We start from the raw sequence: 72,089 nt of genomic DNA, 5'->3' as shown, positions 1-72,089 counted from the left end.
TTTCTTGCTGAAATGCCTTCACCGAACTAAGATGGATCGAATCCTCCTCCCACCCCCAACCTGTCCCCGCTCAGAAGAATATCTCTTGAAGTTTCTTTTGGGGGTCTCGGCTTAGAAATTCCATCAGATTTTGAAGTTAACAGAAAGAAATCTAAGCTACTATATTGTTTTAGGAGTTGTAGATGAGGAAAGGGATGGGGAATTTTTAAAAAGTGGTGCTATCGTAAGGGTGCTCCACCCTTCACTAGGAAAGTTGTTTACTCTTGGAAGAATTGAGGGGGAGGGAGAGTTTGGATTGCTTTTGTTTAAAAAAATAAAAAGGACCTGGAGTCGTGAAACTTGATAGATAGATGAGTACTAGGTTTGCAATTTTATGTCATTTACATTTCTTTATTCTGTTTCCTTGCAGTCCTTTACAGGCTTCATCATTGAGCTTCATGATAACAACGGTACAGATGGGTTTGGCTCCGGTGATTACGATGGCAAAGAGCCATGTTTCCGACATGAAAACGAGGATTTCAACCGCATCTTTCTACCTACAGTGTACTCCATCATCTTTTTGACCGGCATTGTGGGAAACGGATTGGTTATCATTGTCATGGGTTATCAGAAGAAGTTGAGAAGCATGACTGACAAATACAGATTGCACCTGTCGGTAGCTGATCTTCTGTTCGTTATCACTCTTCCTTTTTGGGCCGTGGATGCTGCTGCAAGCTGGTACTTTGGAAATTTTCTGTGCAAGGCAGTGCATGTCATTTATACAGTCAACCTCTATGGAAGTGTCCTGATCCTAGCTTTTATTAGTTTAGACCGATACCTGGCAATCGTTCATGCAACCAACAGTCAGAGACCAAGAAAGCTGCTGGCAGAAAAGGTGGTATATTTAGGTGTGTGGCTTCCTGCTGTCCTGCTGACCGTCCCGGATATCATTTTTGCCAGCACAGGTGAAGCTAATGGGAGGTACTTTTGTGACCGAGTGTACCCTCATGACAACTGGCTGATTTCTTTCCGGTTTCAACATATTTTAGTTGGACTTGTTTTGCCTGGCCTAATTATCCTGACCTGTTACTGCATTATCATTTCCAAGTTGTCACACTCGAAGGGTCACCAGAAACGAAAAGCCCTGAAGACAACAGTCATACTTATCCTGGCTTTTTTCGCCTGCTGGCTGCCTTATTACATTGGGATCAGTATAGACACATTTGTTCTCCTGGAGGTGATCAAGCAGGACTGTGACTTTGACAGTGCAGTGCACAAATGGATCTCCATCACAGAGGCAGTGGCTTTTTTTCATTGTTGCCTGAATCCCATCCTCTATGCCTTCCTAGGTGCCAAATTTAAAACCTCTGCACAGAATGCACTGACATCAGTTAGCAGAGGCTCAAGCCTTAAGATACTTTCAAAGGGCAAGAGGGGAGGACACTCATCTGTTTCTACCGAGTCAGAATCCTCAAGTTTTCACTCCAGCTAACACCATCTTTCAAGACCTAAAGAATTTTTTTATAATAAAAGAACTTTTTTTAAAAGTTACACTTTTTTTGAGATACAAAAGACTGACCATAATGTACAGCTTATTATTTACTGTTGGAATTCATTGTTTTTTTTTTCCTTTAGGTATGTTTTTGTTATGTTTAATTGATTTATTTATATAAATTTGTTCATGTTCTGTGTTGATGAGTGTCTAGGCAGGACCTGTGGCCAATGCTTGGTTTGCAACTGTTAATATTTGTCTGACTGTATAGCTGTAGAAAATGTGAACTTTGCTTAGAGTGTGTGATGAATGACTTAAAACTAGAAAAACTCTGCTCGGCTTGTACATAAATAATCTTTCCATTCCAGTTTCAACTAGTATTCCTCTGAAATTGTATGGTTTACACTAGTGTAATGCTGACGTAGACATTGGCACTTAGAACCAAAACCCTTGAGTCAAGTGTTAGATGGTGGTTTTTCAGTATTGGGTTAGTTTAATATCCTGCAGTATACAGTCTGTGTTAAGCTGTTAATAAAAGGAAAAGGAAAACTATTTGTGTTCCATTTGTATCTCTGTGGTTGACTTTGTTTAGACTTTCTGGTGCTAGTTAAAAGCTTTTCAGGCTGGAGCCAATGTATGTGAAAGATAATCCTTCTAGCCCATAGTCTATGGGGGGGAGGGGATGTCATGAGGCAGTATGAGATTGAGTACAAAATATTTCCAATTTCCTTACATTTGGACTCTATTGAAAAAGCTGTGATCATTACCACTATATCTAGGTATCTACAATTTGACTTTTTTTAAAGGGTATCTAAGCTCAGAATCATAACATAGCATTTAAGCTGGCTAAAGGCTTTTCTTCATGACTTCTTCTATCTTGAACTAATATGATTTTGTCTCTAGAAATTACCATTTTCCTCCCAAGGAAAGTCAGTGAAACAGCTTGACATTTGACAGTGATGTCAGAGCCTAAGAGGTAAACTAAGGGTAAGCTAAAGCAGAGCCCGTATTTCTAATTTTTGCACAAGAAGAGTTGTGTAATATAACAGTGTCTTAATTACGTTAGATTGTGTAAGCCTCCAGGATCTTGAGCAAATTTCAGCTGCAGTTTCCATTTTAGAGATTTACATGATTTCCAAGTGTCAACAAACACCTCATCACCTCCCTTTACAGATGAAGCAGGTTGCTCCAGGCAGTTCCCTCCAAATTCAGAACTACTAAATAATTAAGACAATATTTGGATGCTGATAATGATTTCTGACACAATCCATTTTGGGGGGAAAAATTCTAATGTCTTTCCTTTGTGAAACAAATCACATTTGTTCAAGGCAAATTATAGCTCCTTTGCAAGGAAAGCATTAGAACAGAATCCAGTGGAATCCAATTCATTGTATCTCACTATGGTGTGTAAATCTGGGATAATTTAAAGTGGCATTCAGTTTTATTTGAGAATACAATTAGATTTTTTGTATACTTTAGGTTTCTTGGTTTTCCCTGGGAAAAAATAATCTGATAAGCATTCACTTAGGCATAGTTTTACATTTAAATCTCCCAGATACCTCTTCAGTAAGAGATTACAAATGGGTTCACTTGAACCTTTTCTATAAATATTTATTCTGTCTGAGACAATAGAAGTTCTCCAAAGGAATGCTTTTTCCTTCCTATCTGTTTAAAAACCCGTGTCCCAAATTCTTTTCCCTGCACTATGGAGTCACAACAAAAAGCAATTGAACCAAATCGAAAGGGACCCTCCTCTTTTTAATGGGCGTTTCATTCAAGTTTGGGACAAAGGTGGTGTAGTCTTTCTTTGAAAAAAGTACTGGGTCTCTTCCTGACCCCCTTTGTCATTCCAACTCTTCACTGTCCTTCTAAACATTGCCATGTCTGTACAGTGGCTGTATAAAAGCTGCCAACATCCTGGTATGTCTTAGTAACCTCACAATTCAGGGAAATCCATAGCCTATTTGCTATGCACTGAAGTAGCTGATTGTCTCCTCCTGTCTAGCTAAATTCCATTATGAATGGGGTTTGGAGGTCAGTAATGGAGCTCCAGTTGTATAATGTGAGCTAAATATTTGCATCTTAAGCCTGCTGCCAGAGATGGCATAAATATATCATCTAACTAGTGAGTACTAACAACATGAACTCTACATAAACTAATTTGGGAGGGGAGAGGGTATGCTCCAATTTTTATATTGCAAAAGAGTAATGAATTAAAATGCTGCTCCACAACATATCAACTTCTTCTAAAATGTTAGATTCCCAGCCCCCTTTTTCTGTGGCTTTGTGAATAATTCTGGTGTACCTTTCACAAGTCTCCTTTTTCAGCAGTGCAAGTTTAAAAGACTATTTCCAAGAACACTGCCATATATGACCTGCTAACAAAACTGAAAAGAATGTTGTAACTCAAAATTCCAACTTCTGCACTTAGATAAGAAATAGTGTGAACACCTAAAACTTTAAGCACTTGCTTAAAGGTACTGTGAAAGGAGCTGGGAATACTGAGAAAGAAAAAACCAATAATTGTCCTTACCAGGACCTCACCTTTGTGTGCTGGGTTCATTTGGCCCTAGCAAATAATCCCAACCTTCTTCCAGGGGACGTGGGATAACTTCCACTTCTCCAAAAGAAGCAGAGTTAAGGTAACATTAATAGTGGCCAAAAATTTTTTAGACATCAGTTAAACATGAGTGAACTCAAGCAAGCATTTAAAGAACATGCCTATGAATAAATTAGCCTGAAAAATTGAGGGAAATGTTCTACAAACTCTTTTTATGAGGCACATGTCCTAATACCTAAACCAGGGATAAACAATGCAAACAAAGAAAACTATAGACCAGACTCATTAATGAATATTGATTAAAAATTTCTGAAGTCCTAGTTAAAAAAAATTTGCAACAGGGACAGCTAGGTGGCGCAGTGGATAGAGCACCAGCCCTGGATTCAGGAGGACCTGAATTCAAATCCAGCTTACTAGCTGTGTTACCCTGGACAAGTCACTTAACCCCCATCGCCCAACCAAAAAAAAAAAATTTGGAACATATCCGAAAGAATCACTATGACCAAGTTTATTTATACCAAGAACATTAAAATGACAAATAATTTCAAATAATTCATTAAATGCCTACTATGGAAAAGGTCTTGGCTATAACAAGATGGGGAAAAAACAGTTCGTCTGCCCAAGGAGTTTACAGTCTATAGGGGATAAGAAACACATAAATCATTATAACTATGTCAGAAAATTGGTGGTTAGGCAAAAGCCAAACAGCAGACCCAACCATTCTGGAGATGAGGAGAGTGGAAGCCTTTTATCTGTGGGCATCAGGGAGGACTTCCTGCATGAAGGAGAAGCCATCTGAATTGGGCCTTGGAGATAGAGAAAGGGAGAGGAAGGAGAAGGAATGCATTCCTGTCAGAGTCAGGGGTAGGTAGGTTGGAAGCAGCAGTACAGTATAGAATTCGCAAAGAATCAAAAGGAGGTGGAGGTAAGTTGTAAAGGATCTTAAATGTTCTCTCCTTCATATGTCTAATAATTTGGCAAGTCTTTACATCTACCTCTACATTTCTCATTTCTCTCCTCTTTATTCCTATAGCCACCACACCTTCATTATTATTATCACGCCAATTCATCACTGTCCTTCCAAACATTGCCATGTCTATACAGTGGCTGTATAAAAATTAGAGGGTTGTAATCACTTCCTAATTGTTTTTCTGGCCTCAAATCTTTCTCCTCTCCAATTCATCCTCCAAATGGCTACCAAAAGTGTTATTCCTTAGGGCACAGAATTGACCATGTCACCAACCCGCCCTCCTCAACAAACTCCCATGACTGTCTATCACCTCTAGGATCAAATAGAGACTCCTCTGTTAGTATTTAAAGCCCTTCACAGGGCCTGGCACTTAGTAAGCACTTAATAAATGTTTGTTTTCTGACTGACTGGTTTCACAACCTGATTCCAACCTACTTTTCCAGACTCTTAACTATTCAGGACACCAGACTGATTCTCTAAGATAGTTGAGGAGGAAGCTTCCTCACCCAGGACTTCTCTGTTCTGGTGAGCTCACAAATTTATTCCCCTAGCCCTATTCTTATTGTTGCTGTTATTATTTTTATTATTATTCATAACTTCAATTTCCTCTGTAGCATTTGGCATTCACCATGGCATAACTTTCTAGGGATGCTCAAGTCTTTCCATGTGTTCGTGTTCTGTGTCCCTCAACCAACTATAAGCACCCTGAGGACAGGGACCCTGTCTTTTTATTTTTTCCTACGTCCCTTGACAGCCCTAACACAGAGCTACCACACAGTAGACACTCAATAAATGCTTGTTAACTAACATGTTGTGAACAAACAACAAAGGGGGGGAAAAGAACAAAAGAAGATGAAATGCGAGAAGCATTATGAAAATTCCGAAACAGCTGAAAATTCTAAAGTTGTCCACAAAGCCCAGGCTGTCTCTCTAAAGACATTGATGTTTACTCATTTAATCCTCACCATCAGTCATGACTCATTTGGATCACTTCCCATTTTCTTCAGGCTTTTGTTTGCTTGTATTGTATATGCCTGTGTGTGTGTAATCGGGTTTTTTGTTGTTGTTTTTTCTTTTAGAAAGGGAATGATTAGCTACCAGCTATTGTTCAGTTAGAAAATGTCTCAGGCTGTCCTGAATTAATTAGTCAATCCCATTGCTTCCAACATTAAAATCTGCTGGAAATCCTTCCTAAGACTGAAAACCAAAGCTTTCAGACAGGCCAGAGTTTCCATAACCTGACATTGGGAAAAGTATTTAAGGCAGAGGTTCTTAACTCTTTTTGTGTCAGGGACCCCTTGGGTTGTCTGGGGAAAACTGTGGACCCCTTCTCAGAATCATTTCTTTAAATGCATGAAATAGAACATACAGAATTACAAAAGCAACCAATTATATTGAAGTACAATTATCAAAATATTTTTGAATGAATTTGTGGACCCCAGGTTAAGAACTCCTCATTTAAAGGAAAAATATTTCATATTAAAATATGTGAGGGTAGTCAGAACACTAAGCACTATATACACATTGAGCAAAGGGAGAGCAGTGTACAGATTGGACTATTGCCTCTGGACCTCCTCTATACCAGCACTTCATTTCCATTTCACTGCTGTTTCCTGGGTCTCCTCTTTTCCTTTCCATGTCCTTTGTTGGTTCTTTTTTCTTCTTCTTGCCTTTTATTGTTGGCATATCCTGTCCTTGTCCCTCTTATCTTTCTGTATTCTCTCCTTTGGGAACCAAATTTGCTCTTATAATTCTATGATTCATGTTCTGCAGTTCCTGCGCATTCAGCCCAACTTCCTACTTTTCCTATCTCCATCTCCAGTTGTCTACAGTGATCATCAATGCTCAGAACAAGGACCCTGCACCCCCGAAAGATCCTAAGTTATAAGATTCAATTGTCATACATTCATAACATATTGATTCCTAAGACAAGAAAGTAAACTTAGGCATTGTAGAAAGATTTTCAACCTCAGTGGTGAAAAAATATGATCAAGAGTTGGCATTACATAGGGAGCACTTTAAGGTTTGCTAGACATTTTACAATCCATTATCTCATTTGGTTCTGAAAACAACCCTGGGAAGATAAGCAGAGCAGGTTATTATTGTCGTTGTTTTACTAAAGAGAAAATCAAGGGTCAGAGACATTAACTGACTTTGCCATGGTCACCTGGGTAGTAAAAACTAGAGCCGTAATGAGAGGCCAGGTCTTCTGACTCCAGATTTAATGCTTTCTCGGCTTATACCTCATTGCTTCTCTTATACCCAGCTATCTGCTCACAACAGTCACTTCACAAGAAGCATCTACTTCTTAAACATTCTGATTTATCACAGTTTTGCTATAGTCCAAGGTAAAAATGGTGGACAGTTAATATGTAGAAATGAAGTTGTAGGGTGCCCCATGAAATGAGAAATTGTATTCTCATCACCTAAGTTAGGTAAAGGAAGTAAAAAATTTTCTCTGTTTGGTAGAGTTGTTAGGAAGTTATCCTAACTGCAGCAAACACCTCCACCCTACTTTGACCCAGGTTCCTTTCAGTCAGGGGTTCATGGACTCACTTTGGTAGTCTAGTGAAACCTATGGACTCCTCAGAATAATGTTTTTAAATATATAAAATAAAAATATATAGAATAACAAAGGAAGCCAATTATGTTGAAATAGTTTTTTGTTTCTTTAAAGTTCACAGACCTCAGGTGAGAACCCCTGTTTCAGGTTCAGTCTGGGGGGTTTTTAAACTGTGAAAGAATCATCCACGTGAAATATTTCATATATTTATTCACAACTTTAATTCATAGCTCATTACTACTCCCCTCTCTACCACTTGCTGGAAAGCTGTAGCTCAAATGCTACTGATGATAACGATGATGGTGATGTATCATGTGTTATTAAGATTTCCATCTCTGTCCCAGTTGTGCATCACTCAAAAGGAATGTACATTCACCGTTTAGGTTAGGAACACTTACATAAAGAAGTCGATGATAAAACATAGTATGGAGACTCTCCAAATAGCTGCTTGGGTGAGAGAATTGGCTATCTCCTCAACAGCCCCTAAACTACCAGACCTATTCATTTCCCACCTGGCTGCACTCCTGGGGACTTCATCATGTAACCAGGAACCTCTTCAAGATCACATCAACCCAACCCAGAAACTCATACTTAGTCAGTACCCTCTGCCCCTGGGGGTCCCTCCCTCTCTCTGATTAGAGAGTGTGGAGAGTGGACATTGAAGAGATCCTCCCAGATCCTGCATTTAAGGAGAGTGTCCAGGGCAGCTATCTCTTCAGTTCCCACTGAGCTATACTCCTCTTGACTTAATCATTTCCCACCTCTTTTTAAACTTCTTTTTATATGTTATCTTCTCCCATAGGGAAGCTAGGTAGCTCAGTATTCACTCTCATGAGTGCTGGGCCTAGAGTTAGGAAGACCTGAGTTCAAATCCCAGCTTCAGATACTTATTAATGTCTTATTATTAGCTGTGCAACCCTGGACAAGTCACTTAACCCTGTTTGTCTCAGTTCTCTCATCTGTAAAATGAGTTGGAGAAGGAAATGGCAAACCAGGACAGTATTTTTGTCAAGAAAATCCCACATGGTATCACAAAGAGTCTGACATGATTGAACAACTTCTCCCACTAGAATGTGAGCTTCTTGAAGGCAGGAACTGTCTTTTGCCTTTCTTTGTATCTCTAGCAGTTTAGTGACTGGCACATAGTAGGCAATTTAATAAATGTTTACTGACAGATTGATGCAACCATGGCTTCAGTTCACAAATTTCCTCTTCCCAAAAGAAGCATGAATGTAGCAAGGCCTGAACTCCTCCCTTCTCAAGTCTATTCAGCATCTATAATCTGATGAATGCCAATGCTTTCTTATGGCAACATTCTTCATGTCTACAGTCAACATTTCAAAGAATTGAAGGACTTTTTTTAGTTCTGGTCACTTCTTGTCAGCTCTCTGTTTCCACTATTGGAGTACATAGTTCTGGGCAGAAACCACAGAAATGTAAAGGAAAGTTATGAGTATTTAGGCAGGTGTTACAGCAAATTACCACAAATAGTGTTTTTGCTAGATGCTCCTTAAGGGCTATAAACTAACTTCCCACCTGTGAGTCAAGAAAAATCAAACCATCTAAACACAAGAACACTTGTTTCATTTTTATTTTCGCCTTCTTTTAAAATATACACCAAGTCCTAGTCTCATTAATTTATCCACTTAATAGAGAGAAGTCTGTTATAAGTCTATCCAAATGGCAGGAACTTCCTTCTCATTCTGCTGCCATTTGCAACAGTTCAAGCACAGTTACAACCAGGAGTTTGAATAATAGTAGAAACTGGACCAGACCAAAGGATACAGAGAGGAGGGCAGGAGGCAGTTTTTCCTGCCTTCTGACCACTGGAAAACATCTTGTCAGGTTCATAGAAGGGAATTAAGCCCATCATTTCACTTCCAACCAGTTCTAATTCCTCCAGAGCCCTCTCTGACTACTTGTCCCATAACAACTTTATTTTCCATTAATTCTTATAGCAACTGTATTTTCTATCATGTAATTAAGACTAGGCTATAAATAATATTAGATAATAGATATGAAAGTTGTGAAGAGTTTGAAATGTTATAATAAGGTATTATTACTACCATTTATTATTATTTTACTGGTTGTTTTTTATTATTTTCTCATTGTTTTATGCTTATATATATTATTTCTTAACTGACTGTTTAGCTCTTTGGGCTGGAGCTATCCCTTCTAATTTTTCCATGTTTCCTATGGGAGCCACAGTGCAAGTAAGGCACACAAAATACACAAAATAATTCACTAGACCAATCAACAAAGACTTGTCTATGACGTGCCAGGCAGAAAATACAAATTCATCCAACATGTAGTCAAAGAAAAATCACAGTGAATCCACAGTGCAGTCACTAGGAAGGACACAAGAATACGTAAAACATGCTTTCAAAGGACTTGAAATAGAGTAGCGTTGATAAAACATACACATAGACACATAAACTTTGATATAGGTTTAATATACGTATGTAGTAGATAACATATACTACACATGTACATACTATACATGTATTTATATAATATTTGCTAGTGCAAAGGTAACTTTTAAAAATTTACATTCTACATTGTTCAATCATTTTAGTTGTGTCCAACTTGTGACTCCATTTGGGATTTTCTTGGCAAAGATATTAAAGTAGTTTGCTATTTCCTTCTCCAGCTCATTTTACAAATGAGGAAACTGAGGCAAACAATGTTAAGTGACTTACCTAGGTCATATATCCAGTAAGTGTCTAGGGCCAGATGTGAACTCAGGAAGATAGTTGTTTTATTTTTTTTTTTTTACTTCAGGTCTGGCACTCTATCCATTCAACCATCTAGCTGCCCTACCTCCCACACTAACTACCTCTTATTAAAATTTCTCAAAGTGCATTTCACTAAATGTCAAAATACTATCACCTTAGATCCTATTTTCAAAATAGAAGAATTAAGGACGAGAGTGTTTCTCTCAGCACTGGAGTAAACGGTATAGAGCAGAGACAGACCACTCATGACTTACCCTAGATCAGTTATAGATATAGCTGGCTTTGTATAGGTTCAAATCAATTAAACATTGATTAAGTACCAACGAAGTACAAGGTACAAGCAGGAAGAGGGGAATGAAATGACAGGCTCTGTTGTCAAGGTCTGTATTCTAATTGGTGGATGCATAAGGTCAGGGAGCAGGTGATATAGACCCATTAGATTTCACCTAGAGAAGTAGGGGAGACTTGCAGATTGAGACAGCTAGAGTGACCAGTGAATAGCTATCTACCTATATGAGCACAGAGAACAACTCCAAAGGAATGCTGCCATCTTCATACTTGTGATTAGAGTATTCAAAGGTAGCTAGGGTTTACTCACTCTGGAGCAGGGGTGGGGAACCTGCAGCCCCAAGGCCACATGTGGTCCTCCAGGTCTTCAAATGCAGCCCTTTGACTGAATCCAAACTTCGCAGAGCTTTTGACTCAGTTAGATGGCTGCACCCAAGGCCACAGGCTCCCCATCCTGCTCTGGAGTAGCCAGATCCCTGTGTCTACTTCTTTATACTACTGAAGAGCTCCTCACAGTCATGGGCCATCCAAAACCAGTCAGATGCCTAAGCTGAAACATTAGCCTTGGGACTCAGTTATGCCCATGCGTGGATGTTTTTCCCCTTAAATCAACCTAAAGAGCGGACCAAGGATGGTGGTGAAACAATAGGGCATACATGTCTTTTAGTACCCTTTTTGTATTAACAAATACATCCATGAAATTCATTCACATCTTATCAATGCACTCTGTAATTAGATGAATTTGGTATTGAAGCTTTGTCTTTGGTCCCTAAATTCTTGAAACTGATTAGCTTAGGGTGGTCAGGAAGAGAAGTGCTCAAATAATTATGACACAAGGGGTGAAGAGCATAATGTGCAAAGAAAAGGCCCCGGTGGCCTTTCCTTAAGGAAGAAGGGTCACTTTGAAAAATAAAACAGAACACTTTTTTCTATCTTTATCTTTTTTTCCCTGATTAACAAGCATTTATTTTCTTGCTCTCTCACTTCCACTCCTGTAATTGAACAATTGAAAAAATAAGAAATATTCTTAGTCAAAACAAATTTGCACATTGTCCATGTCCAGAAACGTATGTCATGTTCTGGATTTTTAAGTCCATCATCTTTCTGGCAGGAGGTGGGTGGCATGTTTCTTCTTCAGTCCTTTGGTATCACAATTTCTTCATTGTTATTGCATGGTTTGTCATTGCTTTGTTCAGCATTCTAAAATCTTTCAAGTTGTTTTCCTTTATAATGTTGTGGTCATTGTAGAAACATTTTCCTAGTTCTATTCACTTCCCTATGTATCAGTTCATAGGTATTCCAAGTTTTCTCTGAAATTGTCCAATTTCTTATGACATAATAATATAACATTACATGTTTCTTTTTATTTTTTGGTTACATTTTAAGTTGCAAATTGTTTACCTCTCTCCCTCCCCACCTTACATTACAGAAGGCCACCATTTGATGCAGATTTATAAATATACATAAAACCATGTTATGCATACTTCTGCTTATCAGTTCTTTCTTTGGAGGTGCATAATGTCTTCCTTCAGAGATCCTTTATAGTTGATTTGAGTATTTATAGTACTCAGAATAACTTGATTGTTCACAATTATTCTTCAAACAACACTGCTGTTACTGTATACAACATTCTCATGGTTCTGCTCATTTCACTCTTCATTATTTCATGCAAGTTTTTCCATGTTTTTCTAAAAATCAACCAGCTCATCATTTCTCACAACACAGTAGTGTTCCATGACAATCATATACCACAACTTGTTTAGCCATTCACCAGTTGACAGGCAAAACTTCAATTTCCACAAATATTTTAAAACATGTAAGTTCTTTTCCTTTTTCTCTGATCACCTTAGGAAACAGACCTAATAATGGTGTTGCTGGATCAAAGGATACATACAGTTTTATAACTCTTTGAGCATAGTTCCAGATTGCTCTCCAAAATGGTTGAAGCAGTTCATAGTTCCACGCATCAGTATATTAATGTCCCAATTTTTCTACATGCCCTCCAGCATTTGTCATTTTCCCTTTTATCATTTTAGCCAATCTGATATCTCAAAGCTATCTCTTGTTCTCCTATTCATAGGTTTGATAGGTATTGTGTTCCATGTTCTAGTTTTCTTGTGATATCTCCCTTTATATCTAGGTCATCTATCCATTTTGACCTTAACTTGATAAATGAGATATCGATCTACACCCTATTTTTGCCAGGCTGCTTTCCCATTTTCTCAACAATTTTTAACAAATAGTGTGTTCTTATTCCAAAAGTCTAAATCTTTACTTTAACATTACATTTATATACCATAATTTATTTTGCCATTCTCCAATAGATGGGTACCCCCTTAGTTTCTGGTTTTTTACTATTATAAAAAAAAAGGTTAAGACTTTTGTACATATGAGTCCTTTTCCTCTTTCTTTGATCAGTTTGAGCTTTATGTCTTTTAGTGCTTCTCTGGGCCAAAGGGCATATGCACAGTTTAGTAACTTTTGGTATAACTTCAAATTGCTTTCTGGAATGTCAGTACACAGCTCCACCAATAGTCCATTAGTGTGCCTGCTTTCCCACAGCCCTTCCAACACTTACCCTTTTCCTTCTCTGTCATCTTTGTCATTCTGTTAGGAATGAGAAAAACCTCAAAGTTGCTTTACTTTCTCTAATAATTAGTGATTTATGTATGTATGTATATATGTGTGTGTGTGTGTGTATATGTATATATATGTGTGTATGTATGTATATATGTGTGTGTGTGTATATATATATATATATATATATATGTATATATATGTATGTATATATGTATACTATGTCTGTTGCTAACCTGGATTTCTTCCTTTGAAAGCTGCTTGTTCATATTCTTTGACCATTTATCTCTTAGGGAACAGCTCTTAAGTCTTATTTGAATCAGTTCTCTGTAAATCTTGGACATGAAAATTTTATCAAATAAACACTGCAAATATTTTTTGAATTACTTGTTTCTCTTCTCATTTTACCTGCATTGGTTTTATTTACGCAAAACCCTTTTTAATTTTATACACTATTAAAGCTTAAACTTCACTAAGACTTTTGGGATGCCCTGCAAAATAAATTTTTTATCCATTTTATCTTCTGGGATGGATAAGGGATCACTTTCAAATGGAAGCAGTCCGGGAAGTCTTCAGAGATGAGAGGGTATCTGGGTTCAGCCTGACAACAAAGATATTAGATTCCCTTGAAAGCAGTAACACAGAGAACATGGCTCTCAGGAGCAATTCATGGTTCTTCCATTCATTTCAACTCTTCCATTCAGTTCAACAATCAATAAACATTTATTAAGCACTTATTATAAGCATAGATATTGTCCATGTTGATATGTTTCTGTTGCTCTATTGTGTTTGCTATTTTAGAAGGGAGAATGAGGAGAAAGTATTTCATTTTTTTTTTACCTATTTTTGCTCTGTTTCTCCCCTACTGTTGGTTCCTGTGGAGCAGGAACTGAATATCTCTTTCTTCTTTTATAAAACCCTCTAGCAGCTAGTACTGGGCTCTGTCCACAAATAAAAATTGTTGACTGAGTGTTGACTAATATCCCTTGGACTTCAGCAGCATATGCTTGGTCCCTCCATGGCAATAATCACCAGTCACAACTTTTGGCAGCAGTTCTCCAGAAAGAGTCAATAAGTAGGACAAAAGAAAAAAAATCATAACCCTTGACAATGAATAGCACTTCACAGCCACACACTGTGTCACCCTCAAAGGCACAAGCCAAACAAAGGAGGCAGAAGGGATTTGGTCTAGCCCCAAGCTTGCAGGGACAGAACAATGTACCTTTCTGTAGAATAGTTATAACTTCTTTGTTTGCTTTCAATCTGCAGGCCCCCTACTTCGTAAGGCTTGAATTATTTCCAAAGACTGTGCTAGTGACCCACCTTTTATTGAGATCTCTCAAAGTGTGTTTCACTAAATGTCAGAACACTCTTCTTCCAGTGAGGAGCCCAGATTCTGTGTCAGAGACATAAGAATTGAGGCAGGGAGAAAGAGAAAGGTTAAAAAGGTTTCTCTGTTCATCTGGTGCCTAACTGAACCTCCCAGCAATGGGCTTTAGTGAAAAAAGCATTGGATTTGAAGTCACTGCACCATAATAGAAATAGCACTGTGTTTGGATTCAGAGGTCCCTGAATTTAAACCCTGGCTCTGCTTTTCACTGTATGTGTAAGTCACATAAGCTGTTGGGGCCTCAGTTTCCTTATATGTAATGAAGGAGATGGATTGGAATATCTTGAAGAAGTGTTCTAGCTAAATCTATGACCCTCTGAGGCAGAAGAACTGGAGTAAAGTCCCATGGTAGACACTAGCTGTGTGACACTGGGCTAGTTTCTTCTTTGAACCTCATTTCTCTCTTAGCAAAATGGAGATAATACTATTTGCCCTGCTTACTCCCCAGGATTGCTGTCAGGAAAATATCTTGTAAACTTTTAAGTATTATAGAAAGTGAGTTAGTATTACTAGAAGCTTATCCTTTCTCTGGAAGGTGGGAATGTCACATAAAAAAGCCTGACCAGTCAAAAACACCACCAGAATAAATTAGAGGAGAGGGCAAGAACAATGTGAGTAGAGAGGAAGGTAGCCATGTGTGTCTAGGATAATTTTCCTAGTGGAACCTTCGAAAGGGGAAGGAAGCCAAGGGGGACGTCATAGAAGAATTCCTTATGGATGAGTGCCTTAGGACTTTAGAGCAGTAGTATCAAACTCAAATAGAAATGGGGGGGCCACTAATATCTATACATGAGGATCCCTTCAGTCTAAGCATTGACTTTGTTTAAAACCTAATAGTATCTATGTTTATTGTATTTTTATTTATTTTGTTAAATATTTCCCAATTACATTTTAATTTGGTTCCTGCAGCAGCCCATGTTTAACACCTCTGCTCCAGACAGCTGTTTTAGTCTACCCTATAGAGTATAACAAATTGGACATTATGACTAGAATGATCCAGTCCTGGAGTTAGAATGCTGGGTAGAGAGGGACTGAGAGCTAGCATTCCCAGGAACTATTTGTACTCCAAAAGTGATATGAGACTCAGGGTCCTTCATACATATCGTCCTCCAGTTGTTGGATCTTTTGAAATACACAGGAAAGTAAATACACTCAAACGCATAAAGGAAATCTCTGAAGAAGCTATACCATTCACAGAAACACTGGGAGATTGAGTTATGACGTTGTAGGACCTGCAGTCCGACAATGCGCAAATGGCCAACTCTAGATATTCCATTTAAATGACCATTTTTGCATTGTCTTAGATAGGAAATGGTGTGCTGGGGAAGAACTTCCTTCATTTAGCTAAGCCTGTAAGTCCCATAACAATTGCACATACAACAAAATGCGAAACGTGGGGAAAATATTAGCCCCCCAAAGAACCCATTTGCTTTTGAGGAAAGGATAGTACTCAATTACTGTTGCTAACTTTGATGGTGGAGGAAAGACTTCAGATAGAGGTCAGGTAAAAAAAAGGGGAAAAGTTAATTCTCCTGAGGTTAAAATGCAAATAATCTGGATGTTTTATAAGATTCTTATTTTTTTAAAATAGCCATCTTTATAATGTGAAATCCTTTCTCTAGGTAAATTAATTGTGTGCCCATGAATATCAAGTTTCTTTGGATATGTCTATGCTTTAAAAATTAAAGCATAAATATTGGGTTGCCTATCTTTCCATACGCCCGCCAACATTTATTATAGTCTTTTACCATCTTTGCCAGTTTTCTGGGTGAGGTGAAACTTCTGAGTTCTTTGATGCAATTTTTCATATGGTTCTAAATAGCTTTAACAAAAATTTATTAAGTTCATACTAGGGCATAGAATTACGCCAGGAACTGCGGGTACAAAGACAAAAAGAAAGAATCTCAGGGCAGCTAGGTGGCACAGTGGATAGAGCACCGGCCCTGGATTCAGAAGGACCTGAGTTCAAATCTGGCCTCAGACACATAACACTTACTAGCTGTGTGACCCTGGGCAAGTCACTTAACCCCATTGTCTAGCCACAAAAAAAAAAGAAAGAATCTCAGTCTTCAGGAAGTTTACATGGGGGGTAGAAATGGGGAAAGAACACAATAGTCCCACAAATAATACAAAATGTGACCTCAAAGGTCCCTTCCTTCTCTAAACTTATTAATCCTATGGAAAGTGGTGAAAAATAATTCCAAGAAGGACCAAGGGATCATATATTTAGAACTGGAAGGGATCTCGGAATTGTTTTCATTTTACAAATGAGGAAACTAAGGCTCAGATGTTAAGTGACTTGCCCCCAGTTAGACAACCAGAAAGCACTTCCTGGTAACTAGTATCAGAGGCAGGATTTGAACCCAAGTCAGTCCACCACGGGGAGGTAGTGTTAACAATGGGGAATATCAAGAAAGGCAGACTGTCGGAGGCAGCAGCTGATTTGTGTTTTGCAGGAAGCTAAGGAGTCTAGTAGGTAGGGGCGAAGACATGGAATTCCAGAATATCTATCAACAGAAATTCAAGTGCGTGAAGGGGATAGTAAATCTAGAAAGACAGGCAGGAGTCAGATTGTGGAGAGTTGCCAGACTAGGGAATTTGGACTATAGCCTGGAAGCAATGGGGCATCACTGAAAATTTGTGAATGGCAGACTGACATGGTCAGGTCTGTGTTTGAGCAGTGCCAATCTGGCAATTTTGTGCAAGATGGGTTGGTAAGGGAACAGACTGAAAGAAGGGAGACCAAGAAGACTGTTGAAATGATCTTGACAAAAGGTGACTGAGTCCAGAATTAGAGTAGAGGCTACGTGAACTGAAAGAAGAAAACAGATGCAAAAGTGGTTAGGGAAGTGGGATTACAAATCTTGACAACTGTCTAGGTAGGGATTTTGTTGTTGTTCACTCGTCGTCAGCTGTGTCCAACTCTTTGTGACCTCACTTTGAAGTGTTCTTGGCAAAGATACTGGAGTTTGCCATTCCCTTCTCCAGCTCATTTTACAGATGAGGAAACTGAGGCAAATAGGATGAAGTGACTTGCCCAGGGTCACACAGCTAGTAAGTGGCTGAGGCCACATTTGAACTCAGAAAGATGAAACTTCCTGACTCCTGGCCCAGCACTCTATCCACTCTGCCACCTAGCTGCTCAGAGAGGTTTGAGAGACAGAGAAATGTCAAGGATGACTCCAAAACTGCAAATGGGAGGCAACTTGAAAGATAGTAGCACCAGCAACAGAAACAGGGCATTTAAAGGGAGGGACGGCTTTGGGTGTGGATGGTGGTGGTAGGCATATATTGAGTCTCTGTTCTGGCAGTCTTGAGTTGGAGATGCCTGTGGCACATCTAGGCAGAGATACACCACAGGAGACACCCTCCAATATTTCCTTTATCCTTTGCCCAGGCTTCTTGACTGCTCACAGGGCTTGAATGAAATGGGAGTCAACAGCTCCAGTCCTTCAAATGAGATGGAGAACTTCCCTATCGATGCCTGCTATATCAAGTCAATAAGCAATTATTAAGCACCCACTACATGCCTGATTTTGGGGATACAAAGAAAGGCAAAGAAAAGAAAAAATTCCTTGCTGTCAAGGAGCCTAGAGTCTAACTAAGGAGATGGTATGCAAATAACTATGTGCAAACAAGATATGGATTAGATAAATTGAAGAAAATCAGCAAAGGAAAGGGACCAGCACTAAAAAGGCATTGGGAAAAGCCTTCTATAGAAGGGAGGACTTTAGCGAGGACTTAAAAGAATCCAGGCGTCGGAGATGAGAAGGTAGAAAATTCTAGGCGTGAAATATCCTAAGATCCTACAGGCCTTACCATCTGCCTTCCCTCTATTCTCTAAAGCCCTTCAGCACTATCATCTTAACCACCTATGTGAACTAAGAACCTCTGGTCCTTGCCATCTTCCCTACTGTGGAATCTGGGGACTTCTGGGCCTTTCTACTTGCCTTGCAGGTGAATGCTCTTTTAAGAGTTATCTCTTCCAAATAGAACAAGAGCTCCTTGAGATCAGAGACTGTCTTGATTTTTCTCTTTGTATCCCCAGAGCTGAGCACAGTGCTTGGCCCTTAGTAAGCACCAAATAAACGCTCTGTCATTCATTCAGTTGTGGGATTTTATTTCAAAAGAGAAATCGGGGTTGGATATGTGGATTTATCATCTCTACATTTGTAGAGATCAGCCAAGGAAGAGGGTAGAGAGAAGAGGACCCAGAAGAGAGTCTAGGGGCATATCCACACTTAGAGTATGGGAATGGGGTTCTCTGATAAAGGGCACTAAAGAATTAGGAGGAGAATCAAAAGAGAGCTAGGTCACAACAACTAAGAGCGGAGAGAGTGTCCAGGAGGACGCTATGGTCAACAGTGTCAAAGGCTGCAGAGAGGTCAAAGATTGACAAAAGGCACATTAGATTTCACAGTTAAGAGAACAATGATCACAGCGGTTTGAGTTGAGTGGTAGAAAGGGAAGTGAGTAGTAAGTGAGGAAATATAAGCAACAAGTCTAGATGGCCCTTTTATAGCCAAAATCCTGGAAGGAGCTATAGAATGGTAGAGAAGAGATATATGATAGTATCTTCAAAGAATGGCAGGGTCAAGTAAATAAAGTTTGTTGGGTTGGGTTTTTTTTTTTAAGAATGTGAGACCTGTGCCTAACAAATGTGTCATCTGAGTAATTATAGAATTTTTTTCAGCTACCTATTCCCAATGGCCTTCAAAGAGTCGAAGTACTTCTCCTAGGTAACTAAATCATCATTATTAATGAATAGCTCATTTACACATTAGTATAGGATTGATCCCAAGTATTACTTATCAACATGTCAAGCAAATGGGATTTCTGAAACTATACCTGGCCTTTACAAAGCACTTTGTTTTGCAAATAGCTTCACATACATTTCCCCATTTGAGCCTCACAAAAGCTCTCTGAAATAGGCAATATTATTATTATTACCATTGTACAGATGAGGAAACCGAGGCTTATGGTGGTGAAACAACATATCCATGGTCCCATAGCAAGCATCAGGGGCAAAATTCAAATCCTAGTCTTCTTGACTCCAAAGTTAGCTACCCAGGCTAACCTAGAATTGCTCCCCATTTGGAAGATTTGCCATCTAACACTGAGCATCTCAAAACGAAATTGGAAATAATAACGAAGACCACATAAAATTTTAATTTTGTCATATTTCTAGAAATCCTCTGAAGGGCAGTATAATTAATATTTATATTATCATCAGGTTATAAATATAATCTGATTCATACTTAGACCTTCTAGAAACATTTTTGAAAGGAGATTGTGCAGATTTAGCGTGCTCTTTAAATTCACATAATGGAGCTACTTCCCTCATGTTCAATGGTTACAAAAATTTTAATTCCTTAATGAAAAAGTCTCTTCAATATTTGATGCCATGTTTATTAGTAATGCTCCCATCATCTATACTTTTACCTTCCGTAACCCTCTGTAACATGGTGGCAGGGTATAGTCAATAGAGGGCTGGCCTTGGAGTCAGGAAGAGCTGAGTTCAAATCTTGCCTCTGAAACATATTAGTCATGTGACCATGGAAAATGAGTTAACTTCTCAGTGCCCCACAGCCACCAAGACTAAAGGTTACAGGGCAAATTTTTTTTTTAATTTTCATATACTGGGAAACTCCAGAGCTCCCTGCACTGATGAATTCACAAACAAAAACCAACAAGCATAGTAACTATTACAAAGATGCTTTGAAATAAAAATTGAAACTAAAAAGTATTTTCCAACCAGCATTTGAAAAGAATCTTCTACGGGGAGTATCCTTTAGTACTAAAGAAATGGGTAGAATTTTGTATTTTATGGGTAGGATCTGGAGTCCAGTAAAGACTTAAAGATTTAAAGTTTTGCCCTCTGGTGTCAGTTAGGTATCAACATTTTTGAACACCTACTGTATAAGCTCTGTACTGGGCACTCTTTGGGGGGATTCAAAAGGATTTTGGAAAGACCTCTGGGGCTTGGAGCCTATAAAGCCCTAGGTTCAAATCCTAGTTCCAAGCTAGAAAGGGACATAAAAAGACTTAATCCTTAAAAAATAACAAAACAAAAAGTATACTTTCCTGCCTACTTCTCCAGCGTTCCACAACTTAAACTATCACCTTTAAGAATCCCATTTCTGTTCACAGGACCACCATGTTTTCCAAGTTAGAAACTTTGGAGGCATCCCTGACTCACCCCTGTCCTTTACATCCTACATCTTGTCAGCCATGAAATCACACAGCCACTTACTGGCAGAACCCAGACTCAAATCCAGGTCTCCTGATTCTCAATCCAATTGTATTTCAACTGTAGCTTGCTGCCTTTTGTACATCTTCTCTAGAGAAAGAATCTCACCTCCGATTACCACCCAGAAGGTCTTCAGTTGATTGATTAATGTGGTCTTAAAATTAAAGATTTAGAATTGGAAGTGACCTTGAAGGGTCACTGTACAGATGAGGAAACTGAGGCCCAAAAAGATTAAGTGATAACTATTCCAGGTAGTAAGTAGAATAGCTAGCTAACATTTTTATAGCACTTTAAAGTTTGCAAAGTATTTTGCGAACTTTATATTATTTCATTTGATTGTTACAACAACCCTGGGAGGTAAATGCTTTGATTATCCATATTTTACAAATGAGGGAACTGAGGCAAAAAGTAGTTAAATGACTCACCCAGGTTACACAGCTAGTAAGGGTCTAAGGCTGAATTTGAACTCAGGTCTTCCTTACTTCCAAGTCCAGCACTCTATCCACTGTGCCATCTTTCTGCCTTTAGAATTGGGATTTAATCTCTGGTCTTCAGATTCCAAATCTAGTGCTTTTTCCACAGTATTAAAATGTCATTCTTTATGCTTCTCAAGGAGCAGCTAGGTGGCACAGTGGATATAATGCTGGACCTGGAGTCAGAGCTCAAATCTGACAAATCTGGCTTCAGACACTTAGTAGCTGTGTGACCCTGGGCAAGTCACTTAATCCTGTTTGTCTCAATTTCTTCTGTCTGGAGACAGAAATGGCAAACCATTCCAATATCTTTACTAAGAAAATCCTAAATAGGGGGTCATGAAGAATCGGACATGACTGAACAACACTAACAAAATACTTCTCATAGTTTTACAGGAATAAGTACAGCTACTTCTTATTGTTGTTGTTGTTGTTTTTTAATAAAGTGAATTTATCCAAATCTTACCCAATCCAAGTCCCACTTCTTCCAGAAAAGCTTCCCGGACTGCATCAATTCCCCCTGGCCTCCTCATGGTCTGAACAGAACAGTTTAGCACTTGATACATCCAGTGTGCCAACTTTTGTTCTCTAATTGGGTCTCAATTTCCTCAGCTGTGAAAATGATGGGGTTGGATCATACAATCTTCCAGCTTTAACATTCTATGATTTTAGAAAATCTCTCATTTTCCTTCTAAATGTCTCTTGGGGTTGCTTGCTATTTCCACGGCCATTATCCTGGTCTATACCCTAATTAATTACCTCATGCCTGGATAACACAAGAGCCTTAAAGTTATTCTCACTGCTTCCACGTTCTCCTCCTCTCCACCCTCATGCCCACTATAGTCCAGCCTACATATCTCTACCAACCTTATGTTCCTAAAACACTGCTTCCATTAAATTCAATTCTATTCAGCAGGAAATTAGCATATGAAAAGACAAGCAATATCAATGAATTCAATGCTATATGCAAATAAGCAACAATGTTATCAATAGCATGTAATTTCCAAGCAGTGTGGATTACCAGCAGCACTATAACTACTGGAGACAATAGGCATAATGCATTAATAATCAATAGTATTCACAAATGCAAATTTACAAAATGCACTTGGTGTCCTATGGAAACAGTGGATCAACCATGACATATAAAAGTCTAGGTGAGGAGGCAGTGTAGAGAGGGGAAATAAAAATCTAGACAAAAAAAAATTTAGTAAAGAAACAAGAAAGCACCTTAAAAATTAAAATGAAAAAGGATTTTTTTGGGGGAGGGAAAAGACATAGCTGGAAAGAAAATTATAATTCAGTCCAAAATGCAGAAAGATCAAAAAGAAATGCCTTTTTTCCCAGGATGAGATCCTACATGTGATAGAGGTCCCCATATAGGTCCCTGTGGTTGTGTAGCTTTAGTGCTGACTTCCTTAAAACAGAATGTCACCAAGTTACTTCTACAGAAAAGGAATTTAATTAAGTAAATGCAATATGTGAATTGCCCATAAGGTAGAGTTCTGCTTATCACACCTGCCCACCAAAAGGTTCTTGGAGGATAAATGCTTGGGCTTTTGTCTGCATAGACCACCATCAGTGACTTATTAAGGAATATAGCTAAATCTGCCCTGATTAACCCTGCCTTCACTGACTAGGTCCCAATTAAATCTAGAGAATTAAAAAGAATATTGCTTCAAATATTAAAATATGAAATTTTCTATCATATAGCTCAGAGCCCCCACTCCACAGTGGCTTCCATTCTTTCAACTGATAGATACAGAGACTTTAGCATGCTGTGATCACACACTTTATTGTATAAAGAATAAAATAAAAGGGCCCTCCAGAACAGGGCTTCTTAAACTTTTTCCACTCTCTACCCCTTCAGCACTTCTTAGTCCAGACCCACAGTTTAAGAAAGGCTGCTATAGAATTTAACTTCACCTTGCTTGTCCAATCTTATTTGCTTCTCTATCCTAACTGATATCATCACCATGATGTCATCGGTTTTCTTTGAAAAGTAAAGACCCACAACAATATGTTTCTGGGTAGCCTTCCTTTTGGAATCCCTAGATCCCTTCAAAGTTCAGTTCAAGTGCTGCCTCAGATTCAAGGATCTTCCTAATCACGCCCCAATTTTTGCATTTGTTTTGTATGTACATATTTACTTAAACTTCTTGAAGATAGGGATCATTTTCATTCTTTTTTTTTCTTTTACTATTGATGTCTCCTTTTTAAAAAGTTTTATTGATATGGTTTGTTTTTGCATTACAAACATTCATAGATTACTCCTGCTTTATGAGAGGTCTCTCATAACAAGGTAAAGCAGTTAAGTAAAACTAATAATATATCCAAAAGTTCATGCAACATTTCATATCTGTAGCACTATTTCTCTATTTTTAAAAAAAATTAACAAATAACTATTTTCTCTCCCACGTCAGTGGGGAAATAAAGACAGGAAAAAAATCTTTGTAGCAAATATGCAGAATCAAATAAAACAAATTCCTTCAATGGCTGCATTCAAAAATATATTTCTCAGGGGGCAGCTAGGTGGTGAAGTGGATATAGCCCCAGCCCTGGAGTCAGGAGGACCTGAGTTCAAATCCAGCCTCAGACCAGAGACTTGACACTTACTAGCTGTGTGACCCTGGGCAAATCATTTAACCCCAATTGCCTCACCAAAAAAAAAAAATTATATGTGTATGTGTGTGTGTGTGTGTGTGTGTGTATAAAATTCTTTGCCCTAAATCCACCACCTCCTTGTCAAGGATAGCATATTTCATCATTAGTCCTCTGGAATCATGAATGGCAGTACCTACATCCAAGTCTTTATATCCCCAGTGCCAGTACTTAACCCTTAAAAAGCTCTCACTAAATGTTTGGTGAATTTAATTTAAAAGGGCAATTTAAAAGTCCGACTTCCTTCTACTGAGTCTTCTCCAATTACTCCAGGCCTATATTTCCCACCTCCTCTGAATTCCTAGTGCACTTATGGTTAGTATCATGTGGTTTAGAACTTAATTGTCCTCTCTTTTATCACGTGTACCAATTCTATCTCTTTAACCACAGTCTAGGTTCCCAGACAGAAGAACCATGCTTTATAATAATAGCTGAGCTTAAAGTTTGCAAAGCGCTTGACGTTATTTCATGTGATCTTCACAACAACCCCAGGAGATTAGTCCCACAACTCTTCTTACCCCTATTTTATAGCTGAAGAAAATGAGGCTCAGATAGATTAAATAACTTGCTTGTGATACCCAGTCAGTGTCAGATCAAAGTGAATCCATTATTGCTATTGGATGTTGGTGGAATTCTAGGAGGAAAAAATAAAACTGGAGAAGAGAAATCCTCTCTTCCCCTCACTCACTGGTCCTCTCTTTAAAATGTAATTTGCCTGCATAAACAGTGTAGTAGAAATCAACTTGATGAAATAAAAGAAATGGAACTGAAGAGGTCTAAGGGCTTTGGGGTGCTGGGACCCCAAGATCGCGGTACTGGGCCCTGCCTGAAAGAATTCAACTCAAATCTTCTTCAGCCAGAGGAAAAGTTTATTAGTAGTAAAACATGTAGGCTGGGTGACACCCGTAAGGATGAGTGGGCATGAGAGGTTCTCAGCCTTTTGAGAGTGAGATTCTCAGCGTCTGAATGAGGGCCAAGGTGGATCTTAAATACTAAAGTAACTTTGGACGGCCAGAGAAGGGGGTTGGGAAAAGGGTCTAGGTAACAATTCTAATTGGAGAGGTCAGAGAGATTGAATAGACAATGGGAATAGATAATAGAGGGAACAGGAAGGCAGAAGTTTGAAAGGCATCTCCACAAAATCAAGGTGGGGCTAGGACTTTCAAAAGGAGATAAAGGAAGGCCTTTCTGGGGCCTATAGACAAAAAGGAGCCAGATTCTTTTAGGTCACATCTGAATAAGATTAAAAGGTAAGGCTAAGGCTTTCAAAGGGAGATGAGGGTCTGGGGCCTGTGAGTCAGATTCCCTTTGGAGCAAAGGGCAAAGATCTTGGCTTGGGCTCTTCCCCCATCAGAAGCACCTCCCATAGTCTCAGCATCTTCTTAGTCTTCATTCACACTGAGATGCGATGATACGCAGTCACTAGTACTATGTCAGATGCTAGGCTGAAGAACACAGAAAAGAGACTAGAGGGTGTAGCGTATAGAGTGGTGGACTTGGAATCAGGAAGACCTAGGTTCAAATTCTGCTTCTAATGCTTATTGTCTATGTGACTATGGACAAATCACAGAGGCCACGTTATATTCCTCATCTGTAAAATAGGGAGAATAATGCCTGTGGCAACCACTTCACAAAGCTGTGAGGCTCAAATGAGCTAATGTACGTAAAGCACTTTGCAAACCTTAAAACATTATATTAATGTCATCTATTTTAAGGCAATTGATTAATTGAATTGAATGACAGACTTAACATTTATAAGTCAGCATTAGTAGACACACACTAATATGATAGACCTCATCAGCCAAGGAATAAAAACCTGAAAAAGATGGGTTGTTAATCAGTAGAAGCTTCCTACAGAATGTAGGCTAGATGAGAGTACAATTGAATGAATCTAGAATTGGTTGAATGGTTGGGCACAAAGAGGAATCATTAATGGTTCAATCAACTTGGAAAGATTTCTCTAGTGAAGTACCCTAGGGACATGTGCTTTTCCCTGTGTTGTTTAACATTTTTATCAATGATTTGGACAGATGGCATCCTTTGCAGATGACACAGGCTGGGAGGGGTAGATAACAGAGAATGACAGATCAGGTCCAAAAAGCTCCTGACAGGCTAGCACATTGGGCCAAATCACATAGGGATAAAAGTGAAGTCTTACACTTGAGTTCAAAAAATTACAGGTACAAAGTGAGAAAGGCTCAGCTAGAGAGCAGGTTGTCTGGGGGGGAAAAAAAGATCTGGGGGTCTTAGCAGACTGCACACTCAATATGACTTAACAGCATGATATGGCAAGCAAAAAAGCTAAAGCAATCTCAAAGGGTATAAATTATAGGAATATTTTGCTATTGCTCTGTCAGAGCATATCTGGAGTAGTGGCCAGGTACCACATTTCAGTAAGGAAATTGATAAGCAGGAGAATGTTTAAAGGAGGGCAACTATGGTGCTATTAATTAATTTGGGGATATTTAGCTTGGAGAAGAGAAGATTCAGGGCAAGATATAATAACTGTCCTCAAGTATTTGAATGGCCATCATGTAGAAGAGAGATTAGATTTATTCTTCTGGGCCTCAGGGGGGAAATTAGGAACAGTGGGTGGGGGTTGAGGAGAGGATTTATGGGAAGAAACTTGCTAAAAATTAGAACTTCTCAAACATGAAAGTGGTTGCTTCAGGAGGGTAGTAGATTTTTTCTTATTCAATGTTTCCCAGCATAGGCTACATGACCACTTTGGGGGTGTTTTGTAGTGATTTTTTTTCTCTAGTATAGGTTGGATTAGCTGGCCAGAGATCCCTTCCAACTCTGAAAATGTGATTTTCTGGTTCTAAAGGGAAACTGAATTTGATGTGTGTATATATAAGGATCTCGCACACTTTGAGGAATCATGAGGAATTTAGTGAGATAGATAGATAGATAGATAGATAGATAGATAGATAGATAGATAGATAGATGTAGGTAGATAGAATCATATATTCTATATTGTGATATAGAATATATATTAATTTATTTAACCATTAAAGTATTTTAGTACTATTGGAGACAGTTAAAATTATAGTAGAAGGGATGAGGATTAAATTGCAGTAATAATAACTGGCATTTATATATTGCTTTAAGATTTACAAAGTGGTTTATATACTCATCGAAGATGAAGATCATGTGAAGATCTCTTCACATCAATTGTGTAGGGTAAATACTACAAGTATTGACATCTTCATTTTCCAGGTGGAAGAAACTGAGGCACAGAGATTAAGTGACCTACCCAATTGTCCCACAACTAGTTAAGTGTCAGACATAGAATTCCAAATCTGGCTTCTCTTAATTCCAAGCTCAGTGCCCTTTGGATAACACCAAACTACTCTCCAAAGAAATTCCTGACACTAAGGCTTATTAATCAACAGAGAAGTTGCCCAGGAAAGTGAATGAATCTTCTTTTCCAGAAATCCTTATCTTTTTGATACAGTTCATCTTTCTGGGATGGCTTAGGTACTGGACTTCATAATCAAACAGTCATTGGATTGATTGATTACTAGACTCAATTATGGACTCAACTGAGTCCACAATTGGACTCAATCAGTGTCATTTGTTTACATGTTTTGCAAATTGTAAAAATTCAGTCTTGAGTTCCATTAAAATTCTAAGTGTCCAGGTCAAATTAAAGCCACATATTGGTCATTATGGTTTCTCTGCCCTCTAATCCCCTCTGGTTGATTCCATGCACAAAATATAGGTTTGTGAAAAATCTGTTTTGCCTTTCTTCTTTCTTTCTCTTCCCCCTCTCCACTCTCCACGTGCCCACCCCTCCCACCCCCAGTAATTCTTTTTTCTTCACCCACCAGGTTCTGCAACAGACCACAAGTGGCTAGTGTGCACATACTAATGAGTTCTTCAGGCATTTAAGCATTTTAATCCCAAGCCATAAAGGCCTTAAGAAGGACCTCAGCTGCCATCCATGCATTTTTATTTGAAAGGAAAAGAAAAGAAAAGGTGGAATTAATCCACCATAAGACCAGTGAAAATAATAATTTTTTAAAATACTGTCGATGTAGTATGAAATAATTTTTCCATGCCCTTCCTGAGCCAGTCATTTCTTCAGATGTTTAAGAGGGGGTCGTGTCACAGCTAATGCTTCATCCTTCTAGGAATGGCACCATCAAGCCCTTTTAAATCAAGTTATTTGAGTCAAAGAACTGAGGCAGCTTACCACTTCCCCTAATTGGAATGGCTAATTTGGCTATCACAGCAGCACCATCCAGATGCTCTCAGCTGATCGAGAATATGGCAATATCTAGCAAGGGGATTTATTCAAGATTCAGAACAAAAGAAATAGATAATTATCTGTGGTCAGGAGATGTTCTAATTCCTGCTAATATCCTGTGACTGAGCTACAAGCCATTCCCATTTCTTGATTTCTATCATCAGATCCCATGGGTTCTGTAGATTGTTACTTTGTGCAAAATGCAAGAGCTATGATGGAAGGAAATATTAAACAGAGGCCAGGGATGCTGAGAGAGAGAGAGAGAGAGAGAGAGAAGAGAGAGAGAGAGAATTGAATTGTTTTAAAATGCTCCCTACATTGTCTTTCCAGAAAGAAGTTTATATATAAATTTACTCAATTCGTGCAAGTCTAATGTGCCCAATTTATAAAATCATAATAATAGGTCATAATTGAATTAAAGCATGAGAAAAATAAATGAAGCAGTATCTTCAAACACTCGAATTCCCATTAAGGTTTTTCTCTGAATTAATCCTAAATGCTTGCATATCCAACATGGTCTGTAGGCCTCAAAAAAAGAATTTAAATTTCAAGATAGATTAAGCATTAGTTGATGTTTAATAAATCTTTTTTGATGGCAGGGTTTAAAACAAAACAGCAGTAGCTTTTGGTAGACTTTCTGACAAGCTTTTCTCTCTTTTTAAATCCCTAAAGTCAGGGCCCTAATGTGATTATGTCAAAACGATGCGTTCAGAGGTCAAGGAAAAATTTTTTTTTTGGCTAGGCAGTGGGGTTAAGTGATTTGCCCAGGGTCACACAGCTAGTGTTATGTGTCTAAGGCAGGATTTGAACTCGGGTCCTCCTGACTCCACAGCCAGTGCACTGTGCCACATACCTGCCCCAGAAAATATTTTTAAGGTCTGTCTTTTACCTGGAATCCTCCAAAGTAAGGAAATCTTTTTCTGAATAGAGTAAAAGGAAATATTCTAAATGAACCATATTTTTCTAACAAACTCAGTATCTTTTAAGAATCAATAGATTATTTCAGGGCAGCTAGATGGATAGAGCTCTGGCCCTGGAGCCAGGAGGACCTGAGCTCAAATCCGGTCTCAGATCAGACACTTGACACAGCTGTGTGACCCGGGACAAGTCACTTAACCTCAATTGCCTCGAAGTAGGAAAAAAAGAATCAATGGATTATTTCCTGCCTCCTTTATTTTATGAAGGTATGGGGCTGTGGATGGGGAGCATGTAACATACTATCAAACACTATGTTGATGTGCAAGGGAGTTTGGCTGTACTGCTTCCCCACACGCACACACACTTTTTAAGAATTCTTGTTAAAAGGGAAAGCATGCTGGGCACAGGAGAAGGAGGGCTATATTTAGAAGTGAAGGTGATATAAAAGAAAGACAATAGTGGAAAGAGAAATAACTTTGGAGTCTGAAGACCTGTGTTCAAATCCTGACTGTTCCTTACTACCTATGTAATATTGGGCAAGTAACTTACTCTCTTAGTAGGTCTCAGTTTCCTCATCTGTAAAATATGTTAATTGTATAAGACGGTCACTGAAGTCCCTTCCACCTCCCACTCTTCGATTTTCTATGGACTTGGCTGAAGACTTTGATGCCTCACGTTGACTCAGTATAAGGCATTCTGAAAGCAATATCTTTGGCTTACATATGGACAGGTCCAAATATGTGCATAGACAAAGTAGGTGGTTGCCTACATGATATAATTTAAGAGGCCCCTTCCCATCATCTAACCTGCTGCCTAAAATTCTACCACTCATTCTTTGAGATGCTAAAGGTTTTTTATCCCTCAATTAGGAGGACTAGCACTGGCTAGCACAAATTCTTTCTATATTTGACCTGCTAAGATGTATGTCCAAGCTCTGAACAGGGAAGAAATTGAGTTATCATCCATCTGTCTTATAACTCTGAATGAAGACTTCAACCTCAGTCCATCTTATTTCCCTACTGTACCATAAAATATTAAAGACATATTTAATTCCTTGCAAAGTCCAGAGAAAATTCTATTACCCTTAAGGGGCTGCACGGCTATAGGAAAGGTGGAGAGTGCCTTACTCAGCCAGCAGGTGAAGAGATATAATCCAGATACAGAGAGACAATCCTGTTATTGTAGAATCTTTTCCATCCACTAGATCCAGCATGGAAATCGAACTCCTCAAAAACAAATAGAAGTAAATAAAGGAAATTGTGGAAATAAATACTGAAGGCCTAAGATAAATGAGTAAAGGGAAGGACAAGAAAGGAAGTCTCAAAAACAAAGTTTTGTTGGCTTTTTTTTAATAGGAAAAACAAACTGAGGCAATACAATTAAGAAAATCCCTCAGCAGGGAATCTGAAAGGGGAAAGGGAAGAGCAGGAGAGTAAGAACAACCATCAGAGAAATCCAGTCTTTTGTTCTCACCTGCTGAGCTCTAGGGATGGTCTTTAAAGGCAAAACCCCTAAAAGCAACAAAGGCTAGCTCTACAAGGGCACCTGCAACACTTGTGTCCTGCTCCAGTCACTCATTACAGACCCTGGACTTCACTGAAGGCCCAGGCTACTTAATTAGCCCGCCTCGAAGTAAGAAGTAGTAAGCAAATCTACTCTGGTTGACAACACCAAAATAGTATGGTCTGGGGGAAGGTGGCTGGGCAGGGGTGCTGCAGATGGAGAAAATATGGGCCAGGAGCTGCTCCAAGAGAATAGACCCAGGGAGGGAATGTTTACCTGGGGTCAAGTTAATGCTGGCTTCAATCCTTAGCATTCAGCACCTGGAACCATCCAAGGTGACTTTCAGGTCAGGCAGTCTGTTCAGAAAGGAACCCATTAACACTCCCTATTGTGAAGAGAACCAATTACCACTGCTGGATTCTAGCTAAGCCATTCCTGGTCTCTTTTCCTATGGAGAGATCTTATTGTGCAATGGGAAGATTGGCCTTCCTCAAACTCTGCCTTCATTCAGGGTAGTCTGCTCTCTAGCGTCTCCGGCCCATTTGTTCATCTCCTTTCATCTGCCTCCTCCAAACTGTAATTATCTGTTCAAAAGGTGAACACCACTCCTGCAGTTCTCCCCAGACAAAAGACTACCCATCTAACATGCAGGAAACAGAAGGGTTGGGAGCTTTTGCCAGTGTTTTCCAGTCATCTACTTTCCAGATGTCAAATCCCAGAAACACTGTCCCCAAATGTGGAGTCTTTGCAACACCACCGGCAGGCAGCCATCTGGGAGACACAACAGGCCTGAAATTTGCCAAAGACAAGAAGCATCTTCAGTGTGGCCAAGAAAATCTGAAAAGAAATTTGGCAAGGCCTAGCGGAAGGGCTAACTATAAAGCTAAATGAGTTCTTTAATGCCCTACATTTCCATTTTTTCCTTCTGGAAAGCTAAGATTGATAACACTTGTTCTAGTCTTACCTCATGAGAGTTTTGAGGAAAATAAAATGCTGTAATTTTTCTTGCCTGTGAGCAAAAATTTTGACCTAACCCATACATTTCTGCCTATTAAAATCCTGCCAATACTTGAAGGCAACAACCTACTCCATGAAATCTTCCATGGATCTCCCTAGGTGAAAGTAATCTTTCACCCCTGGATTTTTCCTTGTACAATGTACATTTATATACTTACAAAATGCTAATTACTGCTATAGTTACTTGTGGGCCATCTCCTTTCCCCAACTATACTCTTAAGTTCCTTGAGGGCAGAGGTAGATCAGACATTCTTTATGACTCCCAGCGTCTAATATGATACCTTGCACAGAGCAGGCTTTTTAAAATGTTCAATTCAGTTGCTTTCAGACTTCTCGGTCTGTCTCCCTCTGTTCTCTGTCTCTGTCCTTTCTGTTCCTCTTGTCTCCCCTATCCCAGCTTCACCAATGAGAAGAGAGCTCCATATCAATGGCCTTTGGGACTCGGGTTATACTTGCATAGAACCTAAGCCTACCACTCCCAAATTTCTGTCCATTTACCCCTAGTTTTGTTGTCTGGGTCTAAGAAGAACAAGTCCAATCCCTCTTCCACATGAAAGTCCTTCAAAGCAGTAATGCCCTCACTCTTCTTCAGCAGTCTAAATACCCCTACTTTCTTCAACAAATCCTCTTAAAAACAGCATGCTCTTATGTCCTCTCATTTCTCTCTCCATTCACATAACTACCATCCTGGTGCCTCACAGTTGGTTTATTGCAATAGCCTGCCAGTCAGCCTCCCTGCCTAAGGTTTCTCTCCACTCCAGTCCATTCTCCCCTTAGTCACCAAAGTGATCTTCTTAAAGCATAGGTCTGACCATGTCACCTTCCCCCCTACTCAATAAACTCCAGTGGTTCTCTATTACCTCCAGAATCAAATATAAAATCCTCAGTTTGACTTTTAAAGCCCTTTACAACCTGACCCTTCCCACATTTTCAGTCTTCTCAAACTTTACTCCCCATCACAAATTTTCTGATCCAGTAATACCTGCCTTCTTCCTCTTCCTCACACAATATACTCTTTTCCTCAACTGTTCTCCTATGCCTGAAATGCTCTCCTCCCTCACTTTTACTTCTTGGCTTCTTTCAAGACTTACATCAATCAAATCCCATCTTCTGCTGGAGGCTTTTCTTCCCCCTCCCCCACCTCTAAATTACCTTCCTTCTTTGTACAATTTGAATGTATAACTAGAGTTCAAGTCTGGGTATTTGCATAAGACTCTCCTCATTGCTGGAGAAAATAATTACTCTGTGACCTGTGCTTTTCTATATGAGGGGAAGAGTTTTTAAGAGCTTGGGAGAATTCTACCTTTTGTAGCTTCTGGAAGTGAGAGACACGCCCTTAGAGCTGCAGGTTGTCCTCAAGAAGCAGTACCAGGAGAGGGAGAAAACCCTTGGGAAGAAGTCAAAATTTAGAGGAGCCAGCACCTCAAATATGCCCTTGAGTTCCATCATACCATACTAGAGACTTAAATAAATTTTACTTTGAGTGAAATAGTGGACTGTCTTGGTTGAGCTGAAACGTACTGTCTAGTCTAATCTATTCTAATCTATGTAACGTCTCTGATTTCTGTTTGCTCTGGCTTAAATAAATGTGCTTATTCCCTATTCACAATTGTGATGGTCTTTGTATAACTGGTTTTTCATAGGGAGGGAAGTCAAACCTTCAAATACAGCTTGGAGTAGTCCTTACCCATTAAAGGATAGTGATCAGGAGACTGGCAATAAACTAAGAATTCTTTCACCTAGGCTAGCAATATGGGGGGGGGGAAGGGGCAAATAAATTTCCTTTTAGTCCAGTATCCCCTCTCTGAAGAGAGAAGAGCAGGCAAGGCTTATGGCCCCAATCTCCTTTTGCTTTCCAGGCCAGAATCCAAAGTTTCCCTTGTAGAAGAGTGGATGAGATTCGAAACTATCTATTCATACCTCCTTGGGAGGCTCATTTAGACAAATCCATGGGACATACGTGTAAATTATATGGGCACTACACACAGCACTTACACCTTGGAAGTACCCTCTGCCCCTCCAGCCCCTTCCTCTGATTAGGCGGCTCCTTCCAGGGCCTCCATTTAAGGGGGACACTCAGGCCAACCATCTCTTTCATTTCCCACCAGCTTGCACTCCTCTGGACATCTCCATCATCCCCTTGTACCAGGTACCTTCTACCTCCTCATCTTTTCAGCTTCCTCTTATGTATCACCTTCCCCATTCGAATGTAAGCTCCTTGAAGGCAGAGACTCCCTTTCTGCTTTTAGCACTTAGCACCACAGAGCAAGGACTTAATCAATGCTTGTCAACTGGCTGACACCCTACATGTGTATGTAGTTCCCACGTTGTCCCTATCACAGCCATTAGAATGTAAGCTCCTTGGAGGCAAGGAATTTTTTTTTTTTTGCTTTTCTTGATATCTTCAGTATTTAGCACAGTGCCTATCACATAGTCATTATTAAATGCTTATTGACTCACTGACTGGTCACCTTCCTTTCCTGGATATGCTTCATAAAATGTGATGTTAGAACTTAATACAATGCTTCAGGTGCAGTCTGATAAAGACAAACAGAACGTGTGGATGCTATCATCACCTCTCAAGTCCTGAACATTATGCTTCCCTTTCCCTACAGCCTAAGGTAGTGTTTTTTGTCCATCATGTCAATTTGTTTTGAGCTTGTAGGCCATAGTACTCCCAGATTCAGGTTATATCCACGATGTATCTACATAGTTTGTAGTCCTCTGCCTCAGAGAGGGGTCCAGGCTAAATTTGTTTATAATATCTAATAGAACTCAGAGCTAGGCTCTTCCAACAGTGATGGTAGGATGTCCCAAGGGCATGAAGTGTTTGATTTATGCTTTTGCATGCCTAGCACAGTGCCTGGCACATGGTAGGCAATTAATACATGATTGTCAGTTGATGATAATTGTTAGAATTAGAAGAGCTTAAGTTTCCACAGGTAGAATAATGCAGAGATTTTAAAGAACAAAGGTCCCAGGAGGTGGTACACTGTAGGTGGGCTGGGCTTGACCAATGGGAAGTAAGTGGATTGTTCCAAGAAGACCCCAAAATCAAGATAAGGGTCGAGCCAGCTCAGACCAGTTAGGGTCAACCTGAGGACACCTGAAAAGTGCTAGTGCGCCCCTTAATGAACTTCATTACTATTATCTGACACACCCCGCATAAAATTAGAACCTCATTAACGAGTCACGGGACATATGACCAAGGGAGGGGGAACATATTTGAGCATATCAAGGGGAAACATGTAAGGAAAGGTGTAACCTGGGAAGGGTTGGACCAATTCCGGCCTGGGAGGTTTCACACCGAATTCAACTGCATAAAAGCACACTTTCCCTTGCACTCCTGAAGAGGGGTAGAGCCCGCTTCTGGCCAGAAACTTCTAAATCCTCTGGACTTTCTTTATAATAAATTTTCTTGATACTAAATTTTTGGTGTCAAGTCTATTTCTAACAATAATAACTGTTGATGGAATGGAAATTTTGACTTAGAAGAAAGATCCTTTTTAGATTCAAGTTACTACTGTATTATTGTTATCCTTTTCCATTTCTATTTTAATTTCTCTTAGTACTTCATAATTCTTTTAGGATAGTGGTTTTTAAGGAGCCAAAAACTTCATCAAAAGATGCCGGATAGCCGGCGGGGGGGGGGGCAGTAGAACATGAGAGACTAAAGTTCCCATGGCAAGAAAATGAAGAAAGTGCCTTCTGTGGATTTCATCTGCTGTGTGGGAAAAAAGAAACCCACAATAAATAATCCAAATATCTATCCTCTCTGGCACCCCAGCCTCCACCCCACCGGGGAAATAACCATTTATGTCTGTGTGTGCACGCTGAGAGCACAGCACCAGCAGTGAAATCATCAAAGACTCTGAAGTGAATAATAAGGAGGCCGTCTGTTTCCACAACAAATAATTCCTCCAATGTCATTGCCTTCTTAGGTGAGCAATAGCTTTCTGGCTAGATATTAGAGGTCCAAACAGGCCACAGAGGTCTCTTCAAGCAGATAACAAGTCTGATTTGATTCTTTAGCTCTGAAATACAGTGAATAATCATTTTTCTCCCCACCCCTGATTAATAACTTTTATTTACATCTTTTTAAAAAATCCAAAAAGAAAGGCATCCTGGCAGAGGGAATAGAGATCTGGGTTCCTCATCAGAAAATCCTGGGTTTAAATCCTGACTCTCACACATGCTGGCTGTACAACTGAGCAAATCACTTAAAGTCTCAGTGCCTCAGGCATAGTGGTGTACCCTAAATGTTTAACAACCAGCTCCCTAAAAAATGTACTGTATGATACAATTTTAAGTTTAAGCTACATTATTAAAATTTTCCTCATTAAGTCCAGATAATCAACAAAACAATAACTCAAGCCCTGTTTTGTAGCAATTGCTGAAGTATAAATGCTCACACTGATAATTTAACAGTGGGTTCTAGCTAGTTTGTGCTGGCTTCCACATGCCCTTGCCAGGTACTAAGATTATAATTTGTGGAGCAGTTACAGGTCTGCCCCTGAGGAGGATGCTCCCTATATCAATAAAGTTGGAAGTCTAATCAAAAGCACATTTTAAGTATTCTTTTTCTTTCTTTCTTTTCTTTCCTTTTTTTTTTTGATGAGGCAATCAGGGTTAAGTGACTTGCCCAGGGTCACACAGGTAGTATCAAGTGTCTGAGGCCGGATTTGAACTCAGGTCCTCCTGACTCCAAGGCTGGAGCTCTATCCACTGTGTCACCTAGCTGCCCCCAAATTTAAAAAATTAAAAAACAAAATCATCTACTAATATAACCCTTCATTATGTCCTGTTGTACAACAAAGAAATATTTGAGCAAAATCCAACTACCAAAGTAACTGAGTCTGACAGTATAAGCATCATTCCACACCTGTAATCTCCCATCTTTCTACTGAAAGGAGATCTGTTTCCTTCTCTTTTCTCTAAGACCAACATGGGTCACTGCAATTCATCTGAGGTGGGTAACATCTTTGGTTCATTTCTTTTGCTGCGTAATCATTCTTCCCAGGCCTCAAGGCTACAACTAATGAAAGATGACCCCTGCCAACAACAATGACATTTACCCACATGAACTACAAACCTTCCTGCAATTGGACCTACAGCTGAAAACTGAGCACCAATATAGAATCGTAGATTAATAGTTGGAAGGGAACTGACAGGGCACAGAGTTCAAACACCCTGATTTTAAAGATGAGTGGTGAAGGCCCAGAGAGATTAAGTAATTTGCCTAAGGTCACAGGGATGGCTGAGCTAAGATTTGAACCCAAGTCTTCTTACTTCCAATTTCACTGATTCTTGCGTCAGGAGGACATGTGACTAAATGATACAGTCCTATTCCAAAAAGTACCCAAGCTTGTTGATTTCAAAATGAGAGAGAGGCTCAGACCACCCAAACTCCAGGACACCTTTGGGTTAAAAAAAAAAAAAGAGATAATCTGCAAATGTCCTCTAGCATTGAATCTGATCAATAGGAGGTTATAGGAGGCAAAAGGAGGCCTTGTAAAAGGTTAGTACAATGCAGAAGATAAGAACTAGGGTCTCCCTCAGGGTAGAATTTTGCCCCTCTATCAGCTATTATGCTCTCATTTCCTTTGAGCAATAGCACACAACAAAATAACTACTGGGCCCTGAGGGAGGAAGGAAGGAGTCTGGCTACCTCTCAGACACAAGCGGATTGTCCCATAGGCAGCCCTAGGCTGCAAAGCCTACTGGACTCAAGATTCTGTTAATCATTAACTCCAGGCTTTTACATGGTTCCTTTTAGCACCCATTCTTCCAAGGTATTCAATGAACTAACTGCCCAAGTTTTGTTACTTGTTTAAATTAGGATCATAGATGAGCTAGAAATAACCTTGGCGTCTAGCTCAACCTCTTCTTTTTAAAAAGGCCCAAAGAGGTTGAGACTTCAAGAAGGCACACACGTATTAAGTGGCAGAGCTGGGATTTGAACCCAGGCCCTCTGATTCCAGGTCCCTTTCTACTGCACTGCATTGCCTCACCCCCTACCACTCTTCTCTATCTACCCCTTGCCAAAGACAACTAGGAAAAAGATCCAATAATTCCAAAACCTAAAAACATGAACAAAAAGGCCACCAGGCTTTCTGTAACATGGCATCATTTTTGCTACAATTCATCCCTCCTTTCTCAGCCCACCTTGGTGTTGCTGTTCTGTTATTAAAGTTGTATAGGACTCGTTTCTAAGAGTCACACACCTAGTACCTCATCCCACCTGCAGGATACAATTCTTTGTCAGAGCTCTCCCATTCCTTTGAAATTCTGTCTCTGTTCACTGACTCTCAGTCAGTCAAGTGATATTTATTCTCTAATCCTGAGATATTCTCAGCATGGTATACAGGACAGAGAGTTGGTCTTTAAATCAAGAATGGAAAAGATGCTGGATTGGTTTGCCATTTCCTTCTCCAGCTCATTTTACAAATAAGGAATTGAGGCAAACAGGGTTAAGGGACTTGCTCAGGGTCACACAGCTAGTAAGTGTCTGAGGCCACATTTGAACTCAGGAAGATGAGTCTTCCTGACTCCAGAGCCAGTACTCTATCCACGGGACCACCGAGCTTCCTACCCAGCTTTACTACTGACTTACTTGCTGTGGAGTAATCAACCTTCTCTGCAATGTATAGTCTTGGATAGATGCCTAGGTGTCAAACTCAAATAGAAATAGAGCCACTAAACCCCATATAAGGATCCCTGTAGACACATGTTGATTTCATTTAAAATGTTATTAACGTTTCATTATATTTTTATTTGTTTTGTTAAATATTTCCCAACTACATTTTAATCTGGTTCTGGCCACACTCAGGCAGGCAGGCAAGCAGTGCGCTGGCCTCCTCTGCCCTGGTTGTCTCCCCATTTAGAATGAAAATTTATTGGAAGTAGAGATTGTTTGATTCTTTGTACTCCAATCCCTCAAGCTTATCATGGTGCCTGGCACAGAATAGGTGCTTAAGAATTATTTGTTGATTGATTAAGCCTTAGCTTCCTCATATATAAAATGGGGAAAATAATATTTGCACTCATGAAGATGAAAGAGACTATACATGTGAAAGCTCTTGGTAAACTACATGGCACTATGTAAATGAGAATTATTAAAAATAAGTATTACTAGCTCCCAAGACATAATTCCATTTTGTAAGACAGGGATAAGGGGCAAGGGGAGCCCTGGGAAAATAAATATAAATGAATCTACTTTTTGTCAGTAAGAGTAGCAAAATGAGAGTATGAGAGTACTGTACTGTATTTGTTATTGGCCAAGGCTGAAACACTTATCTATCAAAGCTGCCTACTTAGCCCAAGAGACTTACAGATAGTCCAGAGACTGGCTGCCAAGGATCCTGGTCATCTTTTTTAGAGTTGAAAGTGTATGCCACAAATCCACCCACTTTCTCCACACAGAGAGTTGCAAGATAAGACTCTTCTTACGCCTGATAAATGCTTTGAAGAGCATGTTGCATGTTAACAAACAGCTTTTGATTGTTCCTAGTTTGATCTTTATTTTGTCCTAATTCACCCGATTCTTGTAAATAGGGTTCTTTCACACTCTACAGATTAGCCTAAAGGAAAGCCTAAGAGAAACAATGGACCCGATTCTCCTGCTGTGGGGGAGTGAGCTTTTAGAAGGACCCACAGGGCTCCTGAGGGGGTTGGGGGGAGCGGAGAGGGTGGTGACGGAGGTGCTGTGCTTAGGAAAGCAAAAAAGACTGAGTGACCAGGAATGGGAAAGAAGACATGGCAATAGTCCTTCTGTAAGCAGCTATGCCAAGGAGAGAAGTCCGCCATCTTCTGAGGAAAAGTTTTCTCAGGAGCTTTTACTATGAAGTCACAGATTCTATCATTCCTGTCCCAGCTTTCTTACCTTCAGAGGAATCACAGCTGGCCTTACACATCAGAAGAATAGGCAGTGCCCTACTTGTCCCATTTTAGGGGCCAGAGTCCCTGAAATCCTTCCTCACCAATTGACTCAAATTTTGGATAGCAGCTCTATTTAGCTTAAGGCTTTGAAATTACATATTTAATAAACAAATATGTGCAATTTGACACTGAGAGACTTGAGTCAACTTTCACTAATGTTGATATTCCAGTTACTATCAGCCACTTATATCTTAGTATGAATTAAGGATAAGACAGCAGACTTTGAAAAGAGGGAGCTGACAGAATAGTCATTGTCCTCCAAACCACTCCAAAACCTGGCTCAGCACATGACTCCCTGGACTCCTTCTAGACCATCCCTCCACAGGGCAACCTTCAAGCAGCCCAGGCCTCCACTTCTACAACCACCTCCTCTGATGAGTTTGTTCCGGAACTTTCCTTTGAAGAAACTCCCATGCCAGCTATGCTTACCCCAAACCTGGTTCTGCCTGTGGCTCCCCAAATTCCTGCCTTTCCCTGACCTTTTAGCTCCCTTTTATATGTTGTCTTTTCCCATTATAATGTACGCTCCTTGAGGACAGAGAATGTCTGGCTTTTTGCTTATATTTATATTTCCAGTGCCTTGCACATAGCAAGCACTTGATAAATGCTCACTCACTCTATCATCTATCATCCATTATCCAGCTATCTATCTAAAGCTGTGTGTTCAAGTTCCTCTTAAATAAGACCGTAGGATTCCTAGCTGAAAGGGGCTTTAGAGACTACCAGTGTTAGATGTTTGAGGATGCTAAGGGACCAAATAGCACAGGAGAAACAACCTCTCTGGGACTATGGAAGGATATAAGAAAGTAACCTAGGGCCCAGGTTGGGTGGTGGTCACTAGAAACTGTCCTGGGTGTGGCCTAGGCCCTGGCATTTGCTCTCAGAGTGCCTGATTCCAAGAGTAGAGAACAATAGTGGGTAGAGGATGCTTGGATCCAGAAGGTTGAATTAGGAGCCCAGAGTAGAAATTGCAAAGTTGTTGCTTAGTTATTTCAGCTGTGTCCAACTCTCCGTAACTCCTATTTGGGGCATTCTTGGCAAAGTTGCTTGAATGGTTTGCCATTTCCTCCTCCAGCTCTTTTTATGGATGAGAAAACTGGAGCACAGAGTTAAGTGACTTGCCCAGGGTCACACAGCTAGTCTGAGGCCAGATTTGAACTCAGGCCCTGACTCAAGGCCCAGCACTCTAGCCACTGTGCTACCTAGTTGCCTAGTGTTACAAAGAGAAATATTTAAATTTAACATAAGGAGAAGCTTCCTAAGTAATGAGAGCTAGAATAAAATGCAAAAAGCTAGTCTCAGGAGACAGAGAGCTCCCCTTGGGCAGAGGTCTTCAAGCCAAGGCTGGCTAAACTTATTGTAATGCCTAGCATCATATACCTAAAGCCCAAGAAAAGTCTTCTAGTCTAAACCAATGATTTTTTTTTTTACATCTATGAGGCAACTGCAGGTTAGAGAGATAAAGACACTTACATGAAAGCAAACAGGAAATGGCATTGTCAAGGTAGGATTTGAACCCAGATCTTCTCACTCCAAACCAGTTCTTTTCAGTCTTCCACAGCCTCCTTGAATAAATTCTTGTTTCTAGTACAAGTTGGACAAGGTGATCTCTGAGGTCCCTCTCAACTCTGAGATTCGGCAAATTCACCTCAGCATGTCAGGGTTTCAGCGGCTATACCGACAGAGAGGTGGAGTAGTGATTGAAGTGGTCTGGACAGCATGAAACATGTTTGATTCTGTGTTATATGGATGAGTGAACAAGTGAATGGATTGTTACTTCCAAGGGCAAATGTGGAAATGAAGAGTATCATCAGCTCTGCATTTTAGCCTCATTTAAGGGAATCTGTCCAGGAAATAAGATGGTGACCTGGCTGGAATGCCTCTCATCCATGTAAGTCATTCTAAAACTGAGTGATTAGAAACTGTCAGACAGACTTTGTCTCACAATTTCTCTGAACTGGGTGATTTTTAGCTCTTCCTTGTTGGTTTTGAGTGCCCTGGGGTGGAAAGGGGAGACTCTAATGGACAGTTCCCTAACAATCTAGGCCCACTTTCATTTTACAGATAATGAAACCAAGGTGGAGATAGTTGAAGGGATTCACCTAAAGTTACACAAGTATCAGAGCCATGATTCAAACTCAAGGCTTCGGGCCCCAAATCCTGTGTTTTTCCCACTACCACCATATCACTTCATATTTCTTCCCTTTTCTCCACCTCTTTCCCAGTGGAAGACTACCACAGTGGAATCCTCAGGCATGCTGCTGGGAAAGGCTTGTAAGGGCAAACAGAGACATAAACATCAGAGAAACTCAAAATAGGGCTCATTCCTTGTTCAGCCAGTTTAGCATAATCTCTTAAAAATTCTGAACAGGTATGCAGTTTTAAAAAGGATTGTATAAAAAGTCTTAATAATTATCTCATTTAATACTAGGATAAGAATGGGGGGGGGGAGGTCAAACCCCAATTCAATTAGCATGTATTCACTGAGCACCAGGTTGGGCACTAAGAGAAATATAAAAGAAGTTTGACATAACTCTGACCTCATGGATATTATAGTCTAGCTATGGTATAGATAAGGCTAACCCAGGAGACCTGAGTATAATGAAACCTTCATGAAGGCAGACACTATGTTCATTTTGTCTTTGGATCTCCTTGTGCCTAGTACAGTTCTTGGTACACAGTAGACACTCAATAAATGCTTAATGACTTGAATTGAACGAAACAGTTAGCAAATAACCCAGTGTAGGATGTAACATAATTAAGGATTACAATTGTATACCAGAGACTAATTGTATTGGAGTTCACAGTGGGGGAAGAGCATTGTGGACTGAAGGGTCCAGGAAGCCTTTGAAGTACTTTTTGAAGGAATAGCTTAAAGAACTGGCCAGACTTTGAAGAGGCAGATAGAAAAAGATCATTCCATGCAGGAAGAAGGAGCAAAACTAAGGTAATGGGACTAAACCTGGTTCACCCATGGGATAGTGAGGAGGTCAGTCTAACTGGAAAGGATTCTATTGTTTAGGAAACAATAGATCAGATTGGATAGTGTGCTAGGTGACACAGTGGATAGAACCCTGGACCTGGAGTCAGGCAGACCTGAGTTCAAATCTAGTCTCATACATTTGCTAGCTCTGTGACCCAGGAAAGATCACTTAAGCCTCTGTCTGCCTCAGTTTCCTCATCCACAAAATGGGAATAATAATAATAGCATCTACCTCCCAGGGTTATTATGACGGTCAAATGAGATGTTTGTAAAGCCCTTCACAAACCTTAAAGAGCTATATAATGCTAGATCTTGCTAGCAATTAGGTAGGAGAGACTAAGTGTTTGTGGCCTTGAAAGCCAGGCAGAGAAGTTTACCCATGATAGATAGAAGGGAAACTGTAGGTTTTTGCTCAGTAGAATAACATGATGAAAGCAGTTTTAGGACTATTCATCTGGCAGTAATATGCTGGGCTAAAGAGATTGGATTCCTCCTGCCCTAATATAAGCAACCTCCCCAAAGTGCAAATCAGCCTAGAGCCCATGCTGAGGATGATCACTCCCTCCTCTGAAAACACAGAGCACTTGGCACCACAGACCATCCAGCCTAGTTCCCTCTCTTTATAGAGGAGGAAGCTGAGGCACAGAGAGATTGCGACTTGCTCCAGGTCACACAGGAAACAAATGGCAAAGCACCCTGTGACTCCAAATCCGATGCCCCTTCCATTATGTCACGCCGCTTCTCTCTGATACCTCCGGTGTCCATGTCCCATCTCGTCCAACTGGAGGCTGTTCCCCTGAAGATGGAACCTCTTCTGCTCTATATCCCTAGACCTAGCCCAGTGACCTCTATTTTGTAAGAATCTAATGAATGTTGCTTGATGATAAAATAACTTCCAGGAAGTTATCAGGAAAACTAGTAGCAAAGCTACTCTTCTTTTTATTAATAATAATACTTTATACTCACAGAGCATTTAAAGTTTCCAAAACACAAATTCTAGTACTTGTTACTTAATAATCATAACAACCCTATGACATTATACATATCACATACATTATACATAGTATAGATACATGTAATATATGATACATGATAGATAGGTGTGATGCATTATATCTCATAATATAGATATGTAATATGTATAACATTATATCATATGTAATAGATATGTATTCTATGTCACATTGTAGATATGTGCTATATGAAAAATATCACATGTGATATATCACATCAAATTATATATGATATGTAATGTATATATGATAGATGATATATAGGAAAGCTATCCCAATTTTACAGAGGAAAGTGAGGCACAGAGAAGGAAAATCATTTGCCTAACACTGAAAAGTTCTAGTGTGGCATATCAGTGATTAAGAACTAGGTTTCCTGCTTCCTAATGCAGTCAGTTTTTCACTAGATGATAAAGTGAAGCCTCCCCTCCCCCAGTCCGATCCCACCTTGCTCTGGCCTTGTTTATCAGTATGTTTTCATTCATTATTAATGAAAATGCTCCTCTGAGGACATTGGAGGACCAAGCTCTTGAATGACTTGCTAGCCAATCATCTAAAATAGCCATGGAGAGAGTGGTATCAGGATTCTTACCATTATTCGTTCCCAGAAACCATTTAGTCTGCTCAGCTATGATTTCCTTATGGAGGACACCAAAACACATAGGACATCTTTTGGTGGGAATAGCACCTTTCTTCAAAAAGACTAGTTCCTAAATTTATAGCACAAGGAGTATTCCAACAAAATAACAACTTCAGGTCTTCATTTTCACTTCCTTTTCAGATTTAAGGAATCTTATCTCCACCCTTCTTTCCCCAGTAAGCGTAAATGGTTACCAAGCATCCTTATTGTGGGGAGACTCACAGAAGAAACTTGCCTAGTCTGAGGGATTGTTTATTTTGCAGAACAAAAGGTAAGGGGCCTCTTAGTTTGTGTTTGTTTTTCTGCTAGGCACTCTAAATTTATACTTATACCACTGTTTCCTCCTCTCTTTTTTTTCTGAACATAGCCAAGTAAATTTGCAACATGTCAGTGCTGAAATTTAAAAATCACTGGATGAAAGAATACTGGATCCAGTCATCTCAAGCAGCTTTGACTCAAAAGAAGAAAAAAAAGTGAGAGGGCAAGGTGCCTTTATGCCAATTAGCACTTCCAATTTCCTTTTCACCATGACTTCACTTCCCTCCAATCTTAGCACAATGAACTAATTCTTTTTGATTGATCATGGCTTTTAAATAACTGAGTATGGTTTTTTTTCTTTCAAATCCCCCAAGCTACCATAGTGTATAACTGTGAGCACTACCAAGACTGAAGGCCAAAATAAAAACAAAAAACTTGAAGTGAATATCCATGCACAAAGTGTTCCCAAAACCTGAAAGTTACTTCTTTCTTTTTGCATAAAAGCCAAAAAAGTGACTATTTTGATGCCTCTCTTTCAAAATTACCTTTAGAAAAGAATGTGATTGTTTTTAAAATAAGCATGCAAAGCACTGTTCTCACCCTCTGGAAGCTACAAAAATCTTTACATGTTCACCGGTGATAAATTTCTAAGCACATCTTTGTGTCTCTTAAATAGCCCCATTATTTGTCTGATGTTGAAAATGACATCTGCACTGTATATAATTTCCATACTAACTTGGCACCATCAGCTCCCTTTGATGACACTCAGCCCTGTTTCCTTTTTGTCTCCCTTCTCTCCAGCTGCAAGACCCAGATGTCAGGTTCGGAATGCATTTTTTTTTTCTGGCAGGCATAGCTGGATTCTCTAGACAGTACCCTAAGTTGGGAACTATTGTGAAGCTGCCAACGAGATGGTACAAGACCAGACTACAGACGGAATTCAGACATTTTAAAAAGAAAAAAGACGAGAATAAAAGAAAGGGTGGGGGAACCCACATTTCAGATGCCTCTAATTATAAGCCAGGCATCTTGCAGGCCAGGCCTGACCAAATTGCAGATGCCCCCGTTTATCACTACTTGTCCATTCTCACTCCCTACAGTTTGTTATCTCTCTTCTTCGTCTGCATCTGAAATCAGCATCCGGGTGGGGTGGAAGGTTTGCCTAAGTTAATCAAGCCCTCAGAAGGGGGTAGTGACAGGGTCAGAAGTAATTTAAAATATGGTGGTACTAAGGAGGAGGGAAGAAGGAAATAAAGGGAAACTGAAGGAATTGGTAAGGTAAGAAAAAGGATGAAAGAATAGATGTACACTGTAGTACCGTAAAGAACATTAAGATTTGTGGTGTGTACCTGGGTCTACACACACACACACATACACACACACACACACACACACACACAAAATTGCTTCTTGTGAATGATGTTCAAATTCCAGCCTGTCCAGATTTTGACTGGCTTAAACTGAGACTCACTTCAAAAAAGAAACAACCAAAAAACTGGGCTTGGATACCCCAAAGAGCCCACAAACCCTCAAAGTATCATGTATATACTTAACTAATTATGTTAATTAGTTCTATTATTAATTAATTCTACTTCAGTAGAATGTACTTCCTTAAAAGGCAGGAGTATTCTTCATTTGGTCTTTGTATACCCCGAGGCTCTGCACAGTACCTTGGAAACTGTTGTTGTTGAGGAAACCTTATTTGGGGTTTTCTTGGCAAAGATACTGTAGTAGTTTGCCATTTTCTCCTTTATCGGCTTAAGGTAAACAGAGGTTAAGTGACTTGCCCAGGGTCACACAGCTAGCAAGTGTCTGAGGCCACATTTGAACTCAGGTATTTCTGACTCCAGACCCAGTGCTCTATCCACTGAGCTACCTAGCTGCCTTGTACATAGTAGACATTTAATAAGTGCTTGCTGGATTCCATTGGATTGGCTGTGTCAGACTAGGAAGGAAAGATCTCAAGAAATAAGGGACTCCTATGGGCCCTCTATCCCCCTCTTCTTTCTCAAGTGTTGACATCATGATGAAACAGTGACAGAGCAGGGCATTTTGTTTTAGAGCTGCCTGCAGATCAATAGTAGATCCAGCGACTAACCACTGTGAAACTGAGGCAAATTGTTATTGTCCACAATGCCTCTGGGACCCAGAAGCCTGGCAGTGGGTAGTAGAACTCGGCATTCCAACTGACAACAAACCTCTGTTTGGTTCAGTGTGTAAACTAATTAAATGCTACAAGAGGTAGGGGGGGAATGATGATGAAGATGATGATGATGATAATGACATCATTCTTTCAAATTATCCCCTATCCTTAATGATTTGGGCCTTTGGCTATTAAAGTGTCTTTCTCACTGTCCCCTATGGTCTAGCCTCCAAACTCCCAGACAGCCTTATCTCCCACAGATCAAAGAAAGATTTTGCTCCACCGGGTTTCCTTTTTTTCTTCCTCATGAGCTTGTTATGTTCCTTCTCAACTCTGAGACTTTGCTGGAGTAATTTTCCTGACTCCACTCCTCTTCTTCTCAATAACATAAAATGTTTCTCTTTTTCTCTTATTCTCACTTCCAATTCCTATCCATGATTGAGCTCAAACCCCACTTCCACAGTCCATGAAGTCTTCACCAATACTTTACCCAGATAATAACAGCCCTACTAGGTGCTCAATTAATATTTGTTGTATTGAACTGAAGAGTATTTATTATCTGAGCCATTCACTTGACACTTATATATTGCACCAGCTTGCTACTTAACTGTATATATATATATATATATATATATATATATATATATATATATATATATACACTGTATAGAAGCAGAGACAAACATATCTACAATCAGAAAATACTACTAAATGTAACAATTTGAGATGAAAGCAATATAGAATAAAACAATAGGTTGTGTGGGACTGACTAAAAGTGAGGAAGAGTTTATAAAAGGAGGATCATACATTTAGATCTTAAGAAGGATCATATATTTAGAGCTGGAAGGGACCTCAGAAGCCTCAGGGTATCATCTCGGGAAGGGGAGAGAGAAAGGAAGAAGAGAATTTGGAAATTAAAATTTATTTTTTGTTTTTATTATTTTATTAATTTATTTTGATTTATCAACAATCACTTCCATATTCTTTTGAGTTGAAAATTTTTCTCCCCCTTCCTCCTCCCACCCTCCCCAAGATGGCACACAATCTGATATAGGCTTTACATTTACATTCCTATTAAACATGTTTTCACATTAGTGAAGTTGTAAGTAAAACTTAAAACCAATAGGAGGAACCATCAGAAAGATGAAACAAAACTCAACAAAAGGTAAAAATAAGTGATAGCGATTCAACTTCCATAGTTCTTTCTTTGGATGTGGACAGCATTTTCCATCACGAGGCCTCTGGAGATGTCTTAGATCCCTGTAATGAGGAGAAAGGTTCAGTTTAACAATATTAGTCATCGCATAATGTGGCTGTTATTGTGTACAAAGTCCTCTTGGTTCTGCTCACTTCACTCAGCATCAGACCATATAAGTCTTTCCAGGTTTTTCTGAAGTCATCCTGTTCATCATTTCTTATAGCGCGATAGTATTCCATTACATTCATATACCACAACTTGCTCAGCCATTCCCCAATTGATGGGCATCTTCTCAATGTCCAATTCTTTGCCACCACAAAAAGAGCTGCTATGAATATTTTTGTACTGTGGGTCCTTTTCCCATTTGTATGATCTCTTTGGGATATAGCCCTAGAAGTGCTATTGCTGGATCAAAGGGTATGCACATTTTTGTAGCCCTTTGGGCATAGTGGAAATCAAAATTAAAAAAAACAACATTAAAATTTGTTTTTATGTGTAATCAGGAAAAAATAAAATATTATTCTTTTTAAAAAAGCCTCAGGGGAAGAGGCTTTCATTTGATAAAGCAAGTGAGGCACAGGAAGATTAATCGACTTTCCCAAGGTCACACAGGTAGTAAATGTCAGAGGCAGAATCTGAATCCACCTCCTCTGACTCCAGAGCCAGTGCTATTAAGTCATCAAGGAAGAACTCACAGAGAAGCTAAGACTTGAGTAATCAAGGGAAGACTTCATAGAAGAATAGTGACTTGGAAGATATTAGACAATAAATTGCTTTGTGATTTTAAAAACCATCATAACGATGTCCTGGAGCACATTAATACTAAATTATTTTCAGTTGTAAAGAATGCCCAAGTTCAGTTAGTTCTCAAACTTGCTTTATACCTTCCAGACAGTTGTACTCAAAATGTACTCAGATAGAGGGACTGATGGAGAGAGGGGAAATACTTCAATACCAAAACTGTGAAGCTCTCTCCCTATGCAGGAAGAGTATAGCAGTCCAATCTATGGTGCCAATACGCCATAAAGAATATCCTGATTCCTGGTATACCATGCATCCTGTGGACACTCAGTCATTGCTTGACACTCTATTTTCTAGGACTACATTAGTATACCAAAGGCCCCCCTCAAGCTGTTTCTTAGACTGATTCCTTGGGGCAAAGTGCTTTTATACTAACCCACTCTCGCAAACTTCTGGGCTCAATTCCTTCTTACAATGCAATTGCAATTTTATTAGAAACAGGAAGGCTGAACAATGAGGACTTCTACCTTAGAGAATATGCATATATTCTGCTTGGTCTCAACCAACATGGAGGGCTAGCCAACCTCCTTCCAGAAAAAGGTGATAGAGGGGCCCTTTGCTGGCCTACTGTAGAGTATTTTGTTATTGTTTCCTGTTTATTTACTGCCCTGTGATGGAAAGTCTTTTGATTAGCTTCTGAGCTAGAACCTTTATCTAGAAAAGTCTCAGAAGGGCAGGATTTCTTTCTTTTTCCTTGTGGTGATCAAGGCAAGGATTGCCGTCAGGCTCTGGGTAAGGGGAGAGAAGTGTCAGTGTCAGGGGGGCAGCATTCTGCTTCCTGCTCCTGGATCCCTTAACTCCCTACTGGGTCACCATGTGGCCATGAGCCCATGATGCTGCTGTTTTTCTGCCTCTGTTTTGCTTATTTTTTCCTGATCTTAGGTGAATGAGTACCAGAGACAGAATGGACAAGGTTACAACCTTGTGACCTTTTAAAGATCACAAGAACCACCAGATGTTCAGCAGTTTGCCAGTAGCCATAGCAACTGAGCCCTGTAAGGAGCTTGTCCTGAGAAGCAATTTGCTTGACCCAGCAGGGATCAACTTGTCCATCAACTATGCCACACCCAGAATCAAACTTTGTGGGGGAAATATTTGCTAGTAACCGCTTTGATTTTCAATCCACTCTCTCCAGGGACCAGGATGGTGAAGTAGTATGGCACAGAGAGCCAATGTTAGAGCCCACAAGATCTGGTTCAGGTTGTTCAGTTTTGACACATAACTGCTGTGTGACCCTGGGCAATTACTTAACCTCTCAGTGCTCTGATCAACTTTCTAAGACCATAAATTGCAGAGAAGGTGATGAATTGCGTTGGTAGAGATGCCTCATTTGGAAGTTACCTATGTAACACAGTGAAGCTTTTACAAAAAGGAATATTTACTTCAAAACATAGTTACAAATATAGGAACACATTCCCCATACATATGGGAGCCATGATCTCCCTTCCCTCCTGCCCCACCTTAGTTTCTGGGGATGGGAAGAGGATTTGGTTCATAGCTTAACTCAACTCCCATAGAGCACAGTCCCAGGGCTGAAGTCCCAGAAATCCCAGCTTCTCAGGGGCTTCCATGCCAGGCTGGCTGACTACACCATCCCACCTGTAATCCTGGCTCCAAGGTCACCATGGCTCAAATTCCCAGGTCCCATGGGGAACACCTCCACATCTGAAACAGAGGACAAACAACACAGAACAGAAACAAACACCTTTCAGGCCTGTTTCTCAGAGCCAACCAGGGGAAGGCAAGTCCATCCCTTCTCACTGGTTCAGTTCATGGATGGGTACAGCAGCTAGAAAGGATGGTATCAACAAAGCAACCAGTCTGATCTCACCAGTTTTAAAGAGGCAGGCAGCCAAGCAAAAGAAGCTGTCCTACCCATGTGGTAGGGCAGGCTCTCTGTTAGGCGAACTAGACACGCTCAAAAATCAGATTACACTGATATCAATAAAATCACAACTCCAGTTTCCATCTTTAGAAGGAAATAATTGCTCTTGCCTTGGGTTTGAAGGGAATGTCAGAACCAGGCAGTTGGGCTATGATTGGGGCGGGGAGGCAACCCTAGGAGGGAAGAAAGTAGGTCCCAACAGGTTCTAAGAAAAGTCTTAGGCTCATCTACACACAATTAGTCTTTAACATCCCAGTCACTAAGACAAAGCCAGAACTCAGCCCAGTATGTGGCCTACTTTTGAATGGACTTCAAGATACTTTGATGGATCTGTGATTCCATCCTTGGGAGGATACACCCTGCAGCTATATAGGGTGACACTCATCCAAACTTTCTCTTCCTGAGACTCTATCCGGGTCCTCTCTAGGAACTGTGTCATTTATCTCTTGCTATCAGACATTCACCTCCTTTTCAAGTAGTACCTTTTTCTGAGAATCTAACAGGAGCACATTTCATTGCCTCAGCCCCAGCTGCCTAGTTTCTGGAAGGTGCTGGTTGTCCCCTCACAGCTGGACTTTGACTCTCTATTCCCACACCTTCAGTGGTAACCTTGAGCTCTTGCTCCACTCTAACTTATGGATTTATTGTCCTTTTCCAACAGTCATGGGTAGTGAACATGGTCATTCACTCTGCTTGGATAAGCAAGGAGTCTTTAACTACAACCCTTCCGGGAAGGTGGTGGCCCACCAGGTCTTGCCATATGCTCTGCTGGTGTCCCTCCAGGCCACCTAGGCATTGCCATTTGACCCGCCAATATACTCTAAGGACTCCAGGGTTTAGCCATCTGACCTACAGCTGAACCCTCCTGCATGTGATGCTTTCTCTTATTAGAACGTGAGTTCCTTGAGAGCAGAACTGCCTCCAATTTCTATTTGTATCCTCAGGTCTTGGCACAATATTTGGCACATAGTAAACACTTAATACACCGATTTTTCTTTAATGCATAGCATAGTCTAAACTCAAACTCTCAACCTCTATTTGCATTTGAGGGTAAGGTTCTCAGAGGGGCAGTAGCCCTTCTGGCTATAGGGGTACCCTGAGGGATTATGGCTCCTAAAACTACTACTCCTAAACCTCAGCCCCTTCCATTCTCTATTCTCAGCCAACCAGTGGAGTTATCATCTCCTCATTGTTAATTAACCAATTATCATTGATTAGCTTTTACAAAGGGATATTTTACAGCAATATTCCTCCAAACTGGGAAGTGCATTCTCCCCTCTACACATCCACTCAGACCCCAGGGAGAGTAGATTCAAACTAACTTGAAGCTACAAAATATTCCTCCCCTTTGCCCAATAATTCAGGACGGGGAATGCATTTCCTGGCTCTGTGAGTCTTCACCTTTTATGGAGTCTCCACCAAGTTCACTTCTGGAGGTGGTGGAGCTATCTAATGGCCCAATTGCTCCCTTGTTCAGAAGTGCATGCTCCTCAGGGCTAATGTATGCTCTTCTCACCAGACATGACTACTGCTAACACCTTGGTGTTAATTGTCAGGTCAAAATTAGCACAAGCCTCAGAGAATCAATCCATACTCTGTTGCATCTTGGCCTAAGAGGCTGCATAGAATGCACAATCATCTGTGAACAAATAGCCATGCACTGATTCTTCCTCCACTTCAATCTTGGCTTTTAGCCTTTTCAAGTTAAATAATATACTGTCAGTGCAGTAGCTGATGCTGTTTTCACCCTCATTGAAAGTGTCTGATAACATTGCTGAAAACAATGTCTGATAAGATCATGCTAAAAAACTTGAGAGCAAGCACATAACCCTGATTCACTCCATTGATGACTGGGAAAGCATGAGAGCATAGTCCTTTGTCCAGAACCTGTGCAAGCAAACCACAATGAAATTGGTGTATGAACTTCTCTGGGCAACCAAATTTGGCCATGACCTTCCACAAGCCCTCACTGACAGTATCAAAGGCCTTGGGTCAGGTCAATAAACATTGTTTAGAGACCTCTGTTCTTCTCCTGGCATTTCTTCTTTTGTTGGGCAACAAACACCATGTTGATCATTCTTTGGCCCTTTCTGAAGCCACAGGGGCTCTCAAGTAAATGACCATTTTCCAGGTGAAGGATCAGCTGATTAAAGAGAACTCTGGCAAGAATCTCGCCAGCAATGACAGAGAGAGAGAGAGAGAGAGAGAGAGAGAGAGAGAGAGAGAGAGAGAGAGATGAGAGAGAGAGAGAGAAACTCCCTCCACCCTCGTGATTGTCACAGGACAACCTGTTTCCTTTTCCTTTAAAGATGTCCACACAAATGATGAAGTTGAGCAGGCATTGCCAGGGCCAGCTCAGAATTTGGGAGGCTCCAGAAGAAAGTATGGAAGAGAAGAGGTATTAGGCTGCCTACCAAACTGAAGGACTACAGAGCCATTGGGCTGACTTCATTGTTAGATGCCTGTGAAACCTGGACAGTCTATTAAGCACTGTGCCAGAAAACCGAACTGCTTGAATTATTTTAGGAAGATTATAAAGATTACCTGGTAAGATAAGGTACTGGACACTGAGGTTCTCTCTCTCAAGCTGAACTGCTAAGCATTCAAACTCTACTGCAGAGAGTGCAACTCCAGTGGGCTAGCCATGTAGCCCCAATCCCAAATGCTCATTTACCTAAAAGACTATTTTATGGAGAACTCTCACAAGGCAAGCAGTCACACAAAGATCAGAAGAAGCTGTACAAGGACATTCTCAAAGTCTTTCTGAGGAACCTTGGAATCCATTGTGAGACATGGCAGGTGCTGACAAAGGACCACCCAGCATGGGATGTCCGAATCAAAAAAAGGTGCTATGCTCTAAGAGCAAATCAGAATCACAGTACCACAAAAGAAATGTCAGATGCACAAACCTAGAGACATATCCATCCTAAATGTTCAAATGGACAATTTGTGCCTAACCTGTGGTAGAGCTGGTACTGGACTGATCAGCCATAGTCAGATACACTGTTCCTTGACCCCAACATCTTTGAATTTGAAGGATAAACAAGAACTGCTAACCCCAGTTCCAGGACTCCAGTTGTTAGCGAGATCCTGGATGGTTTTTGATGTGTCTCTGTCGCACCAACTGCCTTGACACTCCCCTTGATCAGTATTCCAATTTCACTAGTTATCTTGGGGGTCCCATCTCATAATACTCATTTACCTAAAATCAAGAAAAAACACACCAAGGACAGAAGCACCTTGTATCCAGGGACACCTGGATTTGGGTGAGGAGACTTGGCAGACAGATAGTCGCCCCATCCCCCAGCCCGAAGGCTAACCACAGTTCTTCCCTCTCCAAAGCTGCCAGAGAAGAGACCCCAGGATTATCTGCTGGAGCCTTTTATATGCACACTCTGTCCCAGCTCAGCAGCCAATTAAAAGGACTTCAGTCATCACAGAGGCTTCCTAACAGGAAACACAATACCTGCTGTGCTCTAAAGTGGGCTGGGGGGTTGCTGGAGCACCTCCATTATGCATGCTGGGAAGCAGGCTCCACCTATCCTATCCTCTGTGCGGATTGAAATCAAGCCAGGCCTGTTGTGTTGTGGATTCTCTAAGGCACAGATTGGCAAGTCTGGCCTGACTTTGTATAGTATATAGAATAGTTTGTACATTTTAAAGTAAAGTATTACTGAATTTAAAAACATAAAAACCATTTTTAGCTTGCTGGGCTTATAAAAACAGGAAGCAGGATGCGGCCCTCAATCATAGTTTGCTGACTGTAAGGCCTGAGCCCTCATTGGACAATCCCCTTATTACAGATTCATTCATAAAATATTTTAGTGGCTTCTCTTAGCAATCTAAAAAGACCTGATTTCATCTACATTAAAAACTTGCAGAGTGGAATAAACAATGTGACTTCCCCGGCCACATCCACTCTCCAAGGAGGCCCCAGTGAGAGATCTACTCCCACTCCCTACCTCCCCCCCATCCCCACCCCCATGCCCCAGGGCTGGGCTGCATACCTGACTCGTTCTGGATTATTGAGGCCATGGGAAGAAAGTAGGCTCGGGTTGCTTCTTTAAACAAATAGTGAACTATTTGCTTTGTTTCCATCATTTGGATGAGTGATACATCCACACCTTTCCCTAATCCCAGGGCTGCATTTAAACAGCAACAATCCAGCATATGGATCACCTTTACCTGCTGCTTAGAGACACTTAACTAAGGACCTATCTTAGGCTGACCAGAAACCTGGTCTGATCCAAAGACTGATGCATAGAGTTTTCTCACAATTCTCCATCTCAAGCAAACTATATGTCTTATTTGAAAACTGGCCCCATACAGGTCAACAACTTACTGTTTCCATGTTCCTTTGATTGAATACAGACACCTGTGTGTGTGCGTGTGTGTTTGGAGGATTGGGGGGACAGCTGTTTTTTCTGATTTCAGGGAACTGCACTTTTTCATTCTCCCCCTTGCAACTTGGAACGTCTCTACTCTTTCCTCTAATTGGAAATCAGATCACCTAATTTTGTATACTGTTACTTATTTTCTTTTAATTTATTGGTCTTATTTAATTATTTCTAATGCATAAGAGCAGGGAGATGTCTCCCTCAGTACTCAAAGATAATGCCAAAGCTGAGAAGGCCTGATCCTGATTTGTTATGCAATTAGTATGCATTGCTTAATAAAGCAATATGCTTGGAAGCTCAAACAAACAAACAAACAAACCCAGCATAAATAAAGGCAAGCTCTAGAATCCATTTAATTTTTAGATTTTTTTTTTACCCATCACCCATTATACAGGTAAAATGTTTCATGCTGATAAGAACAGCATTACATAGTTCTTACCTAACATCTATCACACAAAAATCTGAAGAAGTAATCTGATGGGGAAATCTTATTTGGTAACATGATAGAGGAAAAATACTAAGGTTACAAAAGGTGGTCATAATACCAGCAGTCAGAGAATCATTTGGCTTAGGTATTGTGAATTTCTTAGCCTTTATGGACAGTAAGGTCAGGAGCACCATAAGGAAGCAAAATTCAACAGTTCACAGAAAACGGAAATACATAAAACTGGCATAGGCTAAAAGAATACATTTTAGTAATTCATTCACTCAACCAGTATTTATTTGGTGCCAACTTTGCACAAGGCATGCTACAATTTAAAGCTAAATAAAACATAGTTTCTTGCCTGAAAGATCTTACAGTGTGGTAAGGAAATTCTAAGATGAACAGGAGCAAGAAAAAGAAGCGAGGATATTTTAACTAAGCAAATTTAGACTGCAAAAAGATTTATTATTCTAAGGAATCATAGAAGATATGATCATGGTGGATTCCTGAGAATTTAGAGACAACAGGGTCTCCAATGCCACAAAGGAGAAATATTTTGCATCCAAAGGAAGGTCTAGGTTTGTCTGCAGGCGGAATTTATCACAGTGAGCATGGCAAAAAACCACCTTCCTATTGCATTGTGTGTTTGGTGTACTTGCACAACATCAAGATTTAGTTGTTACTAGACAGTCTCCTGGATGTTCCTCGAATAAGACATTGTCTCCTGGCTAGAAGCATTTTCTCTGACCATCCCTCATGCCTGGAATGCTCTCCCTCCTCAGCTCTGCCTACTGATCTCCCTAGCTTCCTTTAAGTCCCAACTAAAATCCTTCCTTTTATCTGGAAGCCTTCTTCAGCCTCCCTTAATTCTAGTGCCATTCTCTGTTAATTACTTCCTATTTATCATATATATGTATATGTGTATATATATATGTATATGTGTGTGTATATATATAATACATATATATGTATCTTGCTGTGTATATATTTGTTTGCATGTTGTCTTTCCCATTAGATTGTAAGCTCCTTGAGGACAGTAGGTACTTAATAAATGTTTATTGATTGATCATTTGATTTAGACAAGTGGGAGTTCCCATTGCCATTATTATATCCAGTAGAGTTGTAGAGGCTGAGTCTACATCATACCAGAGTAGGAGGAAGAGGTTAGTTAGAGAATTAGTCAAAAGGGATGCCTATAACCATCAAGATGATGTCTATAGACTGTGCCCCATGATGATTACTGATGAGATTGGATATAGTGGTAAGATGGAAATAACATGGAAGTGGGAATGAATACTCCTGATTTCTCCTCAAGGTTTTTCTAAACTATACTATCTCTTTGACCCCAAGTAAGGTAATTCCCTTCTCTGACACTATTTTTCTGACTTGCAAAGGGATTAAATCTAACACCTTCATTTAACAAATGAGGAAACTGAGGCCAAGACAGGTAAAATTACTTGCCCAGAGTCCCTGGCTCCAAATATAGTATTCTTTCTACTGTGTCACACTATTGGTTTGTTCAGACTCTTTCTCCTTCTAATTTGCTGTTTTCTGATCTGCTTTGGGGTAGGTGAGCCAGAGACCAGGCTTGTTTAACTGTGAGCACAATAAAGATGAGTTTTGGGTAAGGATTTGAAAAGTTCTCCCGTGAGTTAGGTACATGAACTTCTGACACATGTACTTTGTCTATTCAGATTCACTGGTGCTTACTTTGTGGTTCTTAACCGGGTTTCATAAGGCTGGTAGATAGCTCCACTGTGGATAGATGGGATGTCACTCCAGTTTATTTGCACCAGAGAGGTTGAGCCTAAAATAGACTTCTGTGAGGAAGAGTATAAGCCAGGGGTGGGGAACCTGTGGTCTTAAGGTCACATGTGACCAAAGGTTCCCCACCCCTGGTATAGGAGATAACTGTTCTGAAGTCACGACCACAGAATTACCACAGAAAAATATTACTACACTATAACGTTGAATAAGAGGTTAGAGATAACAAAAGGAATAACTTTCCATTTAGGTGGGAAGGGCTTCTGACAGACTCTACAAGTCAGTGCAACAAAAACTACACACTTTACCCACAGTTGGTATGCCTATCACGTTCCCTCTAGTAAGGCAGAAATTTGGTAGGAACTCTTTTTCCAAGTCTCAAGCTATTTAAGCATATGTGATTACAAACCCTAGAAACAATCATTTAGAAGAGGGAAATTTAAACCAGATAGCATCAAGATTGCAAAGTGGTATAAAGAGGTCCTTTAATCAGCTCTTTTGTATATGGAAGTTAAGAGAAATCTCTATTATCAAAGACCTTGAGATAAAAGGCAATACACAAAGATAATAGTTTTTCAGCACAACCTGTATTCTTTTCTCTTGGGGAGCCCCACAGCTATTTTTGGTATCTGCTGTGAGATTGTTTCAAATTGATACTTATTGAATGCCCACAGTGTTCTGGGTATTGCCCAGCAAGCAATGATGATGAGCCATACTCTGTTTTTATTAGTGTCCCCTCATATACTGATCTGCCCTCTCTCCCCACACACACATTGTTTAAAGTATTATGAAGACAGGAAGAGAGGGGAGCTGGCAGCTAAGCTCTAACAGCAACCCTCTGGTTTGACTTTCAAGGGGTATAAGCCCCAAAAGCCACCTGACTAGGCCTTTTCTTCACCCTGGCAAAGACTACACGGGTGGGGAACCTGCGGCCTCGAGGCCACATATGGTCCTCTGGGTCCTCAAGTGAGGCCCTTTGACTGAATCTAAACTTCACAGAACAAATCCCTTGGATTTGCTCTGTAAAACTTGGACTCAGTCGAAAAGCCATAGCCTAGGACTGGAAGACCATGTGTGGCCTCTAGGCTGAAAGTTCCCCAGGCCCTGCTTTACTCATCTAATTAGAATATTTTTAGAGAATATGCACAATAAGCAGATCATTATGGGTTTTTTTTTTTTACCAATAGCAGATCAAGCATATGGAATTTAAAAACTTTTGCACAAACAAAATCATTATATCTAAGATCAAAAGGGAAAACATATATTGGCTATAATAATAAATTATAAATGGAGCTGTTAGTTGGTCTTACCATTCTGGAAAGCAGTTTGGAATTATGGTTGGGTTTTTTTTTTAAAGTAACTACAATATCTATACCTTTTGATACAGAAATAACACTGCCAAGTATATACCCCAAGAATATGTGAAAGGTAGAAGGAAAGTTCGCCTACCCATAAAAAAAAATTCATTGCAGCATTTTTTTGTGTGTGATAGCAAAGAACTGGAAACAAAATAGGTGCCCACCACTTTGGAAATGGTTAAATAAATTGGCATACATAAATATAATGGAATATTACTGTGCCATAAGTAAATAATGAACAATTCAGAGAAGCAAGGGACTTATATGACCCATATGAATTGATGCAAAGGAAAGTAAGCCAATTCAGGAAAACAATCTATGCATTGAATAAGACAATGTAAATAGAACATCAACCAATCAATAGCAACCACAAAATGAGCTCTATGTGATTTTAATGACCAAGCTCAGCCTTCAGAAAATTTGAGAAAATGGACCTCCTTTCCCTTTTTGCAGATGTGGGAATCTATGGGTCTAGAATATTGCATATATTGTCAGACATAGTTGCTACAATAGTCGGTTTTAATAAAATTACTTTTTTCTCTTTCTTTTTAAATCTTTGTAATAAAATGGCCTCATGGAGTGATAAGGGATATATTCTGGAAATAAAGGTAATGTAAAAACAAAAGATATCAATAAAAATAAGACAAGAAATCAATAAAGATATTCAACAGCTATGGAAGAGTTTTGCCATTGGACCCAATCCAGGGTCATTCTTTGTGAACTCTAGCTGTCCAACCTATGTCAAACCTCTTTTAATGTCACGCTAGTTTATTCAAAATTGTATAGAGGTCAAAGCAACTGCTAACTAGATACACTTTTGCATTTTAATAATCCAAATTTAATTCACATAACACCTTTGTGTAGCTGTAGAATATATTATCTATTTTACAGACTGGAAAGCTGAAAATTGTGATTCTTTTAGCTTAAATATCACCCATAATACCTTGAAAGAGAAGTGCCTATGAATTCAGTTATCATCTCTATACTGATAATTCTCAAACCCACTTATACTGTCCTAACCTCTCTACTGACCTCCAGTGTTTCATCTCCAACTACCTATTAGACTTCTTAAACTGGATGTCTTGTAAACATATTAAATTCAACATGTCCAAAATTGAACTCATTATTTTTCTCCCAACTCTCCCCTCTTTCTAACTTTCTTATTATTGTTAAGGGTACCATCATCCTCCCAGTCACCCAGGCTAGTAACATAGGTGTCACCCTCTATTCTTCACTTTCTCTCACTCTTATATCCAATCTCTTATAAAGGCCTGTCAATTTTACCTCTGTTCCATATTTCACACATGCTCTTTCTTTCCTCTGACACTGTTATCACCCTGGGGTGGCCCCTATCACCTCCCTCTGTACCAAGGCAATAACCCGCTGCCTGTTTTTCCTGACACAAATCTTTTCCCACTGAGGTCCATCCTCAGCTGTCAAGTGATCTTCCTGAAGTACAGATCTGACCCTGTCACCCTACTCTCCAATAAATTCTGTGGCTCCCTATCACTTCTAAGATCAAATATAAAATCCTCTGGTGCTTAGAGCACTTCAAAACCTAGCTCCCCCTTTACCTTTCCAGTCTTCTTACACCTTACATCCCTCCATGTAGTTTGCAATTCAGTTACACTTAACCTCCTTGCTGCTCCTCAAACAAGAGAGTGCATCTCCCAAATCCAGATATTTTTACTGGCTGTCACCTATGCCTGGAATGCTCTCCCTCCTCATTTCCATTCCTTGGCTTCTCTGGTTCCCTTCAAATCCCAGCTAAAATCCCATCTTCGAGAGGAGAACTTTTGTTTCTAAAAACCCTTGGTTCTAGTGCCTTCCCTTTGTTGATTATCTACAATTTATCTTGTATTATAGCTTCTTGGGTACATAGTTGTTTGCATGTTGCATGTCCGTTAGACTGTGAGCTCCCTGAGAGAATGGACTGTCTTTTGCCCTTTTTTCCTTTTGAATCCCCAACACTTAGCACAGTGCCTGGAACATAGTAGGTACTTAATAAATGCTGATTGTCTCCCTCTCTTGCTCCCCCTTTGGTCCCCTTCACTCTCTTTGGCTTCCTCTCCCCTCCCCACTTCAACATACCAGTCTCTGAATTTTACGTCTTTCAATTTTTAGCACCCAAGTAGTCTCTGTATTTTAGATCCTGGGGCTGAATCCATGTCGATCTCGAAAGCCTAGCTTGCTCTTCTTTTGATGAACAGAGGGCTTTCTCCTTTGTGCAGGCAGTAATGGCTACTGTACTGTGTAAAAAGCTCCACAGTGGAATAACCTGACTATGAGCAGTGGTTGTGCAAAGACCAAACTGGTCTAATCTCTTATTTTTGAGCCATGTAATTCCTGGGTCCTTTAAGAGCCTGAGACTTAGATCCATTCAGAGACTGTGTCAGGGCCTGCTGGTATTATAGCTACCTCCCTGCCTGTCTTTGAAGATTCTTCTTGGAGAACACAATAGAAAAAGACATCTCTCAGTGGGCCACACAGGCATACATGCTAGCTATGAATCCTCCTGGGCCCACAGGGGAACAGGGCAGCCCTACAGACCCATTTCTCTAGGCAATGGAATATTAGAAAGTAAAAGGCTGTACACAGCAACTAGGAAAGCAGGAAAAGTAACCCCTCCCCACTTTATTCTCAAGCATCCTGGGCCCTCCACCCCACCCCCACTTCCCACCAAACTTCCCAACTTGCAACATAGAACGCTCTCATTTTGGTCTCTAACTCTTACCCATCATTTAATGCCCAACTTAGCCCTTATGGTTTTCCATGGAGCTCTCCCTGGCCTCTGCAGCCCCTTTCTCTTCTAGAAACTTCTGCTGAGCTTGGAGCCAGCTCTGAGAGGGCTAGTGTGAAATTTCCAATGTGTTCATTTTATCTCCCCAGCTAGACCCTAAGCAGGGCAGAGACAATGCCTTACACTAAGACTTTACCCCAGTAGGTAGACACATAGCAGATCTTCACTAGTATTTGATTTCAGTCCATTTGCCCTGGCTATGCCAGGGTACACTGTTTACACAAGAGGAAAGACATCCATCATGGAGTTACTAGGAACCTCAACCATGGGGTGGCCCATCTCCCTAGACTACCCTAGTTTAGGGGCATTTAGGTGGCACAATGGATAGAGTGCCAGGCCTGGAGTCAGAAATACTCATCTTCCTAAGTTCAAATTTGGCCTTAGACACTCACTAGCTGTGTGACCCCGGGCAAATCACTTAACCCTGTTTGCCTCAGTTTCCTCATCTGTAAAATGAGTCAGAGGAGGAAATGGCAAATCACTCTAGTATCTTTGCCAAGAAAAACCCAAATTGGACACAACTGAACAACAACCCCAGTTTATCATCATTTTTGAAGAAAGCAGAAGAAGCTGCTGCAGCTGCAGAAGTGTCTAATAAATTCATTAATGCGTCCCACTCCTAGTTAGGGAGGTATGCAGAAGGCCTGCATATTGAACTGTTTCTAATAACACTGCTGGGCAGGTAGGTGGTCCAGTGAATAGATCATTGGTCCTGTGGTAAAGAAGACCTGAGTTCAAATGTGCCTTTGGATACTTACTAGCTTTGTGACTGGGCAGTTCATTTAACTTCTGCTTGCTCAGCTTCCTCAACTCTAAAACAGATATATTATTACAATAATAGTATCAAATGAGATAATATTTGTAAAGCGCTTAGCATAGTGCCTGGCTCATAGTAGGTGCTTAATAAATGCCTGCTTTTTTTCCTTCCTAATAATGGAAAATAAGCACAAGTTTCACAGTTCTGTCTTTTTGCTTAGATTCTTACACTCTCTCCTAATTGTTCAGCTTCTGCCTAAAATAGGCTTTCTCCTTCAGCTTGATGATTTTGCCACTTTTCAGAAAATCCTTCATCTGGTGGGAAGAGGGGAGGAGACTCCTTAGTATATAAATATGTCAGTTTTACAAAATTGACCAAGAAAGAATATGCGGGGAAGGGAGCAGGAATTTTTAAAGAAGTTATACTTTATATTGATTGTCATATCTATTATGGCACATGCCTTTCAAGGGTAAACATTTCTACACAAAAGTTAGGAGAATTTCCTCCCTTTGTTTAGCCTCTCTTGCCCCTTGTAAAGCACAGTCATATAGTTATTATGCTGTGCCAATAATTGATGATATGCTATCAAAACCATAGTGTTTTTACATTATGTTTACATTTATAAGGAAAACCCTGGGTTTCCTTATAAATACACTGGGACATACTTTTTCAGAGAGGCAATGTAGTTAAGGGGAAAGAAGATTCCATCTAGAGTTAGGAGACCTGTCTTTGAATGCTTGCTCTGCTACTTTACCTTGGGAAAGCAATTTAACCCTTCAGTTTCCTGAAGGGTTGGATCCCATAATGTCTGAGCTTCCTTATAACTCTAAATCTGTGATTCTCTGGTTTTAAGAGCATGCCCAAAAAGGAATTCTCAACTTCAATAGAACACTGGAAAGTACAGATAGCCACATGCATCATTATTTAAAAAAAAAAATCAGTGAGTACCAAAGGAATATAGTGAGGGCTTGTTCAAGAAGTCTGCTGCCCACAGAAAACATTTTGGTGAAAAAGCAATTACTCAAAATCCTTTTGATGTTACAAGGGATTTGTTGCTTTGAAAAAATTTCCAGAGGGGAGAAAAATTTTTGAAAGAAAAAAATAATGGATACATTGCCAACTGTATTCTGATGGATCTAATTAAGTTGTCTAAGTTATTCAAGGAGAAAAGATGCTTCAAAATCAACTGCATTTCTTAACTTTACTCAATATAAATTTGAATGTCAATATATATCAGCTTTTATGGGTTTGTAAGACTAGTAAGAAAAAAGCTCAAAAGAAGCTGTATTTTCAGTACAGAAATATGATATATATAATAAAAAGATGCTTGCTATTGATATAATTTGTTTTCCCTCATGACTTAGCCACCATTTACTTACTAGCTACATGGGGAACTGGATTTATTACTGAAAACAGAAGAAATAAGCAAAAGCCAAATGGCTCAAATCACTTTGATTCCTCCAATGTAGGAGCTGAGCAAACATCCATGGTAGAATTATTCTAACTAGATCAAGCAAATCACAATAAAAATGCCAAAAACAAAGGAGTTTATTAGTTAATATGGTACCTAGGGCTGGAATGTTTTTACAGTAAGTCATCAGACACAGCAACTCAATCAAAACAGTGACAGATGCTTGGGTACAAATTCTGTTTTCAAAATGGAGAGACACTGCCCCTATTGATGCCAGGGGTAGCTCTGTGGTTCCAAGAGCCAGATTTGGCCTAGTTTGGAAATTCCAAAGTGAAAACACCCAGTTCCCTATGTAGGCAACTCAGACATTTTCTTTTAACAGGTGTTGTCACAGTCCCTTTTCAAATTCCATTTTCTTGGATTTTATACAACGTTGTCAACTCCTGGAATCCAGGGTGATTTGCAAAAATTGTCCTAGTATGACTTCTTCACATCATGACCTTAGCCGTATTTTAAAACCAGGTCTCTTTGGCTTAAATTAAATGTTCTCGTGTACCATGGCTGAAATTTGTCTATCCGTGGGGGAGAGAGCAGGACTCTGTGTGTTGGGGACATAAGGAAGTAAAGGAGGAGACTTATGGTCTCATTCATTTAGCCCCAGCGTTCTTTCTCTGTTGCTGTTTCTTGTATGTTTTCTGGGTGACTGTCTAGTTTGTGAGTTATTTTGGCCCCTTGCTTCTCTGCCTTTTCCCTCCTACTAGGCAGCTTTCAATACTCATTAACACCTCTTCCAGAGAACAGAGGAAACACATTTCTGACTGTGACTACACGACAAGAAAACCTTAGGTTCATTCAATTTTACATTTCTAAAAGTCAGAGAAAAACAATGTTAGAAATGGAAGTGATCTTAGTGATAGCCTAGCCCAAGTCCCTTTCTCTATAGATAAGGAAACTGAGGTCCACAGAAATGAAATTACTTACCCAAAGTCACACTAATAATTTAGTAGCCAGAGTAGGACCACAACCCAGATCTCTTGACTTTCAGACTTATACCTTGCTGAAGTTTAGAAAGTATTTTCTTCACAACAATCCTATGAAGTTGGTACTGTGATGATTATTATCCCCAGGGGCTACATGAGGCCCACAACACTCCTGAGTGTGGCCTGAACCAGATTAAAATTTAATTGCCAAATACTTATAAAATAAATAAAAATATAATAAAACATAGATAATGTTACATTTTAAAACTAAGTGAACACGCGGCCCACAAGGATCCTGAAACTGCTGCTTGTTACTTCCGCAGAGAGCTGCTGATGTCATCTGCTACTCTCTTTGGGACATCTGCTAGGCAGGTGTTGTCTATGCTGCACTATAGGCAGCTACTAATGCTTTAGTGATCTACAGACACCTTATGATTCTCTGCTGAGCTACTATGTTGTCACTTCCTTAGAAGGGAATGGTCATCTGTCTTTTTTGTGTCCAAAGCTCAGAACCATTCCAGTGCCTTTGAGTAAGACCCATAGGTTCACCCAGACAACCCATAGAAAATCTCATCAAGTCTGTTTTCTAAATGGCTCTGTTTCCTCCTTGTTGCCCCTCCTTCACATCTGAATCACATTTGGATTAGGGTGAGAAAATTCCTTTCAACTTTCATCAAGCCTCTGGTCACTGTGGTTGAGTAATTTTTCAGTCATGCTGATTCTTTGTGACCCCATTTGGAGTTTTCTTGGCAGAGATACTGGAGTGGCTTGACATTTCCTTCTCCAGCTCATTTGACAGATGAGGAAATCAAGGCAAATAGGGTGAAGTGACTTGCTGAGGGTCACACAGCTACTAAGTGTCTGAGACCAGATTTGAACTCAGGAAGATGGGTTTAAGACAATTCTTCTTATTCTGCTTGGGGCTGAGGAGAAACCCAAAGATGCACACAGAAGAGAGAGAAGAGAGCTTTTAGGTCAGAAATGATGGGGAAGGAGAACAACTTTAGGTGACATATTGGAAAGGGATGGGGCACATAGACAAAAAATGGAGAGCTGGCCCAGTAGATTATGGGTGTAAGGTCAGTTGTGAACCAGAGGAATGGAGCCATACAGACTACCAGTACTGCACTGAGATCTGGGGATGCTAAAGTGAGGTAACCACTATAGACCACTGGCTCAGTGTTAACTCTTCCTGCCCACCCCACCCCCCAAAGAAGAAGCCAGCACCAGATGGGGATGCTGCATCAGCACTGGGACCTGAATTCCTCCTGTGAGTCAAGAGACTTCACTAAGTAAATGTTTGGGGATCATGAGTTGGACAGCAAAACAGAGATTAATGGAAGGCTCTCTTCTGCTTTGTGAAGGGCTCAGATATGAGTTCTTTTCTGTGTTCATTATGCCTTCAATAAAATTATTCTATGTTTAATGTTTTTGTTAGCCTTTGTGCTTAGAGGAATGTTGAGTGTCCTTTAAAGACATGAGCTAGATTCTGATGTTTCTGGGAAAGAGACTCTGGGACAGCCCATAAACCAATGAAATTATTATTAGAGAAAAGCACTAAGGCCAAAATGCACCCCACATATCAGACCCTGACCTCTGACATGATGGACCAAGTCCAATCTCAGGGGACTCTCTCTATTAACAACAGCTCCAAATGTACACGTACATGTACATGCTGCCATCAAGGTGCTAAAAGTAAGTTGATACTGAAGTCATGAAAGGACAATTGCTATTAGTTAAGAACAACGAGTAAAAATAAATCCTAAGACTTGTTAGTAACAGTTTGATTTATAATTCAACATAGAGGAATTTGTTAAAAGTTCAAAAACTAGATTCTAATAATGAATATAAATCATCCCCAATGTATTCTCTACCTGAATGCCCCTTGCATATAAAATATAGCTTCTAGGCTTCTAATTCAATGGTATACTAGGTTGGAAACAAGGAGGTGAGGTAGTCCCCCATACACATATTCTTACCCCTAGTCTTTGCTCCTCCCACCCCCAAAGTGGATATTTCTACTTTTACTACTGGAAAATACCCTCTCCTACATTTTTTTTCAATTAACATTCATGTAGTTTTACTATTGCAAAGTATTTTATACACAAATATCTCATTTAATGCTCCCAGTAGCTCAAGATTATTCTGATAGGCCTCGGGTTCTCCCACAAAATAAGAACAAAAAGTTCTTTTCCTTGACAGGAATAGACAGGTGCTGATGACATAGACCTGGCTTATTAACAAACAAGTGATACAAAGGCAAGGCAATGAAATGAGTGTGGTAAGGTCCAGGCCAACATCCCACTCAGTTTCAAGCCAATGGGAATCAGGAATGATTTCATGGAGCTGGTATTATTTAATTTGGTTCATGAGTAAGTAAGGCTTATCCACCAGGCTACTACCGTCAAACTCTTACATATCTAAAACTCTTCACTATATTATGGATTCATTTATACTCCAGAGCAAAACATGCTTCCTATTTAATACAGCTCACTAAATAGAACAGAGAAAGCTTGTGACATGAATGAAATCCTAGTCTTCCAACATTAGTGTTTTGCATAATAAGTTCTATTATACTTAATATCATAGTGACCTAAGTTAATTCATCCTCCAAAATTACAAAAAATACTTACCATGTCTCTAAAGAATAAGATGAACCCTGAGAGAATTTGACTCAGTATGTTAAAAAATAAAAAATAAAGAGCTTAGCATAGGACCATGGAAATGGGATTTTCCTCCATGACAACCAGAGGTTTGTTTGGGTTTTTTGCAAGCATTTGCTCTGCAGAAACCTCTGCTTTCATTCCTTTCTTGTTTTGCTCTGTTTTTTTTCTTGTTTTTTGAAAGTTGGATTTTGAACAATACTCAGTAGGTAGCTGGCTGGCTTGATGTCTGGCACAAGTTTGAAAAGGATGAGTTATTTCACTTTCCACATAGGGTACTAAGTCTATTTTGAATGTAAATGGTTCAGGTACTTTCTGTAGACCTGGCATAAACCCCTTTTCTTTTGGATTATAGAAAGACAACATTTAAATTCTGAGGAATATTGCTTTATGCTCTGAAGTTTGGCAGATGACTTAGAATTGATTTAAATCACCATCTCAAATAGGTTTGAAGCAATTATCTAAGGAATTCAGGAAGAGACAGGGATGGTTCTGGAAGGAGACGTGGGGCTTTTATTCTGAGTTTTTCAGATTACCTGTCATTTCACCACATGGCATCCTAGCCACCAGAAAGGATGTGTCAACAAGGGCAAAATAAAATGGAGAGCTGGAGCAATTTATCCAAATGTTCAGACAAGACCGAAAAAAAGATATAAAGTTGAAGAGAGTTTTTCTGACCTGAATGGTTCAGATCATTTACTTTCAGCCAGTGAATTTAATGGATAAGGGCTCAATTTCCCATTTTACTTTACTTTTACTTTTCAGTTGTCAAATCTTGTGGTTTTTAACTTCCAGACATCTTTCCTTCCTCCACTTCTCTCTTCTGGCGCTAAAACTATCGTGATATAGACACTCATTGCCTTCCTTACGCCTGAACTATTGCAATAGTTTGCTTGGTTGGACTCCCTGCCTCAAATCTCTCCCCATGCCAGTCCATCCTCATTTCAGCTGTCAAACTGATCTTTCTAATATGTAGGATTGATTATCCCCAGCCCCCACCCCCATTCAATAAACTCCAGTGGCTCTTTATTACCTCCGGGATCACATGTAAAATCCTCTATTTGGTTTTTAAAGCCCTTCTTAACCTGGACCCTTCTTATCTTTTCAGTCTTCATTCCATTCCAAGTATCCTGCAATCCAGTGACACCAGCCTCCTTGCTATTCCTCACTGGACACTCCATCTCCCAATTCTGATTGTTTTCACCGGCTATTCCCCATTCTTGGAATGCTCTCCCTCCTCATCTCCAGCTACTGGTTTCCTTGGTTCCTTCAAGATTCAATTAAAGCCCCACCTTGGGCAAGAGACTTTTCCCACCCCCTCTTAATTCTAGTGACTTCCCTTGGTTGGTTATCTCTAACTGATCCTGCACGTAGCTCGTTTGAACATCGTTACTTGTATGTTGTCTTTCCCATTAGACTGTGAGCTCTTTGAAAACAGGCCCTGGTTTTTGCATCTTTTGGGCTGTCAAGGATTTAGCACAGAGCCTAAGCACTTGGTAAATGCTAATTAACTCACTTCACAGCACTTGTAAACAAGAAACTAAGGAGAATCTAATTACAACCATTCAAGGAAATGTAGCAAATACAGAATAAGCCTGAAAAAAAAAACTTCTGAAAAATAATGAAGTTCAAGATTACCTAGTACATTAGTTTGAAGAGTAAAGAGGTATTGAAGAGGAAGATTTAAAGAGATTGGATGAGAGAGGGTCTAAGTAAGACAAAAATAAGATAATTTTAAAAATTATTTTTTATTCACTCTCATTTCTTTTTGCATTTAAGTTTTACCTGTTCAATTGTTTTCCCTCAAAAACCAGTAATTCCTCATATTTTCTTTTTTCTTTCTTTTTTTCTTTTTTTACTACTGCTCTTGATTCCTCTGTACCCATGTCAACACTACAGGAAGAAACAGATCATGGTATGCAGGCAGGCAGGCAGGAAGGACTTTATTAGCATCAGAATTTGCTCCACCAAAATGTTTCAGGGAATTATCATTTGAACATGTATTCACTTGTATGGTAGGAATAGTATCTACTGTAACAAGTGCCACATGGGCTAGGATTACTTTTCTTAAGGTCCTACCCCACAAAGGCCAGTACCTTAAGAAGTACTGGAATCATACTTAAGACATAAGTGGTCCAGGGGGCAAAGGCTGGAACCACTGTTGTACCTTCAGGAGTACAAAAGCCAGCCCAGGAGAAGTCAGGAGCACTTCTCTCAGCCCTTGATTTAGGCACCAATCTGGCCAGCAAAGACATAAGAAAATGAAATCAATTGAATCAATGTTCTATTCTTGCTGACTATCCTTTCTAAGCTATAGTAAAGTAAACCTCCTTTTGTTAACTGCTAGGTGGTCTATGATAGTCTTATTTCATTCTGACCCTAATCTTGAGCCACAGGACCAGCCTGAGACAGGAGTTGCCTGCAAAGATTTCTGTTCATGAAAGATTTCTCCAATGTGGACTATGGCTAGTGTTTTGGGAACTGCAAATATCTCTCTTTCACTCCCCCTTGCTTTGGGGAGCTCTGAGTAGCAGTTTAAGGTATTTGCATAATCTAGCCCAGCTTTCCCGGAAGAGTAGCGAAGGGAGAAAGGTCGACGAAAAGGAGTAGGAGTGTCTTTTCAAATCACCATCCCCTCCCAAAGGCTTATTAGGAGTTGCAGATCAAATAAGATATCCTATCCAGAAACTAGGGGAGAGAAAAATTAAACCGTTCCAACTCACTATCATATGACCAGGAGTGGAAAATAGAGACTCCTTGGAGAGATTCAAATGGAAGCTCTTTTCACAGCCACATAACTCTTGAGGTGATTTAGAGAGTAGTACTATAAGACTTGAATGAGAAATATCAGAATTATAAATAGCCAAGAAACATTTTGGCCACTAAAGAATGAAAGGGCTGAAACACTGACATATAATAACCATTCCATAGACCAACTGCTCCAAAGCTAGACTCCTGGAAGCTACTACCACCAACAGATGGAGAGCAGCAATGATAGAACACTGTCGAAAGAAGCCAGTACAGAGGAGAGATGCCAGAGGAGGAGCACCATGGGAACTAGAACACAAAAGAGGCGCTGTTGGGGAGAAAGCAATGCACTGGCAAAGAACTAACTGGAGGAGCAAACCCTAGGTCTTTCTCCCTGCTAGTGCCAGACCCAGAGTGGTACTATAAGACATAAGGATTGTCAAGTCCCTGGCAAGGGAGAAAGGTGGTCCACCAGGGGGGAAAGTGTAGAGAAGTGGGAAGAAATCTTTATTCTTTATAGGCTCAGATTTGAATCTTTCCTTCTTGCTGGGTCCTGACTAGAGTCTAAATGTAAGCCAACAGGAGTGTTTTATTATTTATTTATCCCTACCCCTACCCCCATGTTTTTCTTTTCTTTTTTTTCCCCAACATTCATTTTTTATAAGATTTTGAGTTCCAAAATTTTCTCCCTCCTCTTGCTCCTTCTTCCTCCCACCCCTCCCTCCTCCCTCAAGACAGCAAAGAATCTGATATAGGTTATACATGTGCAATCACATCAAACACGTGTCCACATTAGTCATGTTGTAAAACAAGAAACAGAGCAAAAGGAAAAAAACACAGAAAAAAAAGAAAGTGAAAATAGTGTGCTTCAATCTGCATTCAGCCTTAATTAGTTCTTTCTCTGGATATAGATAGCATTTTCCATCATGAGTCTTTTGGAATTGTCTTGGCTCATTGTATTGCTAAGAGCTAAGTCTATTGTAGTTGATCATTGCACAATGTTGTTGTTACTGTGTACAAAGTTCCTGGTTCTACTCACTTCACTCAGTCTCAGTTCATGTAAGTCTTTCCAGGTTTTTCTGAAGTCTGTCTGCTCCTCATTTCTTATAGCACAATAGTATTCCATTGAAATCATACACCACAATTTGTTCAGCCATTCCCCAACTGATGGGCATTCCCTCAATTTCCAATTCTTTGCCACCACAAAAAGAGCTGCTATAAATATTTTTGTACATGTAGGTCCTTTCCCCTTCTTTATGATCTCTTTGGGATATAGACCTAGTAATGGTATTGCAGGATCAAAGAGTATGCACAGTTTTATAGTCCTTTGGGTATAGTGTTTTATTATTTAACACCTTGTAATCCTAAGTATATGAAAGGAGACCTGAAAGCTCCCCTTGGTAAGAGTGCCAGGTATTGAAATTTTCAGGTTACCAACTGAAGGAAGCAACAAGTCAGAGATCCCTATGGTATACTTTTGTTACATGGAGGGATCCTCTGACACAACAGTCAGTCAAGAAACATTTATTTAGCACCCACTACATGTTCCCTGCACTATGCTAGGGACTGAGGATACAAAGAAAGGCAAAAGAGTTCTTGCTCTCAAGCTCACAGCCTAATGCATATGCAACATGTAAACAACTATGTACAAAGAAGCCATATATAGGATAAATATCTATAAGTGTCTGAGGCCAAGTTTGAACACAGGTCTTCCTGACTTCAGGCCCAGCATTCTATTCTCTTACCTAGCTTACCTCCAAAAAACATATGGACCCCATCTCAAAAACATTTTAAGATAATTGAAGGAAAGGATAAAAATTAGTTAGAGGCTAGTGAAAATAAAAATATAATTTTTTTCATCCAAGTTCATAGACTCCCTGAAATCTTTCCACCAGCATCCAGGTTAAGAACATAGGTTCCCAATCTTTTCCCAACTTTCCCATCCTTTTTTAAGTATAATGATGTCAACAAATTTCACAGACACCCACATGATAGTAAAAATACTCATGGGATTTATGGATTGAGAAAATGCACAAAATGACAAAAAGCTACTGTAAATTTGGCAACAATTTTAAATTAATTTGTATTTTATTAATCAAAAGCATCTATACATTCTAAAATATTAACATGCGCAACATATTTATTCAATTTACAAAAGGTAGGTTTGGTTTTTTTATGGATTCACAGATACATTTAAGGACCCCTTGTAATAATTCCAACCCTTGCCCCCCCCCCACCGGTTCACAGTCCACTCGTTGGAAACTGCTGCTCTAGACAATACGCATAAATAGAAAGCCTCTCCTAAG

General features: G+C 39.9%; 1 protein-coding gene and 1 long non-coding RNA gene across 2 annotated transcripts in view; one reads left to right on the top strand and one right to left on the bottom strand.

Moving 5' to 3' along the window:
• Positions 1-2,023, top strand: part of CXCR4 (C-X-C motif chemokine receptor 4) — a 4,053-nt gene extending 2,030 nt beyond the window's left edge. The window contains exon 2 of the mRNA XM_021009487.2: positions 410-2,023. Coding sequence (XP_020865146.1) covers positions 410-1,471 — 1,062 coding nt within the window. The 3' untranslated portion in view covers positions 1,472-2,023. The remainder of the gene's footprint in view (positions 1-409) is intronic.
• A 45,607-nt stretch (positions 2,024-47,630) lies between these two features.
• Positions 47,631-64,677, bottom strand: LOC110223751 (uncharacterized). Its single transcript, XR_002328773.2, has 3 exons — positions 64,374-64,677; positions 50,196-50,261; positions 47,631-47,857 (listed from the first exon to the last, which is right to left on the bottom strand). It is a non-coding gene; the product is annotated as an uncharacterized LOC110223751 (long non-coding RNA).
• Between the last annotated feature and the right edge of the window lie 7,412 nt (positions 64,678-72,089).

This window comes from Phascolarctos cinereus, unplaced genomic scaffold (genome assembly GCF_003287225.1).
Source record: "Phascolarctos cinereus isolate Bilbo 61053 unplaced genomic scaffold, phaCin_HiC Scaffold_726;HRSCAF=1367, whole genome shotgun sequence".
In the NCBI taxonomy this organism is placed as follows: domain Eukaryota; kingdom Metazoa; phylum Chordata; class Mammalia; order Diprotodontia; family Phascolarctidae; genus Phascolarctos; species Phascolarctos cinereus.
This window is presented reverse-complemented; position numbering and strand designations above follow the sequence as displayed.